This window comes from Pygocentrus nattereri, chromosome 24 (genome assembly GCF_015220715.1).
Source record: "Pygocentrus nattereri isolate fPygNat1 chromosome 24, fPygNat1.pri, whole genome shotgun sequence".
Classification (NCBI taxonomy): domain Eukaryota; kingdom Metazoa; phylum Chordata; class Actinopteri; order Characiformes; family Serrasalmidae; genus Pygocentrus; species Pygocentrus nattereri.
In genome coordinates, this window is record NC_051234.1 from 29,103,737 (window position 1) to 29,175,825 (window position 72,089).

Below are 72,089 nucleotides of genomic sequence, written 5' to 3' on the forward strand. Positions count from 1 at the left end.
CAAGGCAAAGGGCCAAAAAAACTGACGTAGTCCCTTTTGTGCCCTGTTATTGCTCGGGGCTTGTATTATTGTTAACTGTCTGAAAACATTTGATATTTTTTAATGTGAAGTCCATTTTTTCCACTGATTTTTATGACAAAGTGCCATCACTGGCCGCCCCTCAGTATAGGTCCAAGGACCACCAAGGGGTGCTTTGTGGCCCACTTGCTGTCTTCGACCCAGTGGTTGAGAAACCCTGTTTTAGGGTGTTGCACAGCTGGCGTATGTGCTATTTCTGTTGAGTTAATGACCTCGGACTGTAGAAGGAATGGTTTAGTGTTTTCAAACTAAACATATACTTGAGGAGCATTCTAACAAATGCGTTTGATTAGAAGGAAATTACAACCCCTGTTTGTAAACGGGCCCCAATTAGCTTCCACTGTAGGTTCCTTCAGAGGTTTGCGGTTCTGCTGCCTTGATCAGTACAGACTTGTTTATAAAGCAGTCTGTGATTACTCTGAACAAGAAACTACTCTTTGCAAAGTCTTATAAAGTGTTCAAAATGTTCCTAATCTACGTGAGTCAATCGCCCTCAGGGGGCATTTTAAACAGAGCATGCTCAGTGTGTTACTCGGGACCGGTCATATTAGACCATAATGGCCACAGCAAAGAAGGTAACCGGAGTCATGACATCATGTGGGTGCTTCCTTGGTTAATAATATTTGGCATCTGCTTTCACCGTGCTCCAACACGCCTACCTACATCAGAAGGCAGTGGTTTGGGCAGACAGAATTTAATACAATCAGAACAGACACTCAAAGCAGTCAACGGAAGAAAAATATTTGGAGAAAAATTTGATGTAAACATAATTTGTTCGCCAATACTGTTCAAGATGGTGACAGCATTTTCTGCAGAGGAAGCGAAAGTGCATGGCCTGCGCAAAAAGAAGAGCGGTGGAACAGCCATGGAAGGAAAACAGCAGCAGCAGCAACTTGTGGATGGAAACAACTCTTCAACGACCCCCTACATAAATCAGGAGGTAAAGTACAGGGAACGACATTGATCAGTGAATCGAAGGCCTTGAGAAACCAAAGGTGTAGCTCATAACATCTGCTCAGAAGGCAGGAATGCTATGTAAAGGGCTTGCCAACGTGATCGGTCACCCAATTGGTGGAACCCAAACGCATGAGCCGAAAAAAAGCATTGTGTAGGTAAATAGGAGATTAGGATTCCTGTAATGGCTGTGGAAAAAGAAGGGAGGGGGAAAACAGACATGGAAGAAAAACAGCAGCAACAGCAGCAGTGACTGGTGGATGGAAACAACTCCTGAATGCCCCCCTACATAAACAAGGAGGTAAAAGCACAGAGAGCCACCACAAATCAAACAAATGGAAGGCCACAGTCAAGGATTTCATATCAACGAAGCTGCATATGGAATTTCTACAACAGAAACACGACGAGACAAAGATCTGCAACACCCAAGGTTTTGTAATGCATGCAAATAAAAAAAGTACCAGTTACTTTGGTAGTTGCATTTGAAGAATTGTGCACGTGGAAGGTGAGCTTTTCAGAAATGCAGACTTAATAAATGTCCAAATTATTCGCCTGAAGAGACAAGACCTCTCAGTTTTTCACAAGCAGGACTTTTTTTGTCCACGCCTCTCTTCTGCCCTCTTGTGGTACTAAAGGCTAATTGCATCAGACATTCCAAGTCAAGACCAGGCTAAATTTCCTAAAAGTCCCATTACTAAAACTCTTTCTACCAACTTCAAAACACGTTCAATTATTCTGTCAGAGAAATAAAAGACAGGAGTCAGGTTTAGATTTTTTCTTTTTATGTGGAAATATGTTACATTTATATTACAGGTATTTAAATGCCCCAAGGGAAAAAAAAAAAGTTTTAGACAGCATAAACTAGCACAAACAGGACTGCAACATAATTTAGACAGAAACCGAACATACTGCATCTCAGTGACTTGCATCTGTAGAAATGGTATCCTGATGAAGCCCTAGATGGACTGCAATCTATGTTAAGTGATGCCCAATAAATACTGCAAATGTTGTTAATGTAACTTAAAAAATATATCATAAAATGTACTTTTAAATTGAATTCCATAAGTCTGTGTACAAAAATGTTTATAAATACAACCAGTCTCTACTGACATAGCAGGTACCATTTCTTTGAACAGGTCTCGTCTTCTAGCCTACTAACTCAAAGTCATCCACATATGCACATAACATGACCCACAACAACGAGGTCAAGCATTTCTTGCCAAAGATCATGCCGTATAGATCACTTGTAGTGAAACAATAATAATAATAAAAAAAAAAATCTGCCAAAAGAATTCTCAACTTACAGTAACATGACTTTTCTAATTCACAATAGTGTGTAAGACAACAAAAAAAAGCATGTTACAAGTGATTTATAGGCACAAGCTTCAGCAACGACTAATTCAATTGATAACATGAACTGGAACAGAATCACAGTAGCTGCCTTATTTTGTTGACTCCACTGGCTCCCCTCCAGGTCTCGGTGGCACCTTGCCAAGAGTGAGCCAGGCTGGAATAAGGGGGGTGCGATGGTAAGAGCATTGTGCAGGGCTCAACAGTCAAACCTCATATCCAAAGTCTCATCAAAACCCTTGTCTTCATGATGTCCAGCAGCTAAAAACGAGGCTACAGGTGGGCCTGCTGCTGAGGTGACATTCAGCACCCCCCCAGCCCCGCTGCCGGCCGCGTTTCTCACTGCTATGCTGGTGACATTGATACCCAGGGTGAGCCTGGTCTGCTCTAGGGCTTTCTCTGGCACGGCAAACGCCTCCAGTTTCTTCTCACCATTGGCCATGTAGGAGTTCTGGCAGCCTCGGCATATGCAGTCCAGACAGGCTTTGCGGTTGGAGTAACACGGGCATCGCTGGCCCCGACACGTAAGAACACTTGGGTTTTGGGTGGCTCTGCCGCACTTGCAGCCCTTCTTCTCCTGCGGCTTCTTGTACACCACTTTTGTCGGGCTCCCCGGAACAAGGGGATTGGTCGCAATCCGCTCTTTCGTCTTATCTTTCGATTTGGGAGTGGTCTGTTTTGCCTTTGTGTACGCCTTTTTGGGTCCATGCTGGTCAAGAGGTTTTTTGACACTTTTATTGGGCACCAACAAGGCCTTCCCCACTTTTGACAACCCCCCACCGTTGGGGACAGCCGCCATGTGGGGTGCAGCCTGTGCTGGAACTTTAGGTTCACACTTGACAGGAACAGTCACAGAGGCACCAAGAGTGGGCCCCCTGATAATGGTAGAGATGGGCAGGGGCTGAATCTTTTCGCTGTCGCTCTCAGAGCGGGAACGTTTACGGCTAGACCGTGGCACTCTGGGAGTAACAGCAGAACAGGATATTCCAGAGGAGGGCTGAGGGTTCTGCTGTGTGGCCGGATGCTGGGGCGCCAAGACCCCTGCAGAGTCAGGGGGAAGGGAGGAAAGCTGCCGAGAAGAATCAGCAGAGGTGGTGGAACAGCCAAACGGTCCATTTATGTTCCCTGAAGCCTCAAGGCTTGACTGTAGGATAGTAGGGCACTCATCCTGAGGAACATGGTCTGGCTCCAGAGTCCTGAGCACCTCCTCAACGCTCAACAAGAGAGTACCCCCATCGTGTTTTATGTCCTCTCCGAAACCGCATATGTCCATGCTGCTGGCACAAAGCTCCTCACCGGCCGCAGCCACAGCCTCACTTACAGGAATTTCATTTGTAAAGTTTTCTTGTTTCACCACCTCACTGTCCACTTCCACCGTCACCGGGACATTACTGTGAGGTGAGGGCAAGCTGGATGTTAACTCGTCCACGTTACTTAACCCGTTACAGTCCTGAAGGCCGTTCACCCCTAACGGACTCAGGGTCTGCTCTTTCACCTCGGACAAATGGGGCGACGGATCCTCCTCAGGAGGCGTCTCCGAGGTTGAGGGAGGAGGAGAGTGGTGCGTCAAGCTCAGTGAAAGAAAGTCCTCCCCCTGTTTGTTATTGTCCAACGAAAGGCCCTCGTTCAACAGAGCCAGTATGTCCGGGGATCCCCCCACAGCACTTGAAATATGGGAGGCAAGGGGAGACTCTGCAATGTACTCACAGAGCTTCCTATAGCAATCTACCAAGATACATAGCTGCTTATTCTCCTCAAACTGGTCGTAGTCCTTACACCAGCTGCAAGATGGCTTCATCATCATCTTTTTGCCTTTACACGTTTTACAGACATAGTGCTGGCACGATGAGTTGGTCGGGGCGATCGGATCTTGGAGCAAATTCCCTGCGCAAAGAAACAGACAAATTATTTGAGATTAAAAAGACTTCATGGTTGACTTCAAAACATTTCAGCATGCAGTGGGTGCAACTACGTCAGTAGATGGCGCTCTTTATCAACAACCTCAGTGAAAGCTGCAGGCTGCTGCTCACTGTGCAATGGATTAAAATGTCTAAAAAAAAATAATCACTCACACAAATCTACTTGTAAGAACATTTAATAAGCACCATGCATGTCAAACAGAATTTGCGTCACGACGTGCAAACCGAACTGCTCATGAATCACTCCGGTTAAAAATATCCTGTATCCCTGTCTGCACACCCATGGGTGGTGGTGGTGGGGGGGTTTCCAATGAAGTCCACTGTCACCTGCTGTTAATTACACATGCATTCATCTACATATTCAGGTAGGAAAATGCATGACTGCACAGTTCAGATTTAATATACAGAGCAACGAATGTGCAACTGAACCTACATTTACTTTATATTCTTAAACGCTTGCCAAGACCTGAAAAATGCAAAAGTGCACCGCGCACAGCATATGAAAAAAATTAAAATCAACAAACCACAATCAGTGAAAGCGTGCTAACATAACCGAACAGACGTGCTCCGAAAGAGGAATCCCTTTATTTTGCCAAACACGTTACACATGCAAGGGACTCATCACGGTGAGCGCACACATCTATGACCAGACGAGCACGTTTTTAAGGAGACTACACGCTTTAAAATGGTTCTTTCGCAAGAAAGGTTCTATATATTACCAATGACACTCGGACGAGCCTTTGCACGATCAGAGGGTTCTTCAGATCGATGGAGAATCTGCTGTCCATGGAACCTTTTTCGAAAAACCGTTCTATACAACACCAAAAAGGGTTTCATTACAACTCTTATCAAAAAGGTCCCATACAGAACCATCTCCATCAATCAAGGATGCGAAGAACCTTCCAGTCATGCAAAGGTTTCTCGGAATGCCCGTGGCTCTACCTAGAACTACGAATAAAGAACCCTTGAAGAGCCAGAACACAATAAAAACACAATGAAGAGAATAAAGGATAAGAAAGTGATGATGAGCCGATGTGAAATGAGACTGAAAACAGATGCGTGGGCACCTGTAAACATGCAGATGAGTATCTGCGCGCATGCAGGTCTAATAAGAGGTATATACAGAATATTAGAGAGGAAAATATGCACTGTGTTTGCATTGGGACTCCACGGGGGTGTGTCGTGCTCGACAGAGCCGAGGAGGAGGAGGAGGAGGAGGAGGAGCTATGTGCAAACGACTCAACGCATACACATTCATGAGAAAAAACAAAAGGTGCTAAAACAGCAGATGGATGCTTACCGCACACTAGGCAGGCGAGGGACTGTCTGAAGAACGGTAGCAGCTTATAGAGCTCGGCTAAAGCCTGGGGGTCCCGGGGATCGCACTGCAGCACCGAACGGCAAGCGGACACGTAGAGAGCGGTCGCATTCACCGGGTTCATCCTCAGCAAGTCTCAGGGCTCGACAGATGCAGCTCGGGGAGAAAATAAACAGAGAGAGAGAGAGAGAGGCGGGTGGAGGAAGACAGGGAGAGAGAAAGGGGGGGAGAGGATCACGCAGCAGGTCCCGCCGGCTAACGTTCTCCACAATGTCGCCCAGTCAGATTAATGCCTCGGCTAGGAAGGAAGGCGGACCTCGCTGACAAACGCCGTCCTCCGTGATAACGTTCACGGGCTGCAAGTCCGACGTCTTCGCAGACGTTCCACACGGTGACTGGAGCCGAAGTTGTACACACACATACATATATACGTATATGTACAGGTTTATATTATAATCCACGGCTGAGAGCTGTAGCCCGGTTAGCACGGGGAGCTAATCAGCACACACGCACGCTGGAAATGTCTTTCCACAGAAGCACAGCAGCGCACATCGCGTTCAGCACAACCACCACCACGCCATTACTTTTAACGGCTTTCTCTCTCATCCGTGACAGAAAACGAGCCCGAATGATCATCATGAGCTCGTGTTAAATCCGGGGGGGGGGGGGGTCGTCTTTTGCTGTGAAGAAGAGGGCCTGTTTCTTCGGGGGGTGGGGGGTCGGGAGGAGGTGGAGGAAGAGGGGGGGGGGTATCAGCTTCTTTCGCCTTTTTTCGTTTTCAAATTCAACAACAATAACAGTGGCGGCGCTCTTCGCCGAGAAGGAGCCGTAATGCTAACGCTAAACGCTAGCTGGCCTCCAACGAGCAGCCCGGAGCTGCCGGATTCAAACCTTCCAGATTTGTTCCCACCTGCTCGGCTGCGTTAACGCCAGCTCCCCGCCGTCGACTCCAACCGCCGGTCGTGGCCGCGGCGCCGCTTCTTCACATCACTTTCCTTCCTCGCGGCGAGCGAGCCTCCGTTAACGATAAGCGCCCGGCGCAGGGGCAGAGCCGAAGACCCGGTGTGTGCGCGGATATATGTACGCGTGAGCGTGTGTGTGTGTATGAGTGTGTGTGTTATTGTGCCCCCCTGCTTTTCATGGCGCTGCAAAAACAAAACAGGCCCGCTTCTCGGGCGACTTTCTCGCGAGCCGCCGAAAACAACGTTAGCTTCAGTTCGTTAGCTTAGTAGCTCACGTCAGCGACATAACTTGAAGTACGCGGGCGCGGCGAGGCGAAAAAGGAAAGAAGAAATGTCCAAAAGGCATGAAAGGAGGCGATAGAAGCTGCTCCACCGGTCGCCAGCGAGCTTGAGCCTCGGCTCCGGGAGATCAGGAACAAAACAGGCCGCTTTTCTCCGGTTCGGGGTTTATTGGGTTTATCCAGCCGCTCGGCCGCCTCCTCGGGACGCGTTTGGAGCGGGATGCCGAACGTAGACGGTATCCAACTCTCGGGGTCCGGGTTTCTGCCGGTGAAACGTGTAAATGTGGGGTGTATTTGTGTTTGAAAAGGCTGCTGGGGCTGTAGCGCTTCTCCCCTCCCTTTTCCTCTCTGCATTAGCTCAAGGAGGGGGCGCTGCTGCTGCCGCTGCCGCTGCTGCTGCTGCCCCTCGAGTCTCGCGAGAACACGGCGATGTCCGAGAACACGGCGGGATTGAACTGTTCCCTTGGTTACATAAACGTTACGTAGGTGGAGGCTGAGTAGGAGGAGGAGGACAGACAGGGTCGTTTCTCAACAGTGAGGGGTCCTAAACGTCATCCTAAGTGGGGCTGACGCCCACCCCAGTCATGTTATGTAGCAAGAATGAACATAAACGAATCTTTAATAAATAACGCCGCAATAAATAGATGATCAGCCACAATTACAGTTACAGACTGTAGTCCATCTGTTTATCTGCTTCCTCTGTTAGCCCCCTTTTACCCTGCTCTTCAGTGGCCAGGACCCCCACTGAGCAGGTACTATTTGGGTGGTGGCTCTTTCTCAAGCACTGCAGTAACACTGACATGGTGGTGTGTTGTGCTGGTGCGAGTGGATCAGACACAGCAGTGCTGCTGGAGTTTGTAAACGCTGTGTCCACTCACTGTCCACTCTATTAGACACTCCTACCTTGTCGGTCCACCTTGTAGATGTAAAGTCAGAGACGACAGCTCATCTGCTGCTGCATGGTTTGTGTTGGTCATCCTCTAGTCCTTCATCAGTGGTCACAGGACGCTGTTGCCTGGACATTTGTGGCTGATGGACTGTGCTCAGACCAGCAGTGACACTGAGACATTTAAGAACTCTCTCACTGTTTTTGTGATGTCAAACAAAGCGCTGCATTTGCATATATCTGTCTTTGCAACCTACAGCAGTTAAGTCCACCCATTTGCATTGAGGCTTTAAGGAGGGATCTGCTTTTTGAGAGAGGCACAGTAATGAGCAGCTGATCAGAACATTTCTGTCTATCAGTCTTAAAGGCTGTAATTCCAAGAGGTGGGAAAATGGTCATGTTAAGTGAATTGCGACTGGTTTTGATATACAGAACCAAACAAACATCACAAAAGTGGACTTCAGGGAAAAAGAAAAAAAACAAGACAAGAAAAACGTAGGGTGTGGCCTATTTAATACGATAGCATGCATCCAGATGTTTGGTAAAAAGTCTTGTTTTTCCTTCAACAAGCAAGCAAACAATTTATTTATATAGCACTTTTTACAACAGGTGTTGTCACAAAGCAGCTTTACAGAAAAATCAGTATTAAATCCGGGTCCGAGCCCCCATGAGCGTCGCCAGTGGCAACAGTGGCAAGGAAAAACTCCCTAAAAGAGGAAGAAACCCTGAGAGGAACCAAGACTCAGAAGGGTCGACACCGGACAGCAAACATTATTAGTATAAAGGTGGGGCAGCGGTTAATTAGATTAGTTTATGATTAGCAGCAGCAGCATCTGAGGGTGAGGACTGCACAGCGTTGTATAGCAAGAAGCTCAGTGGTGGTCAAGCCAGTCCAGAAGGCTGGTGGGCAGTGGCACCCGATCAAGGCAGAAGAGGCAGCAGCATCAGACTTAAAAACTGAGGCTGTGTCTGAGTCTCGAACATTAACAGGAAGATTATTCCAGAGCTGGGGGGCTTTGTATGAGAAAGCTCTCCCCCCTGATGTAGCTTTATTAATTCTAGGTACCAGTAGTGAGCAGCACCTTGTGATCTAAGTAGGTGTGATGGTTTATAGTAGGAGAGATGTTCACTCAGATGCTGAGGGGCGAGTCCGTTTAGAGCTTTATATGTCAGTAATAGAATTTTATAATCAATGTGAAATTTAACTGGTAACCAGTGCAGGGCTGATAAAACTGGGCTGATGTGGTCAAACTTTCTGGTTCTTCTGAGACCCTGGCTGCAGTGTTCTGGACCAGCTGAAGCTTGTCGAGGCTTTTGCTGGGACATCCAGACAGCAGGGCATTACAGTAATCAGGCCTTGAAGTAATAAAAACATGAACTAGCTTTTCCGCATCCTGTAGAGATAATGCATTTCTTAATTTAGCGATATTGCGGAGATGCAGGAAGGCTGTTCTAGTGATATTAGTTATATGTGTGTCGAAGGACAGATCAGCGTCTATCACAACACCAAGATTTTTAACAGATGAGCTCGATGAAGCTGAGAAATTGTTAAGTTTAAGTGTAAAATTAAACAGTTTGTTTCTAGCTGCTTTTGGACCAAGAAGCAGGACCTCTGTTTTATCCGAGTTAAGTAAGAGAAGGTTACTTGACATCCAGTCTTTTATGTCTTTTATACAGTCCTCAATCTTGCTAAGTTTAATTTTATCATCCGGTTTGCTTGATATATATAACTGAGTGTCATCGGCATAGCAGTGGAAATGTGTGCCTTTTTTACTGATAATGGTGCCCAATGGTAACATATAAATTGTGAATAATATAGGTCCTAAAACAGAGCCTTGTGGAACACCATACTTTACTTTTACAAGGACAGATGATTCACCCTTTACATTAATGAACTGATAGCGATCAGTGAGGTAGGACCTGAACCAGGAAAGAGCTGTTCCTGTTACCCCTACAAGGTTTTCTAGTCTATCTAGTAAGATAGCGTGGTCTATTGTGTCAAATGCTGCACTAAGATCAAGAAGAACTAGCAGAGACACATTTCCTTGGTCATAGAATAATAAAAGATCATTTACAATTTTTACTAGTGCTGTTTCTGTACTGTGATGTGGCCTAAAACCAGACTGAAATATTTCATGTAGATGATTCCTATACAAATAAGAGCTTAATTGTTTTGCTACTGCTTTTTCCAAGATCTTAGATATAAAGAGGAGATACGAGATAGGTCTATAATTTAATAGTTCACAGGGATCAAGGTTAGCTTACTTAATCAGCGGTCTAATTACTGCAAGTTTAAAGGATTTTGGGATGTATCCAAGACTAAGAGAGTTTATTATTGACAGAATAGGCTTGGTTATTTCTGTTAAAATTTCATTGAGTAAACCTGTAGGAATTGGGTCCAAAATACAGGTAGATGATTTTACGGAAGAAACGATTTTAACTAGCTAATTTTCTTGAAGTAAGGTAAACGATTCCAGGCTATCTGCAGTGACTGTAATATTCTCGGGGTCTAGACTGGCATTAGAAGACAGCAGGTTTGAAGAGTTTAACTGTGTGTTCTGAATTTTCTGCCTAATTTGTTCGATTTTATCAATAAAGAAATTCATAAAATCATTGCTGCTATAGGCTAATGGCATCTGGGGTTCAGTGACTTTTTTGTTCTCTGTTATTTTAGAAATTGTGCTAAATATGAATCCAGGATTATTCTTATTGTTTTCTATGAGAGAGGAGAGACAGGCTGAGCGTGCTGCAGTAAGAGCTCTTCTACAGTCTATAAGGCTCTCCTTCCAGGCGGACTGGAACACTTCTAGTTTAGTCAGGTGCCTTTTCGCTTTAGTTGTCTGGCAGTCTGTCTTAAAGCTCGGGTATGATCGTTATACCAAGGGACGAGTTTTTTCTGCCTTACTATATTACTTTTTAATGAAGCCACACTGTCTAGAGTAGATCGAAAAGTATCCTCTAAGAACTTGGTCATAATATCTAACTCTGTAGGATTAGATGGACAGCTGACTGAAGCTGATAACTGAGGAAGGTTTCTGATAAAGCTGCCAGCTGTGGAGGAAGTTATAGGTCGCTTGACACGATAACATGGTGATGAATGCACATTACCACTAAACTGGATTTCATAAGAGATTAAGTAGTGGTCTGAGACGGCTGTGCTCTGGGGGAGAATGGCTAAGTTATCTATGTCTACACCAAAGGTCAGTATTAAGTCTAGACTGTGGTTGAGGTGGTGTGTGGGCCCTTTTATAATTTGGGTGAAACCTATGGAGCGTATGATAGATATGAATGCCTTACTTAGTGTGTCGTGAGGGTTGTCAAAGTGGATATTAAAATCTCCGACAATTATTATTTTACTTGAAAACGTCCTTAAGCTTGATAGAAACTCAGAGAATTCCTGTAAGAACTGAGAATACGGACCAGGCGGCCTGTAAATTGTAATTAATAAAAATGAGTTTTTATTTGTTCCTTGATCAGTATATTAAGTACAAGAACTTCAAAAGAAGAACATTTATAGCCTGCTTTCTGGCCCACGCCTAAAGCTTTAGTATGGATGGTTGCTATACCTGCACCCCGGCCACTTAAACGAGGGCTGTGCACATAGCTATAGCCTGTGGGGGTGGCTTCACTTAGACTAAGGTATTCATCGGGTCCAATCCACGTTTCTGTGAGGCACAGAGCATCAAAATCGTGATCGGTAATAATTTCATTTACAATGATGGCTTTAGATGCAAGAGATCTTATTTTAAGCAGTCCTAGTTTTAGGTGCGATCATTGCAAACTGGTATAACTGGTCTGATATTAATCAGGTTACTAGAGCAAGTAAAAAAAGCCTTTTTGAGGCTTTTTGATGCTTTGTTTTATTTGGGGAACAAACAATGAAAGAATGTAAAACATTTTAGTCTCTTCACATCACATTTCCCAGAGCAGTTGACAGCCTTTGGCACAGTGGTGAAGAAATAAATTAGAAGATTTACAAAAAGCGTAGCTTGACTGCTACATAAGCAAAGTTAATTAGGCTGGAAGCTGCCCAGCATCTTTCAACGGGAGAATGAATGCTGACCACGGCAGGGTTTCAGTGCTTGTTCTTCTGGATTTAACTGCTGCATTTAATTATGTTGTAATCATCTGATCATGCTATAGATCACAGGACTTACATAAACAGCTTGAAAACTTGGCTGGCCTCCTTGGAAGTGATTCTCTACATATTTAACTGGAAGACAATATTTTGTGGTGTGCCGCAAGGTTCTGTACTTGGCCCACCTTTCTTTTCTTTTTCTTTTTTAAAATTTTCTGTGTGTTTCAACTGGGTCAGATTGTTAAGAAGTATTTAGTCAGTTTTTGTAGTTTTGAATACATTTTAACATATATATTTATTCAGAAACAGACCTGTCCAGGGTGTATCCTGCCTTCCGCCAGAAGACCGCTGGGATAGGCTCCAGCACACCCCACAACACAGAAGGAGAAGCAGTCTAGATGATGTATGTATATATACAGAAATACATTTTAGCGTTTGGAATACATCCCGGCACAGATTGCACTGTATTTGTCTTATTTTAAATATACAAAAATATATGTCCATACATTTTTTCCCCATATGACAGTCACTCACCTTGTTTTCACAGATTCAGCATATGTGGAGCAACAATCTGTGAGAGATCTGTAAAATAAGCAGTGGCATTGTCTTTATAAATGAAGAATGGACTGAAGGTCCTAATGGAGGTGTTAGCACAAGCCATATGACAGATCTACTGACTTCAGATTCAACTCAGCGAAGTTAAGGAGACTCAGCTCGAGTTTGACTTTAACACCAACGATCTGAGACCTGGCTTGAGACGTACACAGCTGTCAGTTAATCAGATACGTCCACCTTGTATCGACACTCGTTCTCATCTACACATACATCATTAATATTCACTGTAAAAGTACTGTGCTATTTAACGGTCAATGTCCATTATTTAAAAAAAAAAAAAAAAAGATTAAATGTATGCAAATAAACCGAACCTATACTGCATTACGACGCTGCTGTTTTTCACACATAAAAACACTGATCACCTTTATTTCATGGACATTTGCACTTTTTATTTTATTTGCATTATTATTTATGGTAAAATACTGTATAACTACAGTCTTAAAACTTTTTAAAGGGTTCTTTAGTAAATAAAATGGCTCTACATAGAACCATGAATACTCAAAGGACCCTTTACATGATTAAAGGGTTCTTTGCCACACGAACAGGTGCTTCAGGTTGCAAATTGCAGCGTGTTACATAGAACTATTTTCAATTAGGAGCTCTATAGAACCATCTACAGAACATCTATCCATCAATCTGAAGAGCCGTTTCATAAAAAGATAACGATAATTATTGTAATATAGCTTTTCCTCGATAGAGCGATGAGAGGTTGGATGAATTTTCGACCGGTGACCTGTTCTCCTGTGACTGAGTCGGAGTGACGAGATAAGTGGCGTAACTGTTCTGTCCTACAGCGAATTCACCTCTTTCCGTACATCCTAACAAGCTTTAGCAGCGTTAAATCACGGCAAGTTGATGATACTGTAGATCAAACAAGACACAAAAGCACCACTTTCAGTTTAAACGTGCCTAAGAGCAGGACTCAGTTCATCTGGTGTTGATATATTGTGGTTCACCCCTTAAACTAATACAGTAGAATAGAGAAACCCAGTCGTCTGATAGCTGGTGTTTGAATATTGTGATGTGCTCTGACGTGGATGCGGTAGGAGTGATGGCAGTAAGGCGGTGTGATCCATCACTGACCTACCGAGCCAGATAATGTTCGCTGATTATACTGAGTTGATGTTGAGAGACTGAATAGGTCAGTTCTGTTGGCCACCCATTTAGCTTTTGTAACGGGACAGCCGAGCCTCATCACCAGCTAAAAATAATCTTCTCTTTCTTAAATTATGACTATTACACAAGCTGTGGCCGTACGGAGTCCCGCTGGTGACATCCTGTAGAAATAAAAAATAATGCGTGGCCACGACTTAGTAAGGTGTGGGAACAAGATAATTAAATCGTGGCCACACATTATTAATGTGTGGGAACGAGACCCCAATGCGTGGCCACGACTTAGTAAGCCGCGATCTCATTCCCACGCCTTACTTAGTCATGGCCACGCATTAGGATCACGTTCCCACGTGCCACGCATTTTTATTTCTACAGGATGTCACCAGCGGGGCTCCGTACCGGCCGTGCTTTTCCAGCTGGTAAAAACTACCAACCAGACACTTTCTCCCACTGTCCCATGACAGATTTGTGAGATCTTCCACTGGTTGGTGAGTGTTTGTCGTGCTCTGACCGTAAAGGATAGTCTAAAGCAGCGATTAACCACCCAGGAGCAAAATTCAGCCTTCAAACTTGGCAGAAATAACGATTTTACATTTATCGCGATGTGTATCGATATCGAACGATTTTTGTTTACCGTGATAACATTTTTGGCCATATCGCCCAGCCCTACTTATTTTGTTTGTTTACTTTTGAATGATTTGTATTTTATGAGTCCTAATGGAGGTGTGAACACAAGACACATGACTTGGACTCCAGACACAAACCTGATAACTTCAGATTCAACTCAACGAAATCCAAAACGTTCAACTCAAGTTTGAATTCAACACCAACGACTTGAGACCTGACTATGTTTTTACAGTCACAGTCAGTCAATAGCTCTGCTCCATATCTCTGGTATCTCCGGACCAAATCTAACCCAAAATCATAAAAAGCTGCACCATCGGTCAGCTTCACTGCTTGGACCGACTCAGATGTGGATAAACCGTCCATAACATAAGCATTAATAATAATATTGTTTATTCATCCATCCATCCATCCATCCATCCATCCATACAGATAACACTTTTCTGAAGCTCAAGATCTCTTGACACTGTCTAAAATAGACTGAATCATGATGATTCATCTTAGATGTTTCCCTCCAGGTGTGTGTCAGCCCTCACCATGTCTGCTGTGTGTCCTACAGTCGTGTTCTCCTCAGCTCTGCACAGATTCTCCACCAGCAGCTCCATCACCCACCCTAGTCTCAAATTCTCCTTCCTCTACTTATCAGCTCCTGCACCTCCTCCTTCACTCTTTTTCTGCACCTTCTCCACCATCTTTACGTCCTCATTTCATCCTTTTCCCTCTCTTTCTCCTCTACTGCTCCTTTCTGATTAGCTTCTCCAGCTCCATCTACTTTTTCTTCATCCATCTTTTCTCAATCCGTATTCCCTCAGATGTTAGTGACCAGCTTGGTCAGAGCTTTTTCTTGTCCACTTCTGAGAATGTTTTCTCTGGTTCCAGCTGAATCTGCTCTTTGATGGTAGTTTCTTGATCTGAACATTCTTTGAAAGGGTATTTTTCCTCCTGGTCGTTCTCATTTTGTCCAGAACAGCAGAAGAACCTCATTTTTTTATTGTCTGCCCCGGGGTTGTGTTACATGCTGACTTTTAAAAAGACGGTTCTTCAGTAAACAGAATGGTTTGTTTGACTATGACTTCTATATAGAACCATTTAATTCTTAAATACAGTTTAAAAAGGTTCTTCCGTAACCAGAATGGTTCTACTGAGAACTATGACTTCTATATAGAACCATTTAATTCTTAAAATCAGTTAAAAAGGTTTTTCAGTAAACAGAATTGTTTTATTTAGAACCATTTCATGCTTAAATACTCTTAAAAAAAGGTTCTTCAAGGATTCTTTAGTAAAGAAAAATAGCTTCATATAGAACCATGAACACTTATAGAACCCTTTGCATAATTAAATGGTCCTTTGCAATGTGAAAGGCTTATAACAATAGAACCATTCTTGGTGCTACATAGAACTACTTTCAAAAAGGTTCTATGTACATCTATGGCACATTCTCAGTCAATCTGAAGGACCCTTTCATGATGCACAGACCTTTTAATCATGCAAAGGGTTCTTTGAGTATTCATCGTTCTATGTAGAACAATTTTCTTCACTATAGAACCCTTGAAAAATCAAGCTTGATATCATAACAGTAGAGCTCTTTTTAGTGCTATATAGTTCCATTTTCAAAAAGGTTCTATATAGAACCATCTATGGCACATTCTCAATCAGTCTGAAGAACACTTTCATAATGCAAAGAGTCCTTTAATCATGCGAAAGGTTGTTTGAGTATTCATAGAACCATTTTCCTTACTATAGCACCCTTGCAGAACCATCTTGTTAAAGTGTGTAGTTCTTTACATGGTGAAATGGTTCTTCAGACTGATGGAGAATGTGTTGTATGTGGTTCTATATAGAACCTTTTTGAAAGTAAATCTATACAGCACCAAAAAGGGTTCTCCTATTCTTACAAGCTTGACATCGTGACATTAGCAGAACCATAAACATGTTCTTTAATCTGAAGAGACATTTTACCATGCAAAGGATCACTTAGGCATGCAATGGGATATCTAGAACACTATTGAACCATTCCCTTGACCAGAACCCTTGGTGAACTCTTTTTTTTTTTTTTAAAGTCTAGACTAGTTTGAGTCTAGTGCTTTTTTCTGTATGAAATAACAATCATGAAGAACGTTCCGATGTCAGGTACCGTATAGAACATGGTCAGATAAGTGTTTTGTGTTGGACAGTGGCGATGCTCTGTGGTCCACACGTGACTGTTCGGTACCACAAATAGTCCGAATTTGAGATGAAGCCATGATTGACAGGTAAACAGATAGAACATGAAACATGAATATACACAGATGAACCACCCTGTGGACACGAGGTTCACAGAAATATTCCCTGTATCAGTTACAGCCCTTCACAGCGCAGGTTTGGCTCCACTGTGTGTTGTGATGCATCAGGGGGTCCCAATCCCAGTCCTGGAGACCCCACACTGTGCACATTTTTGCGTCTAATCCAGCACACCCGACTCAACTAATTAATTCCTCAAAGCACCAAAATGTGTGAACGCCTGTGGAACATATTTTCCTCTGAATTCTTTGATATTGACGAACGTCAGATTATAAATGAACGTGATGGCAGAAGTCGATCGATACATAACAGTACAGCAAATAACTACTGCAAACTATTTCAACAATGAAGGCACCTCGGCTTTGATGACTGCAACGAGGCTCAACAACCTCTAATCTGCTTGGGAGTTTTAACTGGTAGTATTTTTAATAACCAGCCATTCTGAATGAAAAGTTGTATCTATTTTATAAGATGAACAATAGCAGGCAGAAATATGTCCTCATGTAAAGTAACTGAATGGCCTTCAATTGGCAGAACGTTTCGGATGAAATTACACCCAGATGTGTCGTTTCATTCATTCTTCATTGCTCAATAGGCTAAGAGCTTAGGACGCGTCTTATCTAAGAGATGCACTGCTTTACTTTACTGGACAGTCCACTTTAGATGCTTTGTAGATTTACATTCAAGTTACACTGAACTAAATATCTATTTTCTTTAACCTTTTTTAAACCTGGCTCTAACCGTAACCCTCATTTATTTACATTTATGGCATTTGGCTGACGCTCTTATCCAGAGCGACTTACAATTTGATCATTTTTACATAGGGAGGCCAAGGTGGTGTTGGGAGTCTTGCCCAAGGATTCTTATTGGTATAGTGTAGGGTGCTTACCCAAGTGGAGGATTGAATCCCAGTCTACAGTGTAGAAGGCAGAGGTGTTACCCACTACACTAACCAACCACAAGATTAAGTGACCTGTGTTAAGATTAAGTGACAACAGGGAAATTTCACCTCCGCATTTAGTGAAACACCACATACACTCTAGTGAGCACACTTGCCCGGAGCGGTGGGCAGCCCAATCCGCAGCGCCCGGGGAGCAGTTGGGGGTTAGGTGTCTTACTCAAGGACACCTCAGTCATGTGCTGTCAGCTCTGGGGATCGAACCAGTAACCTTCCGGTCACGAGGCTGGCTCCCTAACCTTCGATTACCTCAATCCAAAACCTAAACCCAACCCTCACCCTGGTCCAAATCCTAACCCACCACTGGGTAGAATCAGAGTTTCAACAGATAACTTTGTTAACAATTTGAACACCTGATCTACAGCGGGATGTCCATGGAAAGCGAGGCCGTTTTTTCCTGATCTGTGTTTGGCTAATGGATGGATAGTTCTGGTCCCTAAGATCTGATTGGCTGAGCCACAGATATAAATATCCAGAAACCGCGTCGTCTGCTGTTCTATCGGAGGCGATACGTCTGCGTGTCCGCCATGTTGGAGCGGTCAAGATCCGCTTGTGAACAAGTTGACTTGAATTGAGAGGCGATGAGTCTCGGGATTAAATCAGTCACAACTTCCTTATTACTCAACCGATTCTCACCAAATTTGTTTTATTATAATCCTCAGACTCAGATTAATCCAGGCTGCATGGATCTGCTCTCGGTAGCTTTTATTTCTGATCATATAACTGATCATAATTATTAGCCCAGACCAGCAGGAGAGTGTTCAGTCTTTAAAAACAAAAAAAACCCACGAGTTTAGCACAAGTAAAAAAAATAAAAAAAAAAGTTTATCACAAGAAAAAAAAAACGAGTTTAGCACAAGTTAAAAAAAAGTGACCGACTTACTGTGTGCTGGCCTGTCCAAACATCTCATTTTTTGTCCATTTCTACTCTAAGAATTCACTTATCAGCTCCTGCACCTCCTCCTTCACTCTTCTTCTGCACCTTCTCCACCATCTTTACAAATGTTTTCTCTGGTTCCAGCTGAATCTGCTCTTTGATGGTAGTTTCTTGATCTGAACATTCTTTGAAAGGGTATTTTTCCTCCTGGTCGTTCTCATTTTGTCCAGAACAGCAGAAGAACCTCATTTTGTTATTGTCTGCCTCGGGGTTGTGTTACATGCTGACTTTTAAAAAGACGGTTCTTCAGTAAACAGAATGGTTTGTTTGACTATGACTTCTATATAGAACCATTTAATTCTTAAATACAGTTTAAAAAGGTTCTTCCGTAACCAGAATGGTTCTACTGAGAACTATGACTTCTATATAGAACCATTTAATTCTTAAATACAGTTTAAAAAGGTTCTTCCGTAACCAGAATGGTTCTACTGAGAACTATGACTTCTATATACAACCATTTCATTCTTAAAATCAGTTAAAAAGGTTTTTCAGTAAACAGAATTGTTTTATTTAGAACCATTTCATGCTTAGATACTCTTAAAAAAAGGTTCTTCAAGGATTCTTTAGTAAAGAAAAATAGCTTCATATAGAACCATGAACACTTATAGAACCCTTTGCATAATTAAATGGTCCTTTGCAATGTGAAAGGCTTGTAACAATAGAACCATTCTTGGTGCTACATAGAACTACTTTCAAAAAGGTTCTATGTACATCTAAAAAAGTGACCGACTTACTGTGTGCTGGCCTGTCCAAACATCTCACTTTTTTGTCCATTTCTACTCTAAGAATTCACGATGGAGACCGCTTGGGGCGATTTTCTTATTGCTGCTCGGGGAGCATGCCCCCAGACCCCCCAGAGTAAAGGCTTGGCACCCCTCCTAGCCTTTGGTGACGCCCATGAAATGCTGTAATCATCTGAAGTCGTACCGCTGCAGAGGATCTGAGCTGGAGAACGCTGCTGTCTCCTTTAACACCAACCATCAAAGTCTATTACTTTTAGAACACAAACAAAACTTATGAATAATCCATTTTTATTAAAATGCATTTTGTTGGTACTGAACAACAACAACACAGAAACAAAATGTAGACTTCTCTCCAGAGCAACTGTTAAAATCTAGTTGACCGATTATTCCAAGCAGGGTGGCAGGAAAATGACTTGATCAAACAAACTGTCATAAAGAAAAAGAAACCGCCCGTCAGGAATCGTAAAGGCCAAACAGTTTTCTTCCGAATAGCTGGAGAAAACGCACATAATCTCTCATCCATGTGGATTTTCATTGAGAATTAATGCAGCTAAGGAGTGACCAAAAAGGAAAATGAACAAATCAAAAAAATAAAACTGCTAATATTAAAATTTTTGTTCTGGCCATGAAGAAATACTTCCAGTACAGTTTTGGGACAGACAACAACAAAAATATTGTGCCAAAAAAAAAAACAAACCCAAAACACTGAGTTCCGATAGCTCTTGCAAATTTACTTAATTGAAAATACTTTTTAAATACCTTTATTTAAACATAAAAAATGAACAGTCAACATGGTGAACGAATGGTAACCCTCCCCCAGCTTGATGAATCCTAATTAAAATAGCAATGTAGTCCTATAGGCACCATCCTAAACAAGGGATATGACATCACTCGTGAATACCACATTGACGCTCTAAAATGAAGGCTGATGCGCTTTCATACGCGGGACGTCCCGATTGAGAACAGACCACATTCACAGACACACAGTATCGTGTAGATGTTTTACAGCTGGGACGTATTCACAGATGGAAAGTTGACGGTCAAACCGCTCGAAGAGGCTCTTAACCAGAGGAGGTAAGCACAAACTAGTAAAGTGTAAACTGGCGAGCTGTTAATATCACATCTGAGGAAAAAATGAAACTGCTGTTGAACTCTTGACAATCCCACTTTCCTTCTCCGTATGTGTCCACATTTAAAGTAGGAAAATTCACCGAGCGCCAAAGTGGTGCTCAACTCAAACCGTGACGTTACATAAACCCATACTGTATGTACATGAACTTCACAATCATTTTAAAACTGTGTTAAAATATGCCAATGCTTTGCAGGGACTTGATTTAAAAAAAAGGGACAAATTTCTATGAGAACGCTACAAAACAAAAACAGAAAGAGTTCGTTTTGATGCTTGATGTTACGCTTTCGGCTGTGTGTACCATGGTAAAACAGAAGAGATGGAGAGACAGGAGAGTCACGCACTGGTCCTCACTAAAACTCAGTATGATCACCAAACTTTTCATCTGTGTCAAACATGTGACTGTGACTTTATCACTGAGAAAAGCACAAAAGTCTTTCTTTTCTTTTTTTGCTTGAAAATAATACGTTGAACATGTGATTCTCAAAACACGTTGGTGCTGCTTGACTGGAGAAATGACATTGCTGGTTGTGATTTCCCCCACAGAATCTGTAGTCTGCTTCAAAACATTTGCATACCAAATCCCTGCGAATAAACAAGAAAATAAACTATTAACATAACTATCTTTAATACATCGCTGCTGTTTGAACCAAACCTCGCATCTCCGAAATAGTAACTTTACAGGAAAAGGAAAAAAAATTACTTTACTTTATTGTAAGTCAATGGAACCAGATGTTTTGGAAAAAATGAAATTTACACACAATATAAAGAGCAATAGGCAATTTCAAATTATGTTAAAAACTGAAAAACAACAAAAATGGAGATACGAGGTTTTGTTCCAACACCAGCGATAATATCTTCATTTTTGTCACACAATTTGAAAATGCCAGCTGCCCTTTACATTATATGCAAATTTCATGATGAACCAGTCAATATAGATGGTCCAAAATGTAATGTTTTTTTTAAACATTCAAGGGGAATTCCACTCATTTGTTGGAGAGTCAATAAAATGGCTATATCTGTAGTCATGGCGGTTCCCATCATGGTTCCTACCCCTGGTTCCTATCATCACCACTGTAAAGAAATCCGAGTCTCTACCATGAGCCATTTCACACCAAACCACTTTGTTCACATCTCAAGGACTGAATTATTCAGAATTTAAATAATTGGTGAGTCCCCCTTTAACTCACATCAAAGATTTAAAAAAAGCTTTTTTCCCCCCCTTGTGTAAAATTTTCCATTTAGGAGATTTTGACTCAGCAGTGATGACACAATCATATAATGAAGAATTGGCATAAGAGATACTTACAGAATCATCTTCTATAATTGCTGTGGAGTCAAAAAAGTCTGGTCTGAGTTCAGCTCTCTCTCGTCTGTTTCTTGATGGAGGCTGAGATGAGAGAAACGAATCAACAGGAATACTCCGGTTTGAGAAAGACTGTCTGCACTCACAGTTTTACTCATCAAACCAGAATACGAGGTCATAAGACATGCCTTGAGCAAAGAACTCACCAGATCTATCACCATGGTGTCTTCAAACTCCTCATTCATGTCCTCCAACTGACCACGCGATGACATCATCACATCTTCAAAGATGGGCTCTGCGTCATCTTCCATTAAGCCACGTCTGAAATGACCAGACGTGAGGAGGTTAAAGCTCAGTGTCCAAGTCACACGGCCAATCATAAGTAATAATGTGCATCATACAGAAATATAAATAGCTCCTTTTAAAGGCTTTTTGCTCATCCACGTTACTGAACACCGTTAATCTTTGCAATCTGGGTTGTGAGGAGTGAAGCAGTTGGTACAAAGAAGAAGGGCAAGTTGATATCGTCTGTACCGTATACCTCGATACTGATAAACCACAATACTGTTTTTCAGGTTTAGTAAAATTCTTCATAGCACAAATCAATAAAATAGTCAAAGTTGCTGTTTTTAGTTCTGTTTTGCTCTTTTACTCGAGTTAACCAGGGCAGCAACAAACATTTTTACTGTATGTCATTTACCTGGTGCTTGACCCTGCTTTGAAATCTGCACACAAATTATATTTTATATAAAAAGAAACTATTTCTGCAAATTTGATTTTACTGTAACATTTACAGTGTTGTGTAAAGCATCTGAGGATGTAAATCATCCTTTAGGGTCTTTTAGGAGAAGACAAACCAATCCAAATCAAGCGTTTGTATGACATTCTTTAAGCATGAATATCAGCACTCAGAAGAATGGGCTCAATATCTTTACTTAAGTCACTGTGTACTTACATGCACTCAATAATGTGATCATAGTCGGATTTCTGCAGTTATCTGATTATTCAAATGGTCTTTTAAAAAGTCTGAGAAAGATCCGAGCAAGGTCTAGAAGTCTGATTAAGAAATCCGATAAAGAGAGCTTAAGAGCTTTTAGCTCAGTAATCAGATTTCTCAGCACATGTAAACCCTGATTTCTCAGTCTGTGCATGTGCAAAAACAGATGGTGGTACCGGAAATAAGCAAGCAGCAAAACACTTTTGGAGCAACGCTGAAACTGACTAGATGCTTGATGAAATTAATGATTTAAATATTCCTCATCTTGCAGTATGTATGTTCATATTTTCAGGTAAAGTGGCACAATATTTAAAAAAAACAAAAGCCACAGCACGAAATTTGAGTTTTACATCACTTTTATGTCACGTCGTCTTCTGTGAGTTTATTGGCTGGCGGCAAAGCAGAAATCTGATTACTGTCTGACTCATGTAGGCCTGGAGTTTCCCCATTATCTGATCACTCAAGTGCATGTAAACACACTGATTGGATTACTAAAAAAAAGTGACTTTCTGCAGTTATCGGATAATTAAGCGCAGGTAAACACTCGTTGTGAACTGGTGTATTCTTTTTGACCAACAGATCAACCAATTACAGACAGGTGCTGTTCTAACACCATGACAAAACTCTTGAATACCCTTTAGAGATGGTATGGCATGAACTTCACAAAATCTTTACAAATCGGCAAGTTTGTTTTGGGTCTGACCACTAAAAATGGAAGACTGTAGAGACAGCAGTGCTGACAGCAAATGAGGAGACTTTGATTGTTGCAACCATCTGAGTGTACATTAGATAAAACAGTCTGTGTGCGTTTGTGCGCAGAGCATCTAAGGCTGAGATTATATCCACAGTACTACCTGAGTAGCTGGACTGGGAGGTGAACATCCCCAACTAGAAGTACTTACACTTGTTGCCTTACGCCTCCGCTTCGCGCCTTCATGTAGTTCATGCCACCTCTCTCTTTCCTGTTCACCTCGTCCATCTTCTGCTGGTCGAGCCATGACATCTGCATCTGTGGACTGAGAGGAGATGACACAGGTGGTCAGGCAAAAAAACAAGGACGAGTGAACGGTTACTTTGTAACAACATGTGGAAATCTTTCATCAGCAGCATGTGTCAGTGCTTATTTGGGTCTGGTCCATACTTGTGAATGTAGTCGGGTTCAGAGCCTGGTTCCGAGGAGTCTTGCTCTGGGATATGTTCTGCTGCTTGTCGCGGGTTCTCTCTTAGCACTGTGGATGTGAGCTGCGGTGTCTGCAAACCTCCAGGAGTCTGGATGGTGTCGTTGCGCATCACCCATGAGCCGTCCACACTTTCATCTGCTGCTTTATGCACAGATACAGAGAGAGAAAGCAGAGATTAGAAGCGTGGTTAGGTGCTAACCCTAGTCCCTAAATCGGATACAAGGCAGTGACATAGTGCTGTGACTTATATGTAGTAGGAATATATGCAGGGATTTAGCCGGGGAAGAGAAATTCAGATAAAGCTTCTCTACCAAACCTCAGTTACTGCAGAACCTTGCATACAGTGGTGTGAAGAACTGTCTGCCCCCTTCCTAATTTCTTATTCTTTCGCATTTGTCACACTTACATGTTTCAGAAACAAATATTAGACAAAGATAACACAAGTAATCACAAAATGCAGTTTATAAATGAAGGTCTTTATTATTAAGGGAAAAAGAAATCCAAACCTACAGGGCCCTGTGTGAAAAAGTGATTGCCCCTAAACCTAATAACTGGTTGGGTCAGCCTTAGCAGCAACAACTGCAATCAAGCATTTGTGATAATTGGCAATGAGTCTTTTACAGCGCTGTGGAGGAATTCCGGCCCACTCATCTTTGCAGAATTGTTGTAATTCAGCCACATTGGAGGGTTTCTGAGCATGAACTGCCTTTTTAAGGTCATGCCACAGCATCTCAATCGGATTCAAGTCAGGACTTTGACTAGGCCACTCCGAAGTCTTAAAGTTGTTTTGTTTTAAGCCATTCAGAGGTGGACTTGCTGGTGTGTTTTAGATCATTGTCCTGCTGCAGAACCCAAGTGCACTTCAGCTTGAGGTCACAGATGGCCAGATATTCTCCTTCAGGATGTTTTGGTAGACAGCAGAATTCATGGTTCCATTTACCACAGCAAGTCTTCCAGGTCCTGAAGCAGCAAAACAGCCCCAGACCATCACACTACCACCACTATATTTTACTGTTGGTATGATGTTCCTTTTCTGAAATGCTGTGTTACTTCTACACCAGATGTAATGGGACATACATCTTCCAAAAAAATTCAACTTTTGTGTCATTAGTCCACTGAGTATTCTCCCAGAAGTCTTGGGGGTCATCAAGATGTTTGCCTGGCAAAACTGAGACGAGGCTTTATGTTCTTTTTGCTCAGCAGTGGTTTTCGTCTTGGAACTCTGCCACACAGGCCATTTTTGCCCAGTCTGTCTATTATGGTGGAGTCAAACACTGACCTTAACTGAGGCAAATGAGGCCTGTAGTTCTTTGGATGTTGTTGCGGAGTCTTTTGTGACCTCTTGAATGAGTCCAAATGAATGAACCAAATAAAAAGGGACCTGAATTATGTTAACACACGTCAGGCTCCAGTCTGTGCAAGCCAAAACACTGGAAACTTTAATACACTGCCTAGTTAAACACACCTGATTCAGCTCATCAGCTAATCAGGAAGGCTTTCATGATCTGAATTCAGAGCATTACATGAGCGTCAACGCTAATCTCCACAGCACTTTGCCCCAGACAGACCTTAACAGATGTTAACTTAAGAATGGTTTTATCCCTCTCGGCAACTATATATGTATAAATATAAAACTATCTAAGGGTAACCTCACCGTCTGTGCGTTTCTTGTGCAGTGGCGGTCGGCCTCTCTTGCTGCGCACTGTGCTGGCTCTGCTGGTGGTGCTGCCCGTTGTAACAGACATGCGGTCTTCATCTCCTCCCGTTAGTAGAGAGTTCCTGTAGGCGATCAGCGGCAACCACACGTCCTCTCTCCGCTCCATCATGTACTCAGTCATGAACTTCTCCAAGTACGAATGTCTGCAAACACACAATTTCACTTTATATTTTGATAGTGCTATAGCATATACAGCCATAACACATCTAACTCTCTAACTCACTCACTCGCCCACACACACACACACACACACTTTGTGTAATACTGTAGCTGAGTAATGCTATACCTAGACCTAATGCTAACCTTAACGTTAATGTTAGTACCCAAATGTACTCTTTTGGCCCTTTCAGTTTTTCCAAATAAGGTTGCATTTGGGAATTCTTACCTTACATCTACAAAATGGTCATGTTTTCTCTACCATAGGGATCAGCCTTTTGGTCTTACCAACACTGATTTCACCACAACATATTTATATTGGTGCTCTGCATACATACACAGTCTTTTTATCCTGCCGGAGTAGTTTGGAGGAAAACTCGCAGAGCACTTCCAGAAAAGCCAAGTTTGGGGGAGGGTACTCTGCTCCTTTGGGGTTTGGAAACTTGAAGGCAAAGTCAATTCCATCCCTGAAAAAAGAAGAAGATGTAAAACAAATCTACAAACAACTTAGACTGTAGCTGGACTCAGTTTTCCTTTGTTCTCTTTAATTTGAAAGAAATCTGTGTGATGATCTGCAGAGCAACCTACTTGTGCAACGTTGCTACTGCCTCCCTGGTTTTGATCTGGTCCAGTCCAAAGGTGAGAGCGAAACGGCGGGCCAGCTCTTTAATGCCACTCACATGGGAAGAGGTTCGGTCCAGGTTGGGCCCCTGATCCTGCACAAGCTCATTAAAGAGCTGAGAATAGACAGAAGACACAAGTGAGAAAAGACAAAGATATGATAGACAATAGAAATGCACAAGAGGGCACTTGCTAAATCTGTTGCATTGAAGTTACATTTAGGTATCAGTACTAGAAAGGATTTCTAATGGGAATTACCACAGAGAATGAGGCTGAATCTGACATGGATCAGAAGCTTAAGACTCTGATCAGATTTCATTATGATCGTATTCTAGAAATCTCGTTTCTGACCTGTTGCAAACTGAGTATAAGTGTTTTGGCACACTGGATCTTATCCGTCTGCCTGGTCTTGCTCAGGGTCTCCTTGATGATGTCACCATAGTCATTGTAGTACTAAATAAAGAAATCAAGATACATAAATGATCCCATAACAAGTCACAAACCCACTTCACAGAAAATAAACTTTGAAAAACACCACACTGCCTCCATACCTTCATATAGTGTTTAAAGATGTCAGCTGCCGCAGGCATGTCCACAATGTCGTATATAATGAGCTTGCTGAAAGCAGCAAGAAGGTTCCTCCTCTTGTGTAAAGCCTCAATTTTATTGGCTTCATCTTCCTCATCACCCTCTATGAAAGGCCAGTATAACAACGCAACAGACATCAGTGGTTAGAACATCTATAGGGATTCAACTAGGGCTGAAAAATTAATCGTTTTCATATCAAAATCGCAAATCTGAAAAAGTAAAAATTTCAAATTGCAAGAGCTGCAGTTTGTGTTAGAATATATCAACAATGCTGCCTTAATTTTAACTCAATAACACAGAGCTTGTGATAGTCAGAACCTACCCATGTGCTGTAGATGTGATATCATAACCACAATGAAAATTACACACCAAGCATTAACATCTCAAGCCAAAAAAACCAGACAATCTAGTTCCAAAAACTAAGTGACATTAACAAATTTTATTTTCATCTAAAAAAAGGGTAACACTTAATTTGGCTGGCCCACTGTAGACACTTTGTAAATGCTCAGTGTATGTTTAAGTAAAATTCAACTAAATATCTGTTAAATGCAACAGAACTGCAAGTTCAGTGTGAAAGAGTTTATTAAATCTATCCATAATACTAAACCTAACCCTAACCTCAAATGTTGTAGATAATCAACTGAACATTACCAGAAAGTTTGTTAATGACTTGAGTATCTGTAAAGCATCTGTAGGGGACCATCCAAATAAAGTGTGCGCAAAAAAAAAAAAGAAAGAAAAGGGCTTCAGGCACCAGTATCTTCCTAAGGTCTTTCTTAAACGTGTTCTTGAGAAAGGTCCGAAGATAAAGTCTCAGTTTTATGTCGTGTTCTTAAGCCACAGAACTGTTCACCTTTGTGCTCTTGAGGGTGTGGAGGTTCTATTCTTGCCTAAAAGCAAATCCCAAATAAGAAAACGCTGGTGAATGTCAGAATCTTCGTGAAAACTACATAAGTGGGTTTAAAGAAGAATTTTTAGTACTACTTCAGAATAAGACTAACCTTAGAAGCTAAAATGAGTTTTTAAATGGTTATTAATTAGGTCATAAACACCTTAAAAATCATTAGTAAACAGTTATAACACATTATTAAATGGGGAAAGTAAAAAAAACCAGCAAGAATTGCAGTTTAACTACACACTTAAAATGATAGTTCTTTAAGGGTTCTTTGGTTAAGGAAATGGTTCTATATAGAACCATGAACACTACAAGTAACCCTTTGCATGATTAAAGGGTTCTTTGCATCGTGAAATGGTTCTTCAGATTGATGGAGAACAGAACCCTTTTGAAAAGAGTTCTAAATAGCACCAAAAAGCATTTTTCTACTGTAACAAGCCTGAGATCGTAATAGAAGAGCATTTTGTTGCTATGTAGGACCCTTTAAATAAATAATAAAAAAAAAAAGGTTCTACATAGAGCCATCTACAGCACATTCTCCATTAATCTGAAGAACCTTTCACGAGGCAAGGAACCCTTCAACCATGCAAAGGTTACTTTGAGTGTTCATGGTTCTATATAGAACCATTTTCTTCCCTAAAGAACCCTTGAATAACCATCAATTTTAAGTGCATATATAAATGAATGCGGGTTCACTATTACTGTTGGCCTTTTTATTTGTGTGTTGTAACTGCTTATTAATGCTTTTACGGTGTTTATGGCCTAATTAATAACCATTAATAAATCACTTTAAACCATTTATAAACACATATAATAATAATAATAATAATAATAATAATAATAATAATAATAATAATAATCTTATAATAGGCAGTCCTATTCTAAAGTGGTAACGAAATTTTATCTTAAGAACGGTTGGTGACTGAGGTCCAATGTTGGCATCAAGTGTCTTCAGAGAGGTTTGCTAAGTCTTGCCCTCAACAATAACGGATCATCTTAGAGAACCTTAACCGCATTTTATAGCCTCTAGAAAATAAACCCTTAGTTTAAATTTGCAAGTCAGGTTTAAAATAAAACAACTTGTTCTCCCTTGTTTAAACACCTGATTCTGATTCAGAAGGTGAGGCAGACAAAGCGCCGAAAAGGAACACGCACCCATGCTCTGGTTCTCGTCGTCCTGGTCAATGAAGACGTGGTCTAGCACAAAGCTGAGGAGCTCGCTCTGCAGGGTGTTGTCTGGATTGAAGACTAATGGTTGCAGGGCTTCTCTGCTCCCTGTGGTCAGCTGGTGGCTGAAGATCATCAGCAGGTCACACAGCAACATGAATGCCTGCAGAGATATAGAGGAGAACACATGGGTTTATTAAGGCTGGCCCAAACAGCATTTTACAGACTTTGAATACACTGTGTATATAAATGAGTATTCAAATAATCGTTCTCAAGCCTACCCTCAAAAACCAAATGTATTCACACAATTCATAACCAACCACTTTTTAATTTTCATTTTATTTTAGTTAAATTTTTCAAACCGATGGTTTCACACAGATTTTTTCTTATGATAAATGTCCCAAACATGCTGACATTTGCTGACTATTAATGTATGCTATAATGTATAATGTCTGCTGTAACATTATTTTAAATACAAAGATAGGCAAGTCTGGCTAGATTTTTCCTTACCTAGATAGCAACAACGATATGTAAGTAAATTCAAGACACATTTCTTTAAAAATTCCTTGTTCTGCAATGTGTTTTCAGTCACTTTACTGAATGGATATCCAAGTTCCTATTCCATTTCTTACTAAGTGGGAAGTTGAACTCCATCATGAGTGAAATAACTTTGATAAGCAATAGTATTTTTTAGTGTTTCGTAATAAAGATTTACAGCAGTTCATATCACACAGGAATCAGCTAAACTGATCAGCTTGTTCATTTGAATGTTGTTCATCAGTCAAAACTAAATGAACTATCTAAATGAAGGAAAAAATATTCAACATGAGAAATGAATACGTAAGTATCTGAACGATTCAGGGCAGCTCTTGATGTTATAGCACAAAACATGCATAGAGAGTAACACAGTAGAACTGATATACAACAAGAAAGAAAAATACAAAACACACTTTGCTTTTTTTGGTCTGGTTTATTAATGTTTATGTATTTGTTTTATTGTAGTTCTCTCACCTGCTCTTTCACAGGAGTGTTCACATTTGACAGGCACTGCTGGCACACAGCTAGGAACGACTTCACAACTCTTCTTAGAGCAACAAGGTCATCCTGGGAAAGAGGAAACGTATGGCATTACATTTCCTCAGTGTCTTGAAACATTAGACTAAAAGTGAAAACTATTCAACGCCAAGTGTTTAGCTTATACGAAAGAGTGGTGGATGTATTGTACCTTGGATGGAGAGCCCTCTGTGATTCGGACCAGCTGCCACAGGATTGAGTAATGTGAACACTGTAGTGCCTGGACAGCAATCTGACCATAAGGCAAACAGGATCAACATTAAGATAGTTTAACAAAATTTAATAGTTTGAATGTCCATTATTAGAGATTGTTAGTCTTGTACCTGCTCTGGCATGGACCCTTGTTCTATTCCCATTTTCAGTAACCGGTAGCAGTTCTTAAACAGGTCCCATTTTGTGAGGTCATGAGCACTGAAAAGCACACACAGAAAAAAAGTACCTTAGAATACACAGACTTAGTTTAATGAACAACAGCAGACAAAAACACTGACACACTTAACAAAACTGGAAGCTCTCTTACTTATGAAAAGCAGTGAGTTTCTTCAGGGACGAGAGTACATTGTAAATGTCATCATCGTCGGCCTCGTCCCCCTAAAGAAAACGGAAAGAGACACAATTTTACATTTACGGTCCTTTTCCACGGAATTTATTCCTCACAAATGGACAATGCCTCCCGACAGCGCCTTTTTGGTAAAATGTCAGGCTGCAACTAAATACTACTTTCATAATTGTTTTTCTGGTCCTTTATGACTTTGATTAATTGCTTAGTTGGGAAACGAAAACGAAAACCTGCAGCTTTTATTCTGGCGATATGGTTTCATTTAGCAAAATAAAAATATACAGATTATTATTTCTTTAAACACATATTTCAAGCTTTTCCTAATGTTTTGGGTCATATGAGATACTGTACTTCAGTCTAGGCTGTGTGCATTTCTCTCTTTCAATCATGTGATGTGATGTCCAATCATCAAGACAACTAATCAATAATGTGATAAGTTGCCAACAATTTTTTTTATTATCGACATCAATAATGATTAGTTGTTGCAACCCTAGTAAAACGGACTCATGACGGCATGTGTGTAAAATATCAATGAGAAGAGAATGCTTACATTGGTCTGGTCAGGTTAGGCTTGTGGGAGTAATTTAGCAAAGCAACATGCAGAACGAGAGAAACAGCAGAGATGCCAGACTGATCTGCTAGCTCACCTCCTGCAGAAGATCCTCCACAGAGTGGCTGAAACGATCCGTGAGCTCGTCAATGAGCTGGCTGCGGGCAATGTCCACTCGATTCATGATGGTATACTCTTCACTGCACAGGATGCTGTAAGTCTTACTGCAGGCCTCCAGGACCTCCGTCTCTGTGTGCTTCTCCACCACCACCCGGATCTGCTTTAGCAGAGCGTCCAAGTGCTGAGCGGCAACAGAACAGAATGGAACAGGACAGTGAACAATTTTGGCTACTTCCCAGTGTCAACTGATTAATGTGACTCTGACACTCAAAACTTCAGTTTACAGACCTTCTCCATTCGTCCAGAACTGTAGACCTCCAGGTCAAAGTACTGAGGGATCTGCAGGAGGTTGGCCACTTTCTCAGCATCTGCTTGATACTAGGAATAAAAAGAATAAAGAGACCAAGGAGGAGATTTATAATTATTAGGTTAATTATTTAAAAACAGGACAATGCATGAACTTTTGCATCATGAGTTCACGTGCTGGGGCTTAACAACCATAATTCATCATATGTCATTTTTCAGGACATTATTCTAGTTTTTCCATAGTCTTTCTAAAATCTCTCCATGCATCTCCATTTCTGGTGATTCACTTTCCTAATTTTCTTTTTTTCATTTGAGCACAGCAGCTGTTCTTCACATTGTGTGAAAATTTCATGATGATTGAACCAATAAAAAAAAAAGCACCAGAACTGCTTAGAAAAAATTCTTGCCATTGGTCTACATTATGAATGTTTTTGCCCTCTCCTGTAAAGTTACTATGTAGGAGATACATGTTTTTCACTGGACATTCAGGCAGATCTCTGTGAGAGAGTATGAGGAGGCAGGCCATGATTTTCATTCTGATTTTTAAAGCTAGATTTGTACCTTTGACAGCAGCATAGGAAGAGCAATGATGAAGTGCTCAGTCAGTTTATTCTTATCATCAACCTGGGTCTTCTTTTCTTTAGCAGTGAGAACCTGAGGTGTCAAAATAGAAGAAGTAATATTAGGAAAAGTTGCGCATCCATGCAAAAAGATTACCATAAAAACACAACACAGAAAGCACGTACGCGCTTCCCTGTTCCTCGGCCAACAGGTGGGTGAGCCTCGGCTGCCTGCCTGATGGTGCAGACCATGAGTTCGATCAGAGCGCTCTCATGTCTGTCTCCCAGCACTGAAACAACAACAACAACAACAACCACCAGCACATGGTTCAAAACAAATCAACAACTGATTATCTAAACTAAGTAACCAAAAACTAACTGATGCCTTCAGTGAAGTCCAGCGGGAGGCTGAATGAATAACGACCAACTGTTTTACCTTCCTCTCCCTGTACCGGCTCCTCTAGCAGCAGCTCGATCATGCAGTCCCAGTCCTTTAGCAGCTCCTGAGAGCTGTCCCATAGGCTGTCCACTAGATATGCTGCGTGCTCGTGCAGCTGCAACACACACACACACACACACACACACACACACACACAGTATTTATTTTTATTTTATATTTCAAATATGGATACGACAGGCTGCACAGAATGGATAAATATTTCTGCGATTCTGCGCGTCCTTTTCACATTTCTAGCTCGTCATTTCCATCGGCTTCTGAAGCAGGTAAATACATTTCTGGTCTAAGTACAACCCCAATTCCAATGAAGTTAGGATGTTGTGTGAAACAAATAAAAACAGAATAAGATGATTTGCAAATCCTTTTCAACCTGTATTCAATTCAATACACTACAAAGACAAGATATTTAATGTTCAAACGGATAAACTTTGTTTTTTGCAAATATTCACTCATTTTGAATTTGATACCTGCAACACGTTCCAAAGAAGTTGGGACAGGGGCGTGTTTACGACTGTGTTACATCACCTTTCCTTTTAACAACACTCAATAAGCATTTGGGAACTGAGGACACTAATTGTTGAAGCTTTGTAGGTGGAATTCTTTCCCATTCTTGCTTGATGTACAACTTCAGTTTACTGTATTCAGTAAAACGTGCAGAATGTGGCTCGGCATTGTGTTGCTGAAATAAGCAGGACGTCCCTGAAAAAGACGCTGCTTGGATGGCAGCATATGTTGCTCCAAAACCTGCATGTACCTTCTTACCCTACATGGTAACCTGCATGTACCAATGCTGCCTTCACAGTTACCCATGCCATGGGTACCAACACACCCCCACACAATCAGAGATGCTGGCTTTTGAACTTTGTGCTGATAACAATCCGGACAGTGCTTTTCCTCTCTTGCCCGGAGGACACGACGTCCATGATTTCCAAAAACAATGTGAAATGTGGACTCGTCAGACCACAGGACACTTTTCCACTCTGCGTCAGTCCATCTCAGATGAGCTCAGCCCAGAGAAGCCGGCGGCGTTTCTGGGTGGTGTTGATATCTGGCTTTCGCTTTGCATGGCAGAGTTTTAACTTGCAATTGTAGATGGAGCGACGAACGAGTTCAGAAAACCACTGTCAGTGAAGTGTTCCTGTGCCCATGTGGGAATATCCGTTACAGAATGATGTTGGTTTTTAATGCAGTGCCGCCTGAGGGATTGATGGTCATTCAATGTTGGTTTTCTGCCTTGCCGCTTACTTGCAGAGATTCTCCAGATTCTCTGAACCTTTTGATGATATTATGGTCTGTAGATGATGAAATCCCTAAATTCCTTGAGAAGCGTTGAGAAACGTTGTTCTTAAACTGTTGGACTATTTGCTCATGCAGTTGTTCACTAAGTGGTGAACTTCGCCCCGTCCTTGCTTGTGAACGACTGAGCCTTTCCGGGATGCTCCCTTTATACCCAATCATGACACTCACCCGTTTCCAATTAACCTGTTCTTTGAGCATTTTGAGCATTCCTCAACTTTACCAGTCTTTTGTTGCCCGTGTCTCAACTTATTTGAAACATGTTGCAGGCATCAAATTCAAAATAAGCAAATATTTGCAAAAAAACAAAAAGTTTATCCATTTGAACATTAAATGTCTTGTCTTTGTAGTGGTGTATTCAATTGAATATAGGTTGAAAAGTATTTGCAATTCATTGTATTGTGTTCTTATTTATGTTTTACACAACATCCCAACTTCACTAGAATTGGGGTTGTATTACAAACACCAAAATCAGCAAAGCTGTATTAACTTAATGATTTTCAAAAGATAAATATTAATGGCACCATGTGATATCGCAATAAGCTGGACATATAACTAGCTGAGGAGAAAAGATCTTGGGTCAAAGACAAACCTCCCATTATAATGTGTTATAGCTTTTTCAAATGTACTCCTCTGTGTGCTAAAGTTACCAGCTAAGCATACAGCTTTAACACAATTTGTTATTAAATACAGCCCTGAGTGGCTCAACTCAGCCATACCTGTTATTTCACTAAGTTTCAAACAAACAAACTTTCTAAAACATATCCAGGCAACTGGAATCATAGAGGATGCTAATTTTAACGTAAATATTGAGGTTCCCATCTGCAGGCAGGCATTTGTTGAAGCTGTAGTGGCATCATTCACATCTGACCACAATTATGCGGGTCGACTACGTCCTGGTAAGTTAAACCTGTTGACTGAAATTACCATGTAGGGCTTAATATTTATTTTTCTGTAATATTCTATTTTAGATTACACTCGAACTGAAGCTGCAATACTTCTCAGCAGAGATGAATCACAATTGCGTGAATTAATGTAGACTGCATCGTGTGGTCAATGAAGAACTTTTTGTGGCCAAAAGATGCAGTGGGGAAAAAAGATAAACAGGCATGATGGCTGTGCAAGCAACCAAAGAAACCCACAAATGTATTTTACATTATAAAAATAAGATAAACTAAGGAAATTCAGTGGTTAAATGACGTTCCGATGTATTATGGTCCTTTTCTTCATAACAAGCTAGAAATCACTAGTAGGATGTTGATGTCTCGGTAGCTAGATTGCTAAATTTCCCGTTCCACTTTAAATGGTGCAGCAGTGACATTCTGGTGCCTCAGAATGTAACTGCTGCTCTTTTTAAGGTGGAACAAGAAAAGTTGGCAAGTAGCTGACTTTAGCTTCATGTCACTGGAGAATTAGGGGTGGGTGATGATAAATAATTGCCCCCCCCTTCTCTTTGAAGGCATATGATGCCCTAAATGTAACTAAAGCCCAGCAGTGAGGAGCTGAACTTTACCCTCCTCTGCTGTTACTGCAGACGGGCAGGGTCGCCTACAGAGCAGCGCGAGTAGGTGTTAATGAAGTGATGCTCTGTTTTATTTGAGAGTCCCATTTTGAATGGGAATAAGTACCCCCCCATAACTCTGTTCCAAGGGGTAAGGTGACTCTCTGAAACAAAGGGTGGGGTAAAAATAAGAAATGGCATTGGGCCCAAGTCCCAAGAATGGCACTGAGGCACATAACTAAAAATGTCTAAAAAGGGTTGACTGCCATTTGTTTTGGTTTAACTGGAAAAGTGGTGTAAATCTGCTTTCAGAAACTGATGGATCTGCGGTATTTCTTGAAATATGATAAAAACAAAACTTAAAACACGATGTTGCAGTTAAACTGGCCTCCATTATTTACATTTGTAGGATCATGTGAATGTCACAGGAATTTATCCGAATACACCCCAAAACACCAAGGAATTGGTGTGATTGTTCAGGATGCACCGAGCACAAAACAATCGTGCTTGACTAAGAGCTCATTTGCATATTGCTGCCCTGTGTAATGACGAACAAATGATATGCTGTTTAGTCCTAAAGATCAGCTAAGGTACTAAGAAAGTCCCCAATTAAACAATATGATTTATTTGAAAAATGGCAGAATGTTTGGAAGTTAAATTTGAGCTACTCACCTCACTTTCCAAGAAGAAAAGCACCAGCATCCTGATGAGGTTGCCATTAGGGCTGTTCCTACCCCGCCGCTTAGCAAGAGCCTCCTCTGCCTGGGGGTCGTGCCGACTGAACAGCCTGCAGACAAACAAAGTCATTACCAACTACAGAACAAACATTTTGTGTTACCCTGGGTGCCAACATGATTTTGCAGTTAGCACCGACCCAACTGGTAATTGACAACAGATGCCACTGTTTTAGCATTATAGTTTTACTGTTAACAGCAAACTAATCAACATTCTCTTCATTTACTCACTTCCTGTGGAGGAACTCTCCTGCTGCCACTGCCACAGGCCGATGGGCGGAGTAGACCAGATGATAGACGTTTTCACAGTCTTCGTTAGAGAGAGCATCCTCACTGCCACTGCAGTACACAGACCAATACACGTCAGAGTGACAGTGACAGAGCAGGCAAGTCAAACTGGGTCCCTGCAGGGATTATCATTTTAGTTCTTTTAACGCTTATATTAAGGTCTTGCTAATTAGCTGACGAGCTGAATCCGGTGGGTTTACTGAGACAGCACTGTGCCTTACTATGGCTACGTTTCCAAAAAAGTTTTCATGCTTCGAAAAGTTCACTATACCAACTGGAATTGTCCTGTAATATTTTTTGAACGTTGGCAAAAATGTTTTTCTGTTAAATTTTAGCTAATAAACTGTCGACCCCTGAAATCCTGCAAAAACCTACACTGTAAAAGCTCTTCTACATATATAATTTTGTGTCATGTGACTACTTTCTTCTCACATGTCTCTTATAACAGGCACACACAGTACGTTTAACTGCAGAAGAGAGGAGGCAGTTTTCTTGATAACTCTCTCTGAAAAAGCTGTCATCCTTAGGCTCTTTCAGAGAGATATTTCCAGAAAAGACTACATATAGAAAAAGACTACTAAACATTGCTGTGGTTACTCACTGCAGTATCAGAGTCACCAGCCGGATAGCCTCCACAGCCACGTCATACTCTTTATCTAGAGTCATTGACACAATCCGGTCCTAAATGAAAACAAGCACAACAAAGCGTGAGGTGACGAGACATATTTAGCCAATAAACATTCATATAGATTTGTGATGTTATATCATGGCAGTTTGGCTGACCTTAAAGCGGTTAGTGAAGAGCTCCAGCTTAGGGAAGAGCCCTCTGTTTGTGTACAGTGTCTGAAGTGCCTTGAGGCACTTAAGTCGGACTTCTCCTTGCTGTGAAGACGCAAAAGTTAGATGGAAAGATAAATAGATAACGGAACAGATAAATAGATAATTCTATATTTATATAGATAGCAGTCACTGTAACACTACTGAAGCCCCTCTAACTGTATTTGGACACATTTAGTCAACGCCAATTCTCATTTTTTAAAAAAAAAAAAAAAAAAAAAAAAAAAAAAAAAAAACCCACACACGTTATATTTTATTGACAGTATTTATAATATAATATTCCTAATATTTTTAAATTACTGGATCTTTTTTGCTGTTCCAAATTATCAGACATCTTAAACATAAAAGCCATAATATCATGTATTGCGAAAATTTCTTGTGATATTGCGGTATCATAAAATTTTTGCCATATCGCCCACCTCTTATGAAATGAGTCTCTCAGCCTTAAGGCTGGACGTACACTCACCCTATCATGTAATGTCCAGCCCACATATTTCAGATAGCTGTCATTAAGGAAGGCGTCGCTGTACAGTTTCATCCAGACGCCGATCTCCTCAATGCAGATAGCTCTAATCTCAGCAATGGCATCTCTGAAAACAAATAATCAATAGTTACAACACAGTAACACAGAAAGCAATATCAGTGAGAGATTAATCTAAATGAGAAATACCTGTAGCGGTGAACGAAAATTCCCTTGAAGATGGAGTTCATCATGTTCTCAATTTCATCTTGGTTCTCTTGAAGCTGGAACACATATCAAATCACTTACAAATGAACATACTATTTGATAAAGCCAGGCTGAGTATTAGTAAGCAATATTGCACCTCCTTCCTCTTCTCCAGCAGCAGTTCCAGCTTGTCTGTGGCTCTCTTCCCCGCCACCTTGTTGCGCTCAGCCTCATACTGTCTCTGTGTGTTGTCCTGGTTGATGCTCAGGTTCAATGCTACGTTCACCAGGGCCGTCATCAGCTTCATAGCTGGCGGGGCAATTAAGCAAACCACAACAATTCCTTAACTGTTCAACTGTAGGTGATATGAGTATCTCCTATAAAGCAATACAGTGATGAAAATTAGTACCTGAGAACAAAGGCTATGTTCACATTACCAGGTTAAAGTGGCACATATCAGATTGTTTGCCCTACTGTGACTCAGATCTTATGTTTTTTAGGGCTGTGTGGACATGCAAATCTGATCGTTTTAAATCCGACCTGAGCCACTTTCATATGTGGTCTTAGATTGGATGCGTGTCCGATTCGTAGCCATGCAACCTTAACGTGATACTCAGATCAGGATTCATATGTTTTTTTCCTCCACCGTGCTTGCAGCATCATTAAGCGATGCCATGGCAGCAGTGCCAACAGAAGTTAAAGCCTGTAAAGAGTGCAAAAGCAGCTCATCTCACATTTTTCCTCCTTTGTCTCACTCTAATAATGAAGCAGAGAACTGATCAGAGTTAACAATCTTCTCAGTGAAGCTCGTTCTGCTCTTTAGTTTGTTCTGATGAGGCATGTGATTCATTCATGTGACATTACTGAGTAGGATGTGCGACTGCGGGTTATATCAGGATGCCGGTTCGTTCACACTGATAGATTTTAATCACTTGCCTAAGATCGGATTTGAGCAAAAAACACGAGGCCTGTAACGTGAACGTAGCCAAAAAGTACAGCGTTTTGGACCAAATTCAATTTCTACACATAGTCTCGTCATACAATGCTGCAGCAGATAGCTTTGCAGCCTAAGCTGGGCTTGTGGGTCAAGCCTAATCCCTTTATACTTCACTTACTCAGAAACATAAAAGGCTATTTACAGATACATTTAATAAGTCATTATCAAGCGATGTCATATGTGCCGGTCAGTCTTTACCTGCGAGGGTGCTGGTATGTCTGAAGGCTCGGACCTGTGAGTCTGAAAGGCCGGTAAGGAGGGAAATGACTGTGTCCATCATATACTCGTCATAGATGATGCTGTACTGGCACTGGCGGATCAAAACACCGATGAATTCACAGAAGTTGTAGCGGAACTTCTTCCACTGTGGGCCGGCTATCGTGAGCGGGTAGTCGCCACTATCCTGAAACACCACGGCTGGTTACTGAGGTTTTCATTGAATGCAAAGCTCATTAAAAAAACAGTTTGAACTAGCTATAAATAATAATTTAAATATACCGATATCACTCTGAGCATTTGTTTATAGGGTTTTTGAATAAAGCACGTGTTTGGAATGAAGTAGGAATACGTGATACATATTTAAATTTTTGCATTCTTGCCCCTGAAAACCTGCTAGCTAGTGTGACGTTTGACAGGCTTTGAAAGCCTTATATCAAAACATATCCCAAATATAACCTAGAACCAAAACAGCATAAACTAATGATGTTGCTAAGGGTTACAACATACCTCATCAAACTCCTCTGTCATCTTCCTGATAATTTCTGCATTCTGCATGTTTCTAAACATCTCAATTCTTACAGTACCTGCAATTAAAAGAGAAACAATGTCAACCCAACGTGACATTCACGCAAGATTCAGTCAACTCATAAGCTAGCTGATAATTTTGATGCCACACAAAATATTGAGTGTAAATATTGGTTAATTACATTCAACAGAATGGAAGCATGTAACAAAATCATAGGCTAGCAAAAATGGATTCTGTTTAATAGTAAAGCATCATGTGTGAACTACCATGGAGTAAAACCATTAAATTGTTAAATTCCCCTCACCAGCCTGCACTTGGGGATTATTAAAACTTGCAGACATACAACACAAACACCACAGTGGGCCTAATGTGTTGTGGGATCCGTAACATTACCTTTACATCCAGAGCACTGAATGAAAAAGTTGATGAGATCCAGAAGAGCCATGTCTCGGTCCTGCTTGTACGACTCGATCCAGTCATCAACAACAGACTATAAATTACACCAAATAGGTTTTAAACGAATAACATCAAGGGTAATAACCATAACTTTGTTAATTTTATTATTAAACAAAGCCTTTCTGCTAAACATGCTGGTGGCAGCTCAAATTCGGTACAGACAGGTGATAAAAACAGTTAAACAAGAAATTATAAGTATTAATTTTGAATCATAAGAAAATGACATATCAAAACCACGAGACGTAGAGTTTTAACTAAATGCCGAGTTAAAGAGAGACGTTTTTATGTGCTTCTGAAAAGTGAGCACTGAGATTGATCATCTAATAAAAGGCGAACTGAGCTCCACAGTTTAGAAGCAGAATAACTGAATGAGTCTTTCTGCGTTTTATTCATTTTAACCAACGTGTTTACAGACGTAACCCTAACCAGTATCTGCAGATCCAAGATAACATGCTGGAACATAGACAGACACTGTGATGTAAGGAGAGCTTTAAGGTCATTTAGAGCCTTAAAAACTAGTAGAACTTTAGCAGAACTACAAAATAATGCAAAGAATCAGTCGTGTTGACCCAAAACTGCCCTTACGGAAAGTGAGTCAAATGTAAATGCAGTTTTTTTTATGTAATCATGACTTTAACTGTGTAATTACATTTCAACAGCTCAAGAATGTAACCTAAAGGCTCCAGAGGGAATGGATTTCAGTGTTACCTGCATGGCACTCTTGCCCAGTTTGACCACTTCAAACAGCGTGGTGGGGTCTCCTCCTTCTCCATTTTGCTGGGCCATGCCATTGGGCCTCCTGCCACCCTTGTCAACTGGAGACTTGCGGGCCTTCTTATTGGTCGCCTGCTGAAAGAGCAAAAAATTTCACTGTTTCAAACTCCAGTCCTATAAGACTCTACATACATTCCCTGCTCTACCAGGCAGCTCTATAGGTAATTATAACAAACTATCACAAAAAAAACATACAGATGTATAATGAAGTTGAACTGCCTTGAAAATGTGTCCTGATTTACTACAAAGCTCAGAGATGTGCCACACCTGTCATTATTCACCATTATTCAGTGGTACACCAAGATAATAAAACACAGAGAATACTGTTTTCAAGGACACTAAAACACCCTCACTGCTTCTTTACTGCTGTGCCGTTAAAGACAGATTTATCAGGGAAGCTTTTTTCCATGAAATAAACATTGATAACAAAAAAACTGAATTCAGTCAAGAATGAATGTACAGTACAGTATCTTATATATTCTTTTCTCAATACAGCTTGGAGCACTTTCATATGTACTCAACAATATGATCATAAGATTTTTGCAGATTTTATTCAGATTTCTCAGTCTGAGCATGTGTGAAAACAGATGGCGGTACCGGAAATAAGTGAGCAGTGTTGTTGCGAGACGCAGCAAAATATTTTGGAGCAACGCCGACACCAAATCCATGCTTGACGAAATTAGGGATTTAAAGATTTTTCATCTTTTAGATGATGTATGTTCATATTTTCAGGTATTGGCTGGTTACAAAGCAGAAATCTGATCACTGTCTGACTCACGTAGACCCGGAGGTTACATATTTATCATGATACACTTTTATTTAGGCACATGGCTGATGTGAACACAAGAGAAATATGAAAACATGATCATGAGTGGTGTTCATACCGGTGGTCTCCCTGGCCTTCCTCTCTTCTTCTTGCCTTTTCCCTCTCCAGTGTCATCCAGTTCACTGACACTGAGGCTCAGACTCACTGTGTCTCCCTGACCAGACTCATTAGATGAGTCCCTACAAACACAAACATGCTCAAAATAGGCTATAGCAGTCGAACAGAAGTACTGAATCATCAAACTATGACACAAGTTGATCATTCTACTTCAACATTTCTATAAAATGAATTACAGGGTTTTTTACTCACTGCAGGACAGGGAACTCCGAGTTAATCATCGTGGCTCTTTACTGAGGCAAAAAGGTATTTATTATAGACACTTTGTCCCGAGCAGGATCGAAGGTGTTAAAGACAGTCCCCCTGTCTGTCCTGGTCTCCAGTAAGATGATTCAGATGGAACAGGCAGCGAGCACCTCCATAAGATCACATAACCTGGAAAAAATAAAAAAATAAACAGAGATATGAGACCTGGGTTAAAACGCAAGTACAGAAATAAATCTACTAGGGGAAAAAGCATGTATAGCCAAAACAGTGAGTGGCACACACATGACCCAGGCTGCTTCTTCAGGAACACTTTAGGAGCACCAGCTGGCCATTTAATGAACTGCAACCAAACACACCATATACGTGAAAGAAATCATTAGAAGGTCACACTCTATTTCATTAATCAATATAAATCCAAAACTTAAAATATAACCATAAAACTAGTTTAGCTTTACATGGTGCATGACTCCACTGCAATTTCTCTGTCAATAGTTCAACTATTCCATTTATACACAGTCCTAATAGTTGAATAACAATCAAGGATGAACTTGATACACAAAATGCTTCACATTTGAAAAGCAGTGACTACATCTCAAATAACTATTCATAATTTCATGACAAGAAATGACTAAATAGACATTTAATTCGTTACTGTATAAAATTTACTGTACATTTTTCATAGAATGTAGTACACTATACATACTTAGTATATAGTATACTCTACATAACTCTGTCACTTTTAAATTGTGAATAAACCACCAGTTAAAGGTGTGGTATTTCTACTGACAGTCTAATAATTATTACAGAATAAGAATTATTAATTTGACATTTATCCAGATGCTACCAGAACAAAACTTATATCTCCAAAAATTTACATGGGAAGGTAAAAATGCGATATCTCGAAATTCAATAAAGATTGTTGTAGAGTGAATTTAAGATCGGTTCTATTGCTCTATTCATCATGAAATTTAAGGTTTCAGTTCAAATAATCTGGTTGGATGCCAGTCATCAAGCAGCTGAACATGTGACTACTGTGGTCATATAAATGTGATTTCTTTTTCTTTTTAGAGAATTCATTTCCGGAAATTATTCTCCATGTCAAAAATTCTCATGTCCATTAGTTTAAAAATGCTTTGGTTCATGTTGTCGAAGGATTATTGACGAGGTACAGGGCTTAGAAATGCATCTATTTACACCTAAGTGCGTTTAGCAGCTCAAAATCAAATAGCTTTGCACTTTCACCATCCACAATAACAGATACAACACAAATTCATTAAAAACATGTAAATAAACACTGCAATAAAATCCCTCTCATAAGGAGGCTGTTTATATGTCTCCACATAAACAACTTTTACAAACGCATATTTTCTCAAAATATGTGGGTAACACTTTCTGTAAAGGAAAGAGGCAAAAAAAGTCTGGAAGCCCCAATACTGAATGGGCTGCAGTAATAGCTTCTGGCCACCAGGGGCAGTGCAAGCCACAAGTTTTTGACCAGAAGCAGTAAAAGGCCCCAAATCACTAGAAATAATTACAACATACATCGAAATCAGGTTAAGGATTTGTAAACATGTTTTTGGGACAATATTACTTAACTTGACATCGTGATCTGTGGTATGTACAATGATTTCTCTTTGAGAAGACGTGGGCTGACAGTAGGGGGCAGACTGAGCATGGTCTTTCACTGTTGCTGTGGAAACAGATGAATCAGGAGGGTTCTCCACTGACTCGGTGCCTTTTTGTTTAAAGGTGGAACGAGAGTGAATTAATACAGAAACAAAAGGTGCTTTATTTTCACCTCATCTGAGGGTTTATATGGAGAACATTCGGCTGACACGCCATCCCGGGCATAGGCTCGGATGCACCTCTGTCTGGGGTCAGTGTTCAGCTGACACTAGATGGCTCTCCACCTCCAGAGGAGCGTGTGGAGGAGAACAGCGTTTCTCTGGATACTGAGAGTACAACCCATTTGTGTTTCCCTCTCTAGCGATCAGTAAGCAGTGCTTGTGCAACTCAAACCTACTCGTCTGGGTAGCCACGAAGGGTAAATGTCACAGCTTGCAGTCGAACACATGTAAATAACGAGCAGCGTGGCCAGCGGAGAAAATAACGGCGTATAAATAGCGAATAAAATCCCTTATACTCGGCTCTATCCTGGTATTCCCCTCCCCCCACCCCCTCTATATACAGCCAACCAGGCAGGCTTGGCTTTTGCAAGCACAGTATGCAGAGCGCACAGCTGACTGATAATGTGGCGCTCAATCAATTGATCAGTGTAATCAGAGGGGGGGGGGGGGGGGGGGGGAAGGTGACCAAATAAATACATAATTTGAAGCATGTAATTATTTACATATTTCTTTTCCTACAGTGTCGACTTTGTGAGTACAGCACAGATCAATAAATCAATTTCAGTTTCAGTTTCAGAGGTGGCTATGAACTTAACACTGTTGTCGGAACAAAACCTTGTACCTCCACAACGGTAACTTTACAGGAGAAAGAAAAAACCTACTGCACTTTTAATGTAAGTCAATGGAACCAGATATTTTACCCCTCCAAGTCATTTTGGGCCGTTTCTTTTGCCCCATCCTTCACAAAATTTCCACACATTGTAAAGGCCAATAGACATTTTCAAATGATATCAAAAACTGAAAAACGATAAAAACAGAGATACGAGGTTTTCTTCCCACAGCAGCAATACTGAAAGTCCACCATCCTCCAAGAGTCAGCACTCACCATAGAAGGGCTTTTAGAAAGCATCTCTTTAATAACTTGAGAGTTGCGCTAGTACCGGCATCAACACTGATCTTCAGTTTCAGCAGTATTATAACAAGCCCTGTCTATTCCGTTAAATAACAGTGTCCCTGTTACCAAGAGAGAGCAAACTTGCTCACTTTAGGCTGTACTTTGGATTAACACACTTACTATATTGACATCCTGAATGCCAGTACACACAACACCAGGTGTACAGTCATATCCACCTACCTGAGAACATACATACAAAATTAGGAAAAATTTGCGCCGACATTGCTTAAACTGAAACTGTGTTGGTGCCAATGTTATACTGAACACTACATCCATTCTATTCCAAAAAATGGCAGTGTCCCTGTTAACAAGCAGTGTTTTTATTTTCTTTCTATTTTGTGCACTTTACATATCACTACTATTGGTAGAAAACCTTGCATCCATTTTAGACGTTTTTCGATTTTTGACATAATTTGAAAATACTGGTTACCCTTTACACGGTATGCACCTTTCATGATCAACGGACTAAAAGAAATGCCCCAAAATGACCCAGAAAAATGTCTGGTTCCATTGACTTTCATTGAAAGTAAAGTAGGTTTTTTTTTCCTTCTCCTGTAAAGTTACCATTTTAGAGATATGAGGTTTTCTTCCAACAACAGCGATGTTGATGCCCGAGTTCCTGTCGGTAAACTGCAATATATGTAACTGCCTGGCTGATTCAGACTGTACTGAAAAAGGCTGAAAATGGCAAAAAAAAGGATAATTTCTTTAATTTTCAGAAATATGACAATACTGAATTTGATCAATATCGTCCAGCACTGTTAGGAACCAAGCTATGTACAAACTTTACTACTTCATGCTGATTTATTTCTCTTAAAACAGGAATGAACTTGCTCACACTTCAGGCCACACTGGTTTATACAGTTATTATGCCAACATCCTGAATCCCAGTAAACACAACTCCAGGTGTATCTACAGGTCCACCTACTGAAAAGACATACATAAAGTTATGAAAAATGGTAGGACCGCTCCTTGGACTTCATTAAACAAATAGTTAACCACTACCACATTGGTTACTAAACTATTTGCATGCCTCATATTTACACACATGGATCAATAAGCCTCATCACTTCCAACATAATCAGTGTAGACAGGTTCCAACTACAGGAACACAGGAACACATGGCAGGACGGACTTGACTAATCAGTAAAATGGCATCATCACACGACATGACAGAGGTTGCCAGGCTGGGGTTTCGTCAAGAACATCAAAGCTGGCTTCTCTCTTTCTTCATGAGAGGTATGAGAGGCAGATCAGGACTGTGAAAGACTAAAAATACAGCTTTTATTAGAAACGTTTCAAAGCATCTCTCTGAGCCTGACTCCTGGCTGAGAGGGTTTGTGAGATATCCAATTATCCAAAAGCCCGACATTTTCTCCTTTAAAAATGAATACACAGCTCCTGAAGCCAAGTAGAATCAGACATTACTGCTCTGTTCTGCTGTCGAGGTCAGAGTGAAAATAAGCACTTCAGCAAACACACACACACACACACACACACACACACACACACACACAGTGACCATGTGTGAGAATATGCATTGGAAAAGGTGGCAAGGAGGGGGGAAAAAAACTTTTTTTTTTTTTTTTTTTTAAATAAAACATTCCAGCCCCACTTCCAGTTGCATCTTATGAGGTAATTTATTCCAGTGGTTTTCTGTTGTAGCATTTAAAACTCAATGGCCTCAACCGTGACCTCACAGTGACATCAGAACGGCATCAGTCTCCTCAATTACAGAAGGAATGCCTCATTTCAAACAAATTTCTTAATTTCTAAACCCACGACTGCATAACTAAGGACAACAGAGGGTACTGTTGTTAGTAGGGGTGGTCAATACGACTCAAAAACATCAATGTTTGAGATTCCCAACAGATTTATTTTCATTTTCCTGATCTGGCATGCCCTGCAATGGACTGGTGATCTGTCCAGGGTGTATCTTGCCTTTCGCCCAATGACAGCTGGGATAGGATCCAGCACCCCAAGAAACCCAGAAGAAGCGGTTTAGAAGATGTGTGTGTATGATCTGGGATGGTACCAGTGCCATATTTAGAAAATACTATCAAAAATTTAAATAGCAAATGTAAAAAAGTTATTTTTTTTAAACAATTTAAATTAATTTATTTATACCTACTTTTAGGTACTTTTCATTTTTTACATGGTCATTCGTTTTATGTATGTTTGCTTAATACAAAACTTGTAAAAACCCAATAAAAACAAGTACAGTGACTTAAACCACATAATATGCTGCACTAAACCCCAGGACTTATAATTGCACTCTGTGTAATGAACCGTGCAGTGGCTCAGTGCCTTTAAGTACTGAAGATATCCAGTGTGCTCAGAAAACGATAGTGATGTAATCGCAATAACAATAAAATATGGCCACGCTGCCACCCCTAGCTGTCGGGGAGATGTCTTCTGTCCAAGGTTGATGAGCATGGGAACAGTTTCCAGTCCATTACTTTCCAAACTGACGCGCTGTATCCAGATGTGTCTAAGGAACTCATGACAACTGGAGATCCAACAGAGAAGCGCTGCAGCTAGAGATGTTAATGTTATGCATGCTGTCTGACACGGTACAGCGATTCCTGCACTGTAACACCAAACATAACTCCTCATGCAATTAATTACACAAACACAATCCAGCTTCTCTGAGCTTTGTTCATGGGGCCATACATAGCTACATGAATAAAGCCACAGGCTGACCAGCTTGGCTCTTGCTGCATCTAAACCACCCCTGCATTGCTATACCTATTGCTTACCTAGGATGAGGCAAGTTCAAGGCCTGTCAATTTGCAACAAATGAGGCAATTCAACTTCAAATTCAAAACTGGGCAATTCAAATCACAAGCACAGAAAAGGGATGAGACTTGTCCACGAAAGAAAAGGGGGGGGGGGGGGGGGGGGGGTGATGTAGTCCAGCAAGTGTAAATAACAGCCCTTTCATCATTTACACTTCAAAATACGCTCAAACCAGCATGGCTTATGAACTAGGAGTAGGTTAACTGTAATAAATTTCAAGCATGACGCCATTTAAGATCATAAATATCTAACACACACATTTTATATATATATATATATATATATATATATATATATATATATATATATATATATATATATATATATATATATATATATATATGTATATATTATGCACGTGTCATTCTACAGAATAGTACATTTTTGTGCCCTTGCTATATTACACTTGAAAAACATGTTAGTTATAATTTATTTATATTTAAAAACTAAAACAATACATTATTTTAACAACTGCACCTTCTTGAGCAATCAATTTAGTAATACTGGTTTCTAAATCAATTATATAGAATTCCCAGCACCACAGAAGATCTCATCCTCACAGTCATGTATAAAGAGCAAGGCCATATTTCGGGGAAAAAACATGTTTTTCTGTTATTTTTACTTACTTTACATGACTATGAAATACATGATTTAAAATCACAAAGAAAACAAATAAAGTAAATATTATGAAATATATAATTGAAGTTGTCCCCACAAGTCATATCACTGGCGTTACTGTGCAAACAAACTTTAAAAAATCTTATTTTGAAATAAAAGTCACACTAATGGGAAAAAAAAAAAAAAAAAAAAAAAAAAAAAAAAAAAAAAAAAAAAAAAAAAAAAAAAAAAATCACTTGACTTCCCTTTCACCTGCTTTCTGAGGATCTATAAAGAAAAACACACAGGTGAGTCCCCCGTGTCTTTTCAGTTAGAGATTCTCATTCAGCCACCGTTCTACAAAATGCATTTTTCATTAAAAATGTCTCTGGTGTTACCTTTCTTACACGCAACACCAATGACGATCAGTAACACCAGTGACTCCTATGGAGTAATCGAGAAGTGGGCGTTTCTGTAGAACGACCCGTTCAAGAGATCAATATTCCAAAAGACAGTTAATTAGAGCAGATGAGCATCTCTTTCACTTTGTTACTCGTCTCTTTGTTTTATGTCCCTGATTCTCAGACTCTCACACACACCCCGCACATTCAAACCTCTCTAATGATCTGTGCAACACTTAAATTGGCTTGACAACTGCCAAGAGACGGACAAAGAGACACAGGTTTGCTGCCAAGCTCAATGCATTATAGATCAAAATCAGTCTCAGTGCAATCAGGAGCCAACATGCCAGTGGGAATCAAACAGACACAGAAGTTTCAAAAATGAAGCCCTAAAGATATTAGCATGGAGTAAACTCAGAAAAACCAAAGCTGCCTTCTCAAAACTTAAAATTTAAAAGCCTATCAGTTACGCTCCATTGAAAGAATTAGTCCTACCCCAGGCTAGATGACAACAAAGCAGTCTGTCCTCTTATTTTTGGTGTATTTATTTATACTGTACATGGAGACACTACTTAAATCATTAAAGCCTTCAATAGATTTTCAGAGAAAAATGAATGTAATGGGATTTACATGAGTGGATCTTAGAGTTTTACAACACAGTGAAGCTAAACTCTTAATTTCATAATGAAATCATTGATAGTTTAGTATAATGTTCGGTTTTTGTACACTGAGCAAAATGAAACTGGAAAAGTCATTTTCATGCCATAAAATGCTTTCTGCTTGTCATACTTAACATGCGTTTTTCCACATGAACATCTTTTCACATCCTATTAGTGTCATATATGAAAGGCAACAACTAAAAGTAACATGGAGGAGATGCACTTCCATCCCACTAAATCAGATGCACCATCACCTTCTGTATGCCTTGAGCAGCCTCTGATACTAAAGCTGTAACCTACTGTCGAATTCACTGATCTGTTCTGTTTAGCTACTTTAGCCAATACTAAATCTGAACCGTATGAAGTCCATGACTTACTGTAAGTACGACTCCTGGAAAAAAGATTCAACCACCAAATATCACTCATCAGAAGACTGAACAAAGCATCTGAATGCTGCATCTTCCAATGGAAAAGTTCAGACTACTAGGTAGCTGCTGGTTTATGTAGAGTTTGTTTATGCTAATAAAGTTGTAACGAGAGAGACTATGCCATATCGTCACCACTAAGCAAACAAAATCTTTCCAGTTAGGCGAAATACTGTCAGACTGAACTTCTCAGTTGTCTACCAAGTTACCAGAAGTCAGAGTTTCTGAGCGCATTTGTTTATGAGTTACGGCAGAAGACGAACAATCAAAACAGCAACACTAGACCCATGTGTCCCATCAGCAACTAGTCAGCCAGGTAACTGAAGTACTGAAAACAACACATTAAACGACACTTAAAATGATGATGGTGTAAGTTTGTTGGGCAGAACAGTGACAAAGATTACAGGGAGATATATACACACACCCACACACACTTGCTGTTTGAAGAACACCATGTATCTCCAAATTAGTAATTTTTACAGGAGAAGGAAAAAACCTACTTTACTTTTAATGTAAGTCAATAGAACCAGACATTTTTCCAGGTCGTTTTGGGCCATTTCTTTTGGTCCATTCATCATGAAATTTACACACGATGTAAAGGGACAGGCATTTTCAAATTATGTCAGAAACTGAAAAACAACAAAAATGGAGATGCAAGATTATATATATATATATATATATATATATATATATATATACACACACACACATACACACACACACACACACACACACACACACACACACACACGAGACAAAGAGCAAATATGAGCTCATGTAGTTAAAGCAGTACCTCTTTAATCTGACTTAAAATGTAAGCATCTGTACCAGAACCAAGACATGGCGCGACACCTAACAGATTAAGGACTATTTTATATTCTGTGCTTTCCACCACATGGCAAATAACCATTCCTAGAGCCTTGTTGTCATAACTAACTAACCAGTTCTCTGGAGAGCTAAAAGCACCATCATATAGGTTGTATCTCAAGCCAACACATGATAAAACATTGGCTCAGCTGTTCAATACAACACAAAGGAAAGGCAGATATGTCGGACACCAGAAGAAAAGCAATAAAGCTGCGAAACACAGGATAATTTAACCATTATCACAATGCTGGCCTGCAATATGACAAAGCAAATGGCTGCAATACAGTGCACTCCGTCTGAGAAGGCCGTGTCTGGTGGACAAAGGCGTTGCAGAGCTACTGGGGGGTGAAATGTGAGCCTGTTACTCAGTGCATCCATAATCCTTGGGCTGTAATATACAGTAGTTTAAACGATTGCAACATGTTTAAACATCAACGCCAGAATGTGTTTCATTTAAAATATTCAGTCACCACAGAGGCGGAGCGTACAGCGCTCTCTGTTCACGGGTCCGTCAACCCGCGTCCATTGATCCCAGCGGCGCGGCCAATGAAAATCGAGACGGGGAGCATATGACCAACGGTGAAGGTGTTGCCATGGCAACACCAGCCTTGTGGAATACATGTCATGCATCTGAATAGCTCACCCAAAAAAAAAAAGAAAAATTTTTAAATTACTACACAAGCCAACAGGTCATTTTTGTCCATACTGTAATAAATGAACAAATTAAATGACTATGTAACAAAAACCATTACAATAATCTTTCAAGCAGGCCATTTTCAGCCAGGCTACTAATGGAAATGGAGAAAAGGCAACAGCTAAACTATAGCCTCCTGTAGGAGCAGACTATATAAAGGCTATTTGCCACCGTCTCGTCAGAAGTAACCAAGAGATAAAGCTTCTACTTGTCTGCTTACATCCCACTGAATTTTACAGCAGACTTACTGCTGAGCTAAAGAAAGAAACAGCCGCTGCAGAGCACGGCCGCAAACGTGTCCGACATGAACGACAAAAGTAGGTGTGCCGTGTCGAGCCTCGCATTGTGCTCTAATTAAAGTATTTACTCTTCACTGTGCTCCCAGAGGGCTGGAGCCAAGGACAGAGATGCAGCTGCATATGAAATTGGATTTCAGCCTTGAGGATGCAGGCAAGAGAGCATAATTCTCACTGAAGAAGTGAACTGGAACACACTGGAAACGAATAAGTTCAGAAAAAAAAAAAGTCACATGCTTTAGATGTTCTACTCAACTCAATAAAGTATGTACTACTCCATTAAAAAAATTACTCTTTTGAGACACATGTGTGTCATTTCTCACTCTTGCAACTAGTTTAGTACAGTCTTGGTCTACAGACCTAAAGGTAAACGCATTATAGCCTGATGTAAATCAGCTGTAGCGCCTGTAGAAAAACATTTAAACAAGCCGCTGAAACAAAACCAAAAGCATTCAGTTGACCTGCGATAACCGATCTTTTCAGGGTATGAAATTCTGATCTACAGATATGCATTGATAGAATTCGAGACTTATTCTTGGAGAAAATGAAAGCACAATTGCCGAAGACTTTGAAGCTAGAATTGCCCATCCAAGCAGGTCTTTAGCCAGCATAACAAAGTCATTACAACAAGGTAGGATGCAGATTTAACATTACCTGCCTTCCTAAACAACATAAGAAGACAGTATGTTGTGTGCTCCAAACATCTGCTAGACTATATTTAGTCAACTTTATAGACTTTTCTAGTAATATTTGTTTTCATTCATCTGATAGTTATGCAGAGTATTAAAACTAAACACACACAGATGCTGTTGCCAGCACAGTGATGTCTGCTTAACATTGCTGGACTGAATACCGCAGCCTCAATTTTCAGGTGGGATTATAAAGTACGACTCAGCTAGACGAGCCAAAACTCAAAGGGTTGTTTTCTCCCAGATACAGATTAGGCTTAATCTTGGACTAAATCACTGTGCCAATTGCAAATCGTCACTGGAAATTCTTTTCAGTCTTGGTTTAGTCTTATTCTAGGTCTGGGATGCTGGCCCAAGGTGAAGGAGTAATATATAATGGAAATTTCAATCGCACTGTCTTGATTACTCTCTCTATTCATGCAGCTAAGAATATCCAGCTTTGTAAAGCATCCCAGTGGACTCCACTCCAAGCAGCACCACACTGGAATCATATAGCCTTTCCCTACAAGGGAAGAAAGAGCCTGTGTATCACGCAAAAGGCTATTATTTCCTCCTAATGAATCCTGTCAATCAGAAAGGTCCCAGCCAAGCACAGTGGCCCAAACCCACCAGACTGCACTGGCACCAAATTCTGATTTATGCCAAATATAGAAAAGATGGCTCACGCAAACAAGATTCAGAGCATTACTGGTTATACTAGGAATAGGATGCTTTAATTAAATTCACACCTGCCCAAAAAGATTTGATCAGCTAAATAGCCAGCGTCTGAGACAGCCATGTGGGCTTTTTATTAATCTATTAATTCTTAAGACTTCTCTTGGAATAAAAACAAAAAATTACAAAAAACACAACATTATCTTGAAGTAGTTTCAGAATATCTGTACTAGATCTCTCCTAAACTAACAGCTCTACATGTGAACAAAACATACCAGCTTAAACTACGTATAGATCGACAGAAGAGCTCAAATGCAATGCAAAAGCTAATCCGTCAATGCTCCCACTGCAACACCTACATTGTAACAGCACAAAACATGCTCTAATTTGTGAGAGCAATTCACAAAAGCCATAAACAAACACTGAAACCTGCAGGGCAAGCCGCCTAAATCATACTATGGTAATAGTATGTGTCAAAAAGTGAAGCTTATACACCGAGGCAGCGTCCAGAAAAGCTGTAAGAAACACACAGACGATAATCTATTCTTACACCAGTAGAACAACTTCTGCGAAAGAAGACCTACAACACTACACTGTTAGCAAAAAGGGTTCTGTATAGGAGCAAAACAAAAGGTTCCACGCCAATAGTGGAATCCTTTATTGTGCTACATAGAAAAATGCTTATTAAAGAATATATATATATATATATATATATATATATATATATATATATATATATATATATATATATATACACATACATACATACACACACACACACACACATATACACACACACACACACATATGTGTGTGTGTATGTATATAAAAACAGGTTTTCTACCCTACAGACTAACTAATCCATGCAAAGAACCATTTATGCGAATGAGGCTTTGAGTTGTCATATACGCGCATAAATGCATAGTGCTCTGTAAAATCAGTGACCACCGTTTTGTTTCGTTTATTTCCAGTCAAAACAGCCATTAAGTGCAAGCTAATTATTTTTCAGTGTTAGAAGAAAAATAGGAACCACAACCAATAGACAACTACGCAAGAGCTCCCAACACCAAGTGCTCACTCGACTGCCACGTTAACGCTGTTAATTGTTAAAACCAGAGAATTATGATTAAGAAACTGTTCAAAATAGTGTCGCTAACACTACGAGACACACCAGCTTTCCCACCTTAAAGAACAACCATTTAACACCACTGAAATATAACCTTTGCTAAAGAACCCTTGGATCATTTTTAAGAACATTTACATATAAAGTCTTAAAACGCACACACAAGTACTTTGTGAACACTACACAACTGTACCAGCTCTGATCCTCAGCAGGTGCTCCCACAGGAGCACGTTTAAAGGGCAACACCACCGATTTCTCAAAATGTGCGTGTAATTAAACGGTTGAGATCTAAATAAAATCATTCAGAGTGCTTTGGTGTAAAATGCTCCATTCTAGAAAAACTTACTGCTCACAGTGGTGTTGATAGGAACCAGACGTCCGAAGCGTTTAACGTCTCTAAAAGCTCCCGCACAGAAAGTTAGAACTGCCTGATGTCCAAGACAGCATTTTGCTGAAGTTTTGATCCAAAAGATGTATTTTTATAAGCCATTCATTCAGGGTGTTGTGAAGCAAAACAGACCCAGATCATTTGAACTGTTTTATACAGTATGTTTCAGATTTATTATCACAGCCACTGACACTTACTGTATTTGTAAGAATTTAAACTTGCACATATCGCAAATTTCTCTTTTTTGTCTTAAATTATTAAAGTGTTTGTTTGTTTAAATAAATAGTTGCAACTGTAATAACTGCAATTTCCCTCTGGGATGAATAAAGTATTCTGAGACCTCAAAAACTCTGTTGTTCACTGTTTTTCTATGACCAACATCACATATATTAAAAAAAAAAAAAAAAAAAAAAAAAAAAAAAAAAAAAAAAAAAAAAAAAATCAGAGCACACGTGGAGGTTTACAGGTAATCACACACAGCAAATAAAATGGTAATTTTTGCATTGTAGACAATGCAACCCCTGGTTCCCATCACCACCACTGTAAAGAAATCCACAAAGAAGCATTTCACAACAAACCACTCTGAATGGCTTTGTTTACATATCGATGACTGAATTATACAAGTATCTTAAAAAGCATTGATGATGGCATTCCCCCTTTAAAACTATGATTTTAAATAAAAACTAATGATATGTAGTACTAACAACAATAATGCAGCACATACAGTGAAAGTGACTCATTTTTAATAATGAATTAACATACCGAGTACACTAAATATACTGAGCACATGAATTTAGTGCTGAATGATTTTGGGGAAAAAGGTTTAATTTTATTTTTTTTCCCAGGCATGTTTCTGGCAAAGAACAAAATATGCAAATTTTAAGACATGAAGCTTGAATGCTGAGAATGGCAAATGCCAGTTAGTTATGATGGGTGTTGTGCTGCTTCTGATTGGTCTAATTTATCTACAGGCAGTTGAAAAGTTGCGGTACCTGGTTAAAGTTTCCCCATTTAAAGACAACACTTAATGTATTATATAACAAAACTGCAGCGCTCGCAATTTGAGAAGTCCGCTCTTTTAAGTTGTGATTGACATAAAAACAAATTTCTTCTAGACCTACTCGAATTATTATAGAGACCACCAATTAATATGCTGAGGCCAAAATTTGCCATACTGAGGCTACAAATGAATATACTGAGGCCACAAATTACTTCACTTAAGACATAAATTAATAGTGAGGCCACAAACGTGCTATACTGAGGCCACAAGTTAATGTATTAACGATATGAATGGGCTATATTAAGCCACAAATTAATATATTGAGGGTACAAATATACTGAGAGTACCAAGTTGCTATAGTGAGGCCACAAGTTAATAAGAAGACCACAAATAGTGAGGCCACAAGTTAATATATGAAGGCCACAAATCACTTCACTTAAGCCACAAATTAACATATAGTGAGGCCACAAGTTAATATATGAAGGCCACAAACTGCTATACTGAGAGCACAAATGAATACATTGAGGCCACAAATGAATAAGCTACAAATTCATACACTGAGGGTACCAATCTGCTATACTGAGGCCAGGGGTTATTCAAGACCTCGTGGTGTCAATATACTAACTCGTGGCCACGTCTTATTAAAAAACAATCACCTTGGCGTTCAATATCAAAGTTGTCAAAAGCGCTGGCGAAACTTTCAAAGCGGACTCGGAGCGGATAAAACCCCAGACAGCTGTGTGAACACAAAGCTACCAGCTGCCGAGCTGAGCTGAACTCCTCCTTCCTCTGAGGAGAAAAAGTCCACCAAGTGTTTACCCGCTAAAATTTGGCGCCAGCGAGGTTTAGGCAGGACGAAAGCAGAAAAGAAAGGGGTGATGCGCAAATGGCAAAGCCAGGTTTGTTTGTTTGAACCAAACGCGGGTAAAGACGCGCTCCCGGCCCCTCGACACCTCAGCCAGCAAAGTTTCAAGTGTTTTTTTTTGCCACCCGAATCGAACCGTTTGGTGCTTCGAGAGGCTGAACTGCTAGCGGATTAGCCTCGAGGAGAACTCCTCAAACAGAACTAACGGTGCTGTACAAACGGGTCAGCAAAGCTCGGCTCGAAATGACCACCGCGAACACAAGCCCGGCCACATTCAGGCTTACAAACTCGCGCTTGAGCAAAGAAAATGTCCAGCGTTTCAGAGGGGAACGCGATAAATCTGACCAATCTGCCAGCGCTAGCCAGACTAGCTTAGCATCTCCTCTCCACCGCTCACAATCACAATAGTGTCTGTGCAGAGGACGAAGCCTCTACTCGCCAGCTCTCTTGTTCCAACTCGCCCGTTCCACCTTAAACGGTGCAGCAGTTCTGTTCTCGCGCCTGAGGCGCCCGAATGGAACTGCTGCGCGATTTAAGGTGGAACGGAACAATTCGAACAAGAAAGCTGGCGAATGAGGAGAAAACGGCGGGAAGCGCGAGGGCGTCGCATCGTCCAGCGCCGGGGAAAAAAGCACAATCCGGGACAAAACCCGTCGCTTTCCCCGACGTTTTACGAACACAGCGGTGGAGGTCAGGCGTAACACTGCCACCGAGAACATGTTGGCTGGCCGTGGAGAGGCGCTCCCATCCCCCATCCACTGGCTCTCTCTCTCTCTCTCTCTCTCCCTCTCTCTCTGCGCGTCCTCCATCTTTGATACGAACTGGTTAGCTCAGCGAAAGATTTAAGGATTGTTCAAAACTCACGCAAACTCACCTTTTGCCCGCCGAAAGAGTCTCCACGGCGCACCCGGGCGATAATTGGTCCAATTTAATGACAGAATACTTTATGTTTTATATTGTAATTTAGACCTCAAGCGGAACCGCGCCTTTCAGGAGAGAAGCAATCCTAAACTGCCATCTGGTGGCATTTACCGCCACGAAATGGCGCAACTCGAGACTGAGCTCGGCTCGCCCCCTGCCGGACAGGACGAGCACTGCAGCGCCGCTCTGAGGGACCAATCGGACGGCAGCCAATCCGCAAGATCCCTGCATCCAAATATACGTGCGATTTCATAAATATAAAGAAAGCATTGCTTTGTGTTTGTTTAGTTTTTTTTTCTCCAAATTACACATTGTTCTCGCAAAAGAAATCTCACCTATTCATTTTGTGTGCCAAATAGCACCGAGAAGTAAAGCCATCACACTGAACTGGATGGTATGGGATATTTATTTTATATAAAATATAAAAAATAAATTTTTACCTGCCAAGTACAACACACACACACACATGTATATGTTACTCATATATTGCCCACCTGAAATATATGTATATGTACATATATATATTTAAGCTGGGTGATATGACTATTTATCGTTATCAAGATCAGTTACACCACAAAACGTCACAGTACGTTCTTGTGAGTATGTTGTGTATATTATCAGTAATTAAATCATTAAAATCCTTCTGCATGTTTCAGTACAAATAGAACATAATTAGTCGGGTTTAATTCGATTTAGAGCAGCGCAGTTTGTGAAATGTTGAATACAAGTGATTCAATTCATAGTTTTTGATAATATTTTTAAAATGTGGCTTTCGTTCGTCTGTTCTCACTTTTCAGATGTCAAAAAATACATGCCATGACACATTGTGTGTCATAAAAACCTTCCTGAAGTATCGTGATATTACATATATGCGTAAATGTGTATATAATGTGTGTGTGTGTGTGTGTGTGTGTGTGTGTGTGTGTGTGTGTATATATATGTAGGTACACCGTGCCATGCGATGGACTGGCGACCTGTCCAGGGTGTATCCTACCTTCTGCCTGATGACAGCTGGGGTAGGCTCCAGCACCCCCCGTGACCCTAAGGGAGAAGCGGCTTAGAAAATGTGTGTGTGTGTGTGTGTGTATATACACCATATATACATATGTCTACATTTTATATATCTATATATATATATATATATATATATATATATATATATATATATATATATATACATATATATGTGTGTGTGTGTGTGTGTTCATATCTTCAGCTGTACGTATGTATTGCACTTTATAACTGTACAACTCTTAATACAGTGTTATGCAAATGTTTGAACACCCCCACTCAAATGACGTTTTGTTTATTTTTGGAGCGAAAATAAGTTGACACATCCTCTACAGACAACGTGCATAAATTTAGTATTTTTCTGAAAATTTTAGTCCATAATTTCTTTTCATTTGCAAAATTGAACATATTAGAAAAAATTTTTACCTAAAAAATAAATGTGCCATAACTTTTACAGATGCCACTTTCTGTTTTATTTTCCCCAATATGTTAAATTCAGCAAATAAACCAAAACTGTGAGTGAAAACGTGCAGAAGTTCGTGCTCTGCATTTTCACTATTTATGACATGTCATTTGACCATGGGTGCCCAAACTTTTGCATGCGACTGTACTTGTGGTGTAACCGTCCGTTTCACCCACCGCACGTCTTGTGAATTACGTTTAATATTACATGTATTATTATTTTGCTTACTGTGTATTGAATCAATATTTTGGAGACGACACTGAGGATAAATACGGTAACGGTTTGGATTAAAGTGGAGAAATATTTAAAGACACATCCAGTTTTCCTGTTTTAACCCAATTAACGTTAATTAATTAACTTTATGCCAGGACGATCTGATGTTGGTTCCAGATTTATGGGTTGTTACAGACTGGAGATGTCTTTGGGTCTACCGACGACACTCTGATCACTTTTGAGGAACTTGTCAACAAGTGTGGTGCCTCTAGCAAACCATTCCTTTTTATACCTGCAGCTCAGGTGTTTTATTGCTGCCAATCAAATACGTGCTTTAAATATTCTTCACTGGAAAAAATTCAACTACAAAACCTCTTTAAAGCACAATTCATCTCTGAAATTGATGACTGTTGTCTTCAAAAACTCAGCCCACAGAATCTGAAGTCAAAGCCTGGAGCATTGATCTACAGGTGGATTTAATCGCTGAAGAATGGAGAGATGCCTGTAAGCAGGCCTCAGTCGAGAAACCTCACGCCTCACACTTCTGCAACATACAGTTAACGGTTTGTGCGCCCCAGTCAGAGCTTTGCTGAAGTGAAAATAAGTTAGCACATCCTGTACAGAGAGCACACCTAAAAATGACATTTTCCTGCCAATTTTAGTGCATGGTTTCCTTTTTCATGGTGAATTTAACATATTGGGGGGAAAAAAGAAAAAAAAAGTGGCATAACTTTTGCACAGGCCACATTTTTATTAACCCCCCCCCCCAAATATGTAAAATTCCACAAATAAACAGCAATTAAGCATTAAAATGTGCAGAAGTGTTCTCCATAGAGGATGTATATTTATGTTTAGTTCACCAGAGGAGCCTAAGCCTTTGCATATGAGTGTATTTGGCTAATAAGAGTCTATTTCACACCAGAAAAGCTAATATTCCAGACCACTGTACCAGACGCAGTGAAGGCAAAGACACACTGACTGTATATGGCAATGTCCCAGAACAACAAACGATGGCTGCTCTAATTTGGGAAAAGGTTCTAAGGTATAATAAATGGCTTAAAGAAGAGGCGTGCCATAATTATTACATATTTGCCTAATCATAATTATTTTCCGCCGTTAGTGAATTGTGTGTTTATAACCACTAGGCTGAAGCATCTTCTTCTAAGCCACTTCTCCTTCTTGGCTCGGTGCTGGAGCCTATCCCAGCTGTCATTGGGCAAAAGGCGGGATACACTCTGGACAGGTCACCAGTCCATCGCAGAGCAGACAAACAGACACATTCACACACACTCTCACACCTAGAGGGAATTTAGGATGTCCAAACAGCCTGACTGCATGTCTTTGGACTGTGGGAGGAAACTGGAGAACCTGGAGGAAACCCACGCAGACACGGGGAGAACATGCAAACTCCACACAGAGAGGACCCTGGCCACCTGGCTGGGGACTTGAACCCAGGCCCTTATCTTGAAGCAAATACATGTAAATAACAGAAGTACTTTCAAGAAAACAACCCAAGTTCAAAAAACTGAATGAAGCTATGAGGCCTTTAGAGGGCAGCGATGTATTATGTTTGTTTATTTGAGCTCCAGCCTTTTCTGATGTGAGCTATTAAAAGGGGGAATTCCACCCATTGTCCAAATTGTCTGTATGATTAAATCATGAAGATATAGACAAAGTCATTCAGCCATACAACAGTGGTGATAGGAACCAGACAACTGAAGCGTTTAAAGTAGAATTCCACTGATTTCTCAAACTCTCTGCTTAATTAAATATTTGGGATGTAAAAAAAGTATTTCAAAGTGGTTTGATGTGAAATGCCCCATTCTAGAGAACTGTACTGAGTCAGAACTGTTCACAGTGGCAGTGATAGGAACTAGACGTCTGAAAGGTCCAACGCCTCTAAGAGCTCACAGAAAGCTATTAGATGAAATGACAACAAACACATTGCTTGAGCGCCTGAGATATTGCTTTATGATAGTTTTGAGAAGGTTTTGGAATAATATATATTTTTCATTTAAGGTGGAGGACTACATGCAGGGTGTTGTCAGGCAAAATAGACCCAAAAGAAAACATGTTTTTGTTTAGATTTACTACTATTATTTTACCATCATCAACACTATATATAAAAAGACACTTGGACATTCACTGGTGGTTATGGAGAGTAAATAAAATGGCTATATTAATGTTGTCAACATGGTAACACCTGGTTAATATCATCACCACTGTAAAGAAATCTGAGAAGGCAGATGTCACTTGATTTCCCCTTTTCAGATCAAACCACTATGAATGACATGGTTTACGTATCAATTACAGAATTGTGTGAAATATTTGACAAATTTGTGGAATTCCCATTTAATGCCTCTAAAACAGGAGTGTCCAGTCTTATCTGCCCAGGGCCAGTGCCTGCAGGTTTTCATTCCAACCAAGCAGGAACACCTGCAGCCATACCGGCCCTTTGTTTATAAGATTGGACACCCCTGCTGAAAGTTACTTGAAATGGTCTCTGATGCCTGAAACATTGTTTAATAATAGTTATGAGAGAAGGTTTTTTGACAAAAACATATTTTTATTCTCTGTTCACAGCAGAGAGGTACATGCAGGGTGTTAAAAGGCAAAATAGCTTCCAAAGAAAACTTATTTTTTCACATTTATCACTATTTCACTATCATCAACATTATATATAAAATCTCAGAAGACGTGTGTAGGTTCACTGGCGGTTTTAGATAGTACATAAAATGGCTATATTTGCATTTTAGACATAAAAGGCCCGGATTCACTGTATAGAATACATGAATGAAATGCAAGTCTGCATGTTTCACCACATTTAACCATTTCAACATGGCAAAGGTTTGTTAATAAAACTTTTATTTAGTAGGCTAATATTTGAGACGGAACTTCAGTGGCTCTGTATATTGTCACTGTCAGAAAAAAAACTTGGCTCTCCAAAATGATAGCTAACAAGAAGGAAAAACATTCTTTTTTCTCAGCGGAAGTTAATGTGACAAGATTTTTTCCATGTTATTTTGGACCTTTTCTATTGGCCCAAAATATTTACTGGAGTTTTCAAATAATGCAAAAAAAAAAGACTAAAAAAAAACACTTTATGATGCAAAAGTGTAAAAAAAAAAACATTTATCAGCAAATGTCAAAAAGCACTCTTTTCATAAAGTGATTCAGAAAAAGATATCACTAAAGCAGAAATTGGTAATCCGGATAACCTAAACTAAAAAAATAGAATTGTGCCTTTGTTCTCTTCCTATTGGCATATTTGGTTAATCTGGCTGAGTAAACATACTTCATGAACTCCTACCCTGCCCACCTTTAACCTATTAATGACCATGTCTAAAATTTCAAATTTCCTTATGTCCATATGCCCTCTGACCATACCAGCTCCCAAACCTGGAGAAAAAAAAAAACACATCAAAGACACTGCATAGCCAGTGGTGAGTTACCTTTTCGAATTAGATCTCGCCATTTGGTCACAGGGAACTACTGATTTTTGACAAAACACTAGTAACTCATAATTTGTGAATAAAAGCATGTAAATTATATATCCAATTCTAATGGGACCTGTTAGCTATTTATACGATGGATATCTATACAAAAAGTCTCAGAACTACTAAAGTGTACATCCTTTCTGGCAGTCCAGATTTTCTCACTTTGACTTGCATAGTAAAGTATATGCACACAGCAATACCCCATATGATAGTATCAGTGTTCAAATATCAGTGGGCAAAATATGGCAGATGTCTTTTTCATCTAAATGCTCATCTATTTTCCTTCAAAGCAGCTAACCTAACCTACTAAGTTATGTTGCCTAAGCAAAAAAGTAAATCTTAGAGCTGTTACTTGCTATAAGAATGTATTTTAAAATTTTTTAATTGACATTAGTTGAATGAGTCTAGGGATTGGCAGTCATGGGCTGGAGGTTAGGGAACCAGCCTCGTGACTAGAAGGTTGCCAGTTCAATCCCCAGAGCTGACAGCACATGACTAAGGTGTCCTTGAGCAAGACACCTAACCCCCAACTGCTCCCCAGGTGCTGCAGATTGGGCTGCCCACCGCTCCAGGCAAGTGTGCTCACTAAAGTGTATGTGGTGTTTCACTTCACGGATGGGTTAAATGTGGAGGTGAAATTATTAGTTGTGGGACTAATAAGGGTCACTTAATCTTAATTGATCATCAGAATTAATTAAGTATTAATTAATGTTCTGTTGTTGTGCAAACAAGAATAGATGATTGAGGTGTGGGGGCCTACTCATGCAGGTTGTTGCTTAGAGGGGAACCCCACATAAAATTCTACATAATTAAATGGTTGAGATCTAAACAAAGTCAGAGTGGTTTGGTGTGAAACGCTCAGAGTGAGAACTGTTCACGGTGGTGGTGATAGGAACCAGACAGTCACCTCTAAAAGCTCCCTTACAGAAAGTTATCACATGAAATGTTCAGATGTCTGGCACATTACTTTGTGATAGTTTTCAAAATCAGAATCCTTTATTGATCCCAGAGGGAAATTGCAGTTGTTACAGTTGCAACCATTTATGTAAAAGAACAAACACTTCAATAATTTAAAACAAAGATAAAGAGAAATGTGCAATATGTCCATGAGATTTAAGTACTTATGAATACAGTAAAGTGGCGGTGACTGATAATAAATATGAAACATCTAGTATAAAGCAGTTCAAATTATTTAAATTATTGTTCCTCTGAGTTTTTGCACACACAATTGTTATTATTACACATATGAACAGTTTGGTATCGAGTTTTGCACAGATGAACCACACTTCGTGAATCACACACTGAAGGAGGAGTTATAGGGTTTTATGGCCACAGGTAAGAATTACCTCCTGTGGCACTCTGTGGTCATTTCGGTAAAATGAGTCTTGCGCTGAATGTGCTCCTGTGTCTCATCACCGTGTCGTAGAGTAGATGGGAGCCATTGTCCATATCGGCCTGCAGCCTAATCAGCGTCCAAAACTTTGTGATAAAGTTTTGCCATTAAATGTATTTTAATTTGTTCATTTGAGTCAATTCATGGTGGAGGGGCGCAGGGAGTTGTGAGACGAAGTACTCCACTCATCAGCATCACATACAGAAACTCAAAAGCCATCTGAAAAGTCACTGGTGGGTTTGGAGAGTGAATGAAATGGCTATATTTGTGTTGTAGGAACTGGAATGGCCCCTTTAAGGCCCGCAAATGTTCAGAGGCGTCCCCTGCTGACCACCAGAAACGTATTTTGGAGACTACCTCCCAACCACGCCACCTGAGTTCTGAACATGAGGCTAAATCCCTGCCAAACAGACGCATTTAAACCCGTTGCTTGGGCTATTCCACAGTACGCAGGTGGCAATGTTTGCCCACCATGTTTGAAAGCGTTTCTTTGTGCTCCGCCTCTTTTGGGCTCTGCTGGTATCCGTACACATACACTCGACCAACCGAAGAAATCCTGCGGAGAAATGAGGCGGGATTTTAGCGATTCAGTGTTGATCGAACACCCGAACCGATTCTTTTAGACCAATGAAACAAACGTCCGATTCAACCGTTTCAATTAGACAGTTCTTAACATTACAACATTTTTAGAGGTTGAGGTCGTGAGAAACATTGAAATAAAATCATTAAACCTTAAACACGGGCTAAACAATGCATGAACGCGACAGAAAATGGATTTATTCGGTCTTGGTAAATTGGTTCTGAAAGAACCGACTCATCCGCGAATCAGACTCGCCGTGCGGTCTGGGCCGCGGATGTAGCTTAACGTCGCTCAGCTAAACTGAAAATACAAATAGTGGGGAGGCGCTGCGAGCCCGAGGCTTCCGTCGCTCTCTCTTCTAGCTCAATTCATCCTAATAACTCTTGGGATATACGGCGGAGTGCCGAGTCGCCGGCAATAGCCCGTTTCTTGCGTTCACAAACAGTCGCTTCAGGTCACTCGGCGCTGCGCGGATTCGAAGAATAACAGCGCCGAGTCTGTGGCGATGGCTAGCGAGCTAGCTGGCTAGCTGCTTGCCAGCTTGCCTCGGTACGTGTTTCGGGATTTGAAAAAAAAGTTATTAAGCTCAGTTCGCCTATAAAACTCGTCGTACGTGTGAATAAACAACTCGTCGTGCTTTCTCCTCCACCGAAAGCCCGTTCGTCCGAGGTTTAACGGTCGGTTCTGCGGTATCTCGGTCATATTTCAAAGTGTGCTGTCATGGATTGAGCCGCTTGATTTGAAGAGCTAGAGAGCTTCGGCCCAGCGCAGCCTCCTCCGGAGTGCGGATCACCCACAGCTAAAGCTCATACAGGTGAGTGCGCCTCTGCGCTGTGAGCCCTCTTCCAAACCTTGGACTGTGCATCGACTGCCCCGCGGTGTCGGACAGTCCAGCTGTTTGTTATGTAACTTGGCTTGGTTAGTTTAAGCTAGGGGCTAACGTTAGCTAGCGCCGAGCTAGCCATGGCGGCTATCATGCTCTGCGGTTACGCGAAAGTGGGCTAGCCGGCAAGCTAACTAACCTAGCCGCAGAGCTTCGGGCTGGTAACGTTGAGTTTCTGGATGTAAACACGTCTTTCTGGCTTTGTTTTAGTTTAACACGGGTGTAAAAGTTACCTGCGTTGCCAGTCGCTTAAAGGGGAGCTCCACCAGTTTTTCAAAATGTGTGTGTGATTGAGACATTGAGGTGTAAACAAAGTCGTCTTGAGTGTTTTGATGCGAAATGGTTCGCTGCAGAGCCGTTTCTTTACTGTGCTGGCGAAAAGAACCAGGGCTCACAATAGGTGCAAAGTTCATTTTATGTACTGTACAAAACGAACAGTGAACCTACACGTATCTTCTGAGTGTATAAACAAATACTCATCGGCCACTTTATTAGGTACACCTTGCTAGTAAAAGGTTGGGCCCCCTTGTGCCTTCAGAACTGCTTTAATTCTTCCTGGCAGACTTTCAACAAGGTGTTAAACGTTCCTCAGAGATGTTGGTTGGTTATTTGAGTTCCTGTTGCCTTTCTATCATCTGGAACCAGTCTGCCCATTCTCCTCTGACCTCTCACATCAACAAGGCGTTTTCATCCACACAACTGACCGCTCACTGGATATTTCCTCTTTTTGGAAAGTTCTCTGTAAACCCTAGAGATGGTTGTGCGTGAAAATACCAGTAGATCAGCAGTTTCTGAAATACTCAGACCAGCCCGTCTGGCACCAACAACCACGCCACGTTCAAAGACACTTAAATCCCCTTTCTTCCCCGTTCTGATGCTCGATCTGCACTTCAGCAAGTTGTCTTGACCACCTCTACATGCCTAAATGCAGTGAGTTGCGGCCGTGTGATTGGCTGATTAGCTATTTGTGTTAAGTAACTGAACAGGTGTAGCTAATAAAGTGGCCTGTGTGTGTATGTATGTATGTGTGTGTGTGTGTATGTATGTATGTGTGTATATATATATATATATATATATATATATATATATATATATGCCTTAGAACACTCCATGTATCCCACCTTCGTGAATGGATCAAAATTAATAATCTGGATTTACTTTAAAGCAAAACTGTATCACAAAACTATGTCTCAGCTGTCATTGAGTGAGCTTTTAGAGGCATTAAAGTCCTTAGATGGTTCCGATCACCACCAATTCTGACTCAGCAAATTTCTCTAGGATGGAGAGTTTGGCGGTAAACCACTTTTTGAATGACTGTTGACATGTCAAGCATGTAATTATGCAGTAATTTAGAAAAAATAGTGAAGTTCACCTTTAACCACACGAATCCTCATCTTCCTCGCAAAAAATGCTGAATAATGTAATTTACAAGTCACAAACCTAAAGGTGAGATGAGGTTATATACTGATACTACTACTGAGTAACACACCTAACATCTGACACATGCTCATCAGTCGTAGATTTACTAGTTAATGTATTCTGAGAGAAGGAGACAGACTGGATTACAGCTGGGTGATATGGCAAAAATATAGGCTAATACTTCAGAAAGTTGGTGCGATACAGTTTGTTATAGATAGATATAGATGTAAATATATATAAAGATATTATATGTAATAATAACATATGTATTGTATTATATGTATAATGAATATAACGAAGAAGAATAAATCAAATCAAATTTATTTATATAGCGCTTTTTACAACTGATGTTGTCACAAAGCAGCTTTACAAAAATGGGAATCACAGCACAGAGAATCAGACAAAACACTGAACATAATATACAGAATATACAGAACCCCCGTGAGCGCTGAGGCAAGGAAAAACTCCCTCAGAGCTGGAGGAGGAAGAAACCTCGGGGGGACCAAGACTCACATCTAAAAGGGGGGACTATCCTACCACTGGTCAGACAACTTATAAGTTAAACATTGAAAAGTCAATTTTACATCCACGCAGTTCTAATAGTGAAAGTATTCACTGTTACATGTCATTGACTGACCAAAATGTGTTTTTGTGAGGTCACAAAAACGTTTTTTCACCAGTTTGAAACATTTCTGTATTTTAATTTAAAATAATGTAGTTCTCAAAAAAGTGTGTACATCCTACATTTCTCTTGTTTTGTTTTTGTCTAGCTTTATGTACCAAAACTTTGATTTACACATGACCGTTTCCCAAAACCACTTTATCTTTTAAAATTAAACAAGCTGTTTTGGTGACTGTGCCTTTACGGCTGAAATATGTAAAAGATCTCTGTTATCATTGGCTGTTCTCTACTGTGCAGTTCAGACCGAAACACTACTTAAGAGATCATTGTGAAAGGGTGGCAATAAACTGCTGTAGGCCGAATAGGTGGATATACGCAAATGTTGTTGGATTTAACAAAAAAAAATAAAGTACAGAAAGTAAAATAAGAAAAATGTAGGACGTGGCCCCTTTAACCTACATATGTCTGCATGTTGTTTATAAGCGCAATTAAACTTAAATACAGCTAGGCGTCTCTGGGTAAGTAGTCTAATATACCTTTCTTTGGATGCTGAAGTCAGGGGAAGTAAACATGACGAATCCACTTGACCAGCTTGTTATCAATGAGACTGAGACTGTGACTAAGACTGAAATTTGCCTGTGTAGGCTGTGAGATGCTTTTCTGAATATTACAAGTTCTTTTTGCAGTATTACATGTGCGAAGTGTTTAAAGACTGCAAAACAAATGTAGAGTTACGAATCAAACTCTGTCTCTTTTTGTTTTCCTGATTACTTGTTTTATTTGCATTGGGCATGTAAATAATGGCGAAGCTTTAGCCTAACATGATGTATGGTGTTTCCAAACCTTTTTGTCTATGATCTGGCTAACTGCCCATCATTTAAATAGAAAACCTGTTTGGGATGTTTGATGTTAATGTGTGGAAATTGTTATGAAGTTCCTGCTTCAGAGTGCCGAAACAGTTAGATTTTAGAGTATTTAGAATTTGTCTGTTGTGGTGGTGAAGCTAATATATATGTGTGTAATTTATATACACATACGTGTGTCGTGTGTGTGTGTGTGTGTGTGTATGGGGAGTTGGTCTTGTTTGATCTTGGGAAAAGCCTTTGGTTCCATTGACTTGTATTAAAAGTAAAGTAGGTGTTTTCCTTCTCCTGTAAAGTTACTATTTTTGGAGTTACAAAGTTTTCTTCCAACAACAGTGATTACAGTCAGTTAAGATGAATTTCATCTGTGCCATCAATTTTTAGCTTTGCATAGTTACCCCAAGTCTTCAGAGACATCTAGCTAATTTTTATTATTATTATTATTATTATTATTATTATTATAGCAATTATTTATCACCTACTCCTAATTCTTTGGTGATATGAAGCTGAAGTCAGCTAATTGCCAGCTTCTCGTTGGAATTATCCCGTTCCACCTTAATTGGTGCAATAGTTCTGATGTCTGAGGTGCCAGAATATAACTGCTGTACCATTTAAGGTGGAACGGAAAGTTTAGCTAGCTAGCTACCATCAGCATGCTACTAGTGATTTTTGTGCTTGTTCTGAAGAAAAGGACCGTAATACACTGGAACAACAGCAAACTAATATAATACAGTGGTTGCTGTAATTTTTTAATGGAGAAAATTCTCACATTCGCGGGTTTCTTTGGTCTCTTGCTAAGCCATCTTGCCTGTTTGTCTTCTTCTCATAACACTCTGTTTGGAGTGTCCTCTCTATAAAACCTCCATTTGGAGGTCCATGTAGCCTGAACACTCCAGCCCACCCCTCTATCTTGGCAAAAATCAGAAGGCCCTACCCCTAGACATGAAAGCGTGAAACGGATGGGTAGTGTTAAGTGATGGGGCAAAGGATGGAATGGGATTGGGCCTAAGTCTAGGGATTTAGTAGTATTTAGCATGAAGGAGTGGGCTATGCCACAAATTATGCATGTAATTAGGGTTGTGGCATTGGAGAATTTCTCCAGTTTCAAAGGCCGTGCTTTCATGGGAACGAATTGATAATTTCTTGAGTCCTTGATTTCCCTCCTCACCCGTGTAAAGTTGAGTGCATGAGTCAATAATTTGGGCCAAAAAGGGCATCTATGGGAGTAGTCCATGATTGTTACAGAGGTTATGAGGTAATTTTTAAATTAGTTTTAGACACCTACGCAAACAGGTCTATATATATATATATATATATATATATATATATATATATATATATATATATATATATATATATATATATATATATATATTTGTATATGTATACGTATATGTGACTTTTGGCATGTGGTTGTTTCTACATTTCTGCCACAGATATATGAGCAGGTGTCTTCTAAAGAGCCCTTTTCATGATGCAAAGAACACTTTAATCATGCGACGGGTTCTTTTGAGTGTTCATGGCTCTATTTAAAACCATTTTGTCAATGGTTGAAGAACCATATTTTCTTTTAAAAGTGTATTATTATTCATGTTGCTTTTTTTTTCCGTCTGTTTTTATATTTGCACCTTAGCCTCCCTGGTGATCTTAGGAGCTCTTTTTAAAGAGCCCAGACTTGGACAGCTCATGACTTCAGACCAGGAAGGGAAAGATATAGCTGAGCCGCAGGTGCAGCCGTCACAGGAAGTGAGGAAAAAAGAAATTCCCCTTTTGGTAAAGTATAAGCCTTGTACTGTCAGATTTGTGTAATTTGTTGTGGACTTTGCACTCTGTCCCTTAAACAGCAATTTTGAAAGACCTTTTTTGTGGAGCTAAATTGGTCTACATACATATTCTTGTATTATAAAAATTTTTTTCCTGTTTTTTTTTATTTATTTATTTATTTATTATTTTTTTTAATTAAATTGAAGCTTATAGCCAGTACAAGTTTACAAGTATTTTCATACTCAGTTTATCAGTGTACGTCTACACAGTCCCATTCATACAACTAAAACACCAGTCCCAAGATTGGATTTTCAGGAGTTTGTGTTTGAGTGACAAGGCCATGTGAGTCACTCATACGAATTTAAATGTGCTATTTTGAGCATAGAGAGGAGGGGGTAGGTGGCCACATTGCGCCTCCCTTTCTCTCCCGCTCTCTCTCGCCCCTCTCTCTTGGTTAACCTCCTTGAGAGTATCTCCACAAGGTTTGTTTGAAAGTGTACTGGAAGAGTTTTTATGTTCTAGTTTAATATGGGGTGTTGCTTTAGTAAAGAGTTGAATCGTAATCTGGTCACCGAAAGAACAAGCCTTCTTCAAACATCAGTGACTGACAGCTGCCCTGCCAAAGATGTCAAACAGTGTGCCTGCTCTGTGGCTGAACTGGCTGAAGAGAGGCTTCCTGAACATGGAGAGACGAATGAAGCCTTGGATACCAGAAGCAATTGTTCCTCAACAAACCTGTCAGTAAACCTCAGTTCCATTGATAAGAGAAGCAGCAGCGTGCAGGACAGGATGGTACTTTGGAACGAACTTAACGCTGACCCTCTTCATCAAGCTTTGGAACAGAATGGACATGCTAAGGAAGTTTTAAAAGGTGCACACGGAGACGGTGGGGACAATGGTCTTGCCTTTCCACAGATAACAGAGAGAGCTGTGGTGAGCTCTGAAAAGAAGAAAATAGCTGAAAATTCAGTGAAACGAGCAGACTGTTTTTTTGACATTAGATTGTCTCAGTGTGCGGATTTAACAGGAAAAAGCTGGAAAAGCCATTGCGAGGATACAGCTATTGCCGCTACAGTCGTTCCAAATGGTCACTTTGTCAGAGCAGTGTGCACTTCAGGCAGCCTGGGCTCAGAGGAGCATGCACAGGTGCAAAGCACCGTTAGGGAGAAGTCAGACGACAGAGCGATGAGAGAGACCACATGTCCATTTGATAACGAGAGAGGGAGTCGTGGGGAGGTGTGTGATGTGGATGAGAGTAATTCTGATTTGGTGACCTCAGATCACTTCAAAAGAAGGACCCAAAGCTTCTACAGTATTTGCTCAATCGATGCAGATGATCTGGAGGGTGAGTGTGAGCTGCCGTCCATAACCCAACCTGTGGCGTTCGATCAGGCAGATGTATTAGCTGAAACTGAAGCAGTGCTGCTTAATAACTCCTCACTCCTGAATAATGCATGCAGAATATCTCACTCAGAACCGTCAAATTGGACCAAAGCTTTTGAAAGCCAAATGATCAAAGTATTGCAAGAGGAAATGTGTTCTGAAAGTCTCCCGGCAAGAACTTTTTCTGTAAACAATGCTAACACACTTCCTGACCTCCTAGGGACGTTTCTTGGGTCGGCATTTTCTGAAAAGCATGTTCCTGTTCCCCTTGAAGACAAAGTGATAGAGCAGGTTGGCAGCAAATATGAAAAGGATGGGCCTGAATCAAGAAAAATGCCATTTGTCAGCGCTTCAGGTGACACTACTGATGAAAAGACCCCTGATTTGCTTGATAGAAACAGACAGCCGTTCTCTCTGAAGTCAGGTGGATGTACAGAAGGGCCGCAGGTACAGCACAGTGAGCCTGTGGTAAATTGTATTGACTTGGCTTATGTTGCTAAGCTTCCTGTTGATACAGGCACAGAACTGTTGCCTACGTCTAAACCGAAAGTGTTGGGAGTGGCATGTGATGTATGCCCTTTGGAAGCACCCAGCCAGGAACCACAAAGTGTTCCCTCAGAGTCTGCATGCAAACTAGATGCTGACGGGAAGGATTTGAGATATTCTGACTCTAGTGAAGCAGTGAAAGTAAACTTAGAATCACAGAGATTGTTGGACCTTACTGTTATAGACAGTGCATGTCATGATTCTGGGAGTTGTGCCATATCAACAGCCCATTATCCTATTCCTTCTGTTAACAACATAGGAGAAAGTCCCTTAGCAGTGATAAAATCTGATCAGTGTTTATCCAATGCCACCTCTTGTGAGAAACCTCAGGAAGAAACAGTACATGAT

At 40.5% G+C, this 72,089-nt stretch overlaps 3 protein-coding genes across 8 annotated transcripts in view; 1 reads left to right on the forward strand and 2 right to left on the reverse strand.

Annotated features, from left to right (window-relative positions):
• Positions 1–1,811: 1,811 nt before the first annotated feature.
• msl2b (MSL complex subunit 2b) lies at positions 1,812–7,231 on the reverse strand. The gene is made up of 3 exons (XM_017710450.2): positions 6,530–7,231; positions 5,602–6,321; positions 1,812–4,266 (listed from the first exon to the last, which is right to left on the reverse strand). The coding sequence occupies exons 2-3, from the start codon at positions 5,741–5,743 to the stop codon at positions 2,582–2,584; spliced, it is 1,827 nt and encodes a 608-aa protein (XP_017565939.1). The 5' UTR covers positions 5,744–6,321; positions 6,530–7,231; the 3' UTR covers positions 1,812–2,581.
• Positions 7,232–19,367: 12,136 nt separating this feature from the next.
• On the reverse strand, positions 19,368–57,226 carry stag1b (stromal antigen 1b). 5 transcript variants are annotated; one of them, XM_017710448.2, is made up of 34 exons: positions 57,058–57,226; positions 41,910–42,092; positions 41,659–41,779; positions 40,709–40,846; positions 39,938–40,034; positions 39,526–39,602; positions 38,998–39,202; positions 37,960–38,111; positions 37,806–37,879; positions 37,602–37,725; positions 37,082–37,180; positions 36,900–36,979; positions 36,242–36,349; positions 35,949–36,063; positions 32,459–32,576; positions 32,209–32,312; positions 32,024–32,116; positions 31,445–31,534; positions 31,134–31,337; positions 30,448–30,518; positions 30,251–30,338; positions 30,079–30,159; positions 29,865–29,957; positions 28,842–29,016; positions 26,755–26,894; positions 26,555–26,656; positions 26,171–26,319; positions 25,921–26,049; positions 25,364–25,569; positions 23,670–23,850; positions 23,431–23,544; positions 21,738–21,852; positions 21,535–21,615; positions 19,368–20,810 (listed from the first exon to the last, which is right to left on the reverse strand). In XM_017710448.2, exons 2-34 carry the CDS (start codon positions 41,936–41,938, stop codon positions 20,787–20,789), a joined length of 3,777 nt encoding a protein of 1,258 aa, XP_017565937.1. In that variant the 5' UTR covers positions 41,939–42,092; positions 57,058–57,226; the 3' UTR covers positions 19,368–20,786. The 5 variants fall into 5 exon arrangements, with proteins under 5 accessions (XP_017565937.1, XP_017565938.1, XP_017565936.1 ...); XM_017710449.2 differs by having other exon boundaries at positions 23,670–23,847; positions 57,058–57,225; XM_017710447.2 differs by having other exon boundaries at positions 23,670–23,847; positions 40,709–40,849; positions 57,058–57,225.
• A 7,356-nt stretch (positions 57,227–64,582) lies between these two features.
• larp4b (La ribonucleoprotein 4B) overlaps positions 64,583–72,089 on the forward strand; it is a 24,238-nt gene continuing 16,731 nt past the window's right edge. Inside the window, exons 1-2 of one of the 2 annotated variants that reach the window (XM_017710444.2) lie at positions 64,583–65,075; positions 69,682–69,821. In XM_017710444.2, coding sequence (XP_017565933.1) covers positions 69,735–69,821 — 87 coding nt within the window. In that variant the 5' untranslated portion in view covers positions 64,583–65,075; positions 69,682–69,734. The remainder of the gene's footprint in view (positions 65,076–69,681; positions 69,822–72,089) is intronic. The other variant, XM_017710445.2, reaches the window with a different exon arrangement.

Coding starts and splice junctions, on each gene's coding strand:
- stag1b (XM_017710446.2), bottom strand. CDS start 41,938: ATGATTAACTCGGAGTTCCCTGTCCTGCA. Junction 31,338..31,444: donor GTTCTGGACGAATGGAGAAG/GTCTGTAAACTG, acceptor GTTGCCGCTCAG/CACTTGGACGCTCTGCTAAA. Junction 30,160..30,250: donor AAGGGTCCATGCCAGAGCAG/GTACAAGACTAA, acceptor CCTTATGGTCAG/ATTGCTGTCCAGGCACTACA.
- msl2b (XM_017710450.2), bottom strand. CDS start 5,743: ATGAACCCGGTGAATGCGACCGCTCTCTACGTGTCCGCTTGCCGTTCG. Junction 4,267..5,601: donor CCTCGCCTGCCTAGTGTGCG/GTAAGCATCCAT, acceptor TTCTTTGCGCAG/GGAATTTGCTCCAAGATCCG.